This window comes from Carcharodon carcharias, chromosome 7 (assembly GCF_017639515.1).
Source record: "Carcharodon carcharias isolate sCarCar2 chromosome 7, sCarCar2.pri, whole genome shotgun sequence".
NCBI classification, from domain to species: domain Eukaryota; kingdom Metazoa; phylum Chordata; class Chondrichthyes; order Lamniformes; family Lamnidae; genus Carcharodon; species Carcharodon carcharias.
The window spans coordinates 169,006,690-169,078,778 of NC_054473.1; the positions used below are offsets into that span (position 1 = coordinate 169,006,690).

Sequence of the window (72,089 nt, forward strand, 5' to 3'; positions counted from 1 at the left end):
GATAATTAATGCTTTTTATTTCCTGGTTTGCTGTCTGTGAGCATTCTTCAGTGTTTTTTGATGTTTTGTCTGCTTGATGACATTACTGTTGCTGGACATAGGAGATTCTCACAGCTGGTGTCAAAACGAAATTAATGTGGAGAAAGGTGATATCCATGCCACTGATCTCGCTAGATTTTTTTGGAGCAGCTATCTTCGAGGTCAGCAACAAGCACTGTCACCACCACAAGATCTGGATAATTTGTGTACAAAAAAAAGTTTGCTGGAGAGAAAATAAGATTCCTAGAAAATGAAAGGAAACTTCCTTTGTTTAAAAGGAATAATTGCATACAGAAAAATAAGGCAAAAGTCTCCAAGGAAATTAACAGACACACAGCTCAAATTCTGGGACTAAATTCTTGCTCCTTTAAACAAAAAAAGGACTCAAGATCCATAAATAATGTGATGCTGTGAAATACTAATTGATTATTCCTCTATATTATTCTGTTGAAATTTCAATGATGTACCAAGGGCAACTCTTTCTGCAGTGAAATGTATTCCCAATTTCTTCCATTGTTTTACCTAGAATCTCTATTAAGTCATATAGGATTTTCTTTGAGTGGTTTTTAATCACCGTCTGCTGTTAGCATTATAACTGATCCTTTTTTCTGATAGTCTGTGAATGTAGGAAAAGGACAAGTAAAGATGAGCTTCTCCATTGAGCCTGGTCCATGCTGACATGCTGCAATTTCAGCACAGCAGGCACGCAGTTGTGAGTAGTTTCTCCCTAACTCCCAAAGATGATCATGTAAACCAGGTCAGCATGATAACTTTGTGACTCAACTGCCAATGACTCACTTACCTTCAATTTGCAGGTATATTAGCTCTTCTCAGGAATTTGTTCTGCTCGTAGTAAAAACACGTGCCAATACCTTTCCAGAGGTTGATGATTCTGTAACAAGAAGTGGCCTCTAGCATATAACTTTGTTCTTTGCTTTTGTAACTTATACTTATTTCTTGACCTTCCTCAACCTAAATAGCTTGAATAGCCTATCCATCTGGACTGAGTCTAATGTCTTCACTAATTTAAAGACTTCAATCAAATCTCCTTGAATTCTAAGTTTTACCAAAAAGTTTTACTAAAAAGCCCAAACTCTGTTAGCCTATCTCGGTAACTAAGGGACCATATTCAGGTATAAATTCAGTAATCCTCCTCTGAACCTTTTCCAGGGCTTCTCTATCCCCACCATGTGAGGGGACAAAAACTGGACACAGTATTCTAGATGTGGCAAGTAACTCACACGTCCACCATCTACAAGGCACAAGCAGGAGTAAGATAGGATACTCTCCACTTGCTTGGGTGAATGCAGCTCCAACAAAATTCAAGAAGCTTGACACCATCCAGGACAAAGCAGCCCGCTTGATTGGCATCCCATCCACAAACATTCATTCCCTCCACCACCGACACACAGTAGCAGCAGTGTGCACCATCTACAAGATGCACAGCACAACTCACCAAGGCTCCATTTACAGCACCTTCCAAACCCACGACCACTACCATCTCGAAGGACAAGAGCAGCAGATACATTGGAGCACCATCACCTGGAAGTTCCCTCCAAGCCACGCACGATCCTGAGTAGGAAATATATTGCCGTTCCTTCATTGTCACTAGGTCAAAATCCTGGAACTATCGCCCTAACAGCATCATGGGTGTACCTACACTACAGGGACTGCAGCAGTTCAAGATGGCAGTTCACCACCATCTTCTCAAGGGCAATTATGGATGGGTAATAAATGCTGGTCTAGCCAGTGATGCCCACATCCCATGAGTGAATAATAAAAAAATGAAGCCTGACCAAAGCCTTATATAACAAAATTGTTTGTTCTTGTAAAATAAATGCAGCTTTCTGCTCTCCCCACCCCCCATCCCCAACCCCACCCCCACCCCCACCTCCTGCAAGCCCCCTTAGGCCACCCCATCACTAATCCCAAACAGAGTACTTTCTAGTTTTATTCTATTTCATCTCCAGCTCTCATCACCCCTTGGTGTGGTCAGATGACCAAAAGCTTGCTCAAGTTTTAAGGAGCATGTTAAAGGAAGAGAGAAATGGAAAGGTTTAGGAAAGAATCCTCAGACCTTAGAGCTTGGACAGTTGAAGGCACAGCCACCAATGGTATGGTGAGGGAACTAAGGGATGCCTAAGAAGCCAGAGTTGGAGCGCACAGAGTTCTTGAGGAACATAGGGCTGGAGACAGTTACAATGAAGTCAGTCATTCTTTAAGTGTGGTACTGCAACACATGATGCAATATTTATGCAATAAATAATTTTAGCATTAAAAAAAAATCTTTAAAGAAAAATAAAATAAATGAACAACAGCATTCATGCACCACAGAGGAAGAATATGAAGGGGAAAAAAAATCACAATTTAATTAAGCCTTGGAAGCTTTCATTCTCTTTACACATCACAGTGATGATATGAAATCAAGAGACTAGCAGATAACAACAAAAACAAATTCAAAAATTTATTTCAAATAAACAAAACTGCACATATTCATAATCTAATAGTAAACTAAATTCTCAATCCACTCTTATAAGGCTGAATAGCTCTTAATGTGTTGTACAAACATTGGAATTTTGAATAAATCTTTTAGCCACAAATATCAAGAAGGTCTCAATATGAGCATATTTTGGATCCTGATGACTTTCAATAAATTGTGCATTATTTTGTCAATTACCTTAGCAACATTCCACTTAAGTAGATCAGTTGAAGGTGTCACTGGCATGGCGTATTGCTTTGAATTAGCTAGTGAATTAGCTGGAAAAATGATCTCCTTTCTTTCTTTAGTTTTAGTTATAGATTGTTGATACATTTGTTGTATTAAAAAGCCATGCACAAGGCATGATAAATATAATACAGCTGATTTGAAGTCGTTTTAGCTTATCAAATGGTACATATTTCCAACTCTGGGTACCTCTTGGATTGAATGCGTTCAGGAACTTCTAAGCCAGAAAGGTGTTTGATTTCAATGCTTGTGTGTTAACATAAATCATAATGTGTGTTGTTTGCTTAGCAGTTTATTTAGCTGTATTCAAGCTTTATTTTTCTTATCAGCACACATAATCAGCATTAAGAATTGCATTTAAAAGAGCCCAAAGGATAATGGCAAATTCTAGTCTGAAGCAGCTCATGATCAAAAGTCTTCCCAAAAAAAGTAGAGAAAAGAAACTGGGCGCTGCTGTCACTTATCACTTTCATCTCAGGGACCAGGATTTGAAACCAAGCCAAACTGATGGGATGAAAGTCCCATATTCCCACCTTCTATAATGGTCCTAATTGAAATATGTTTGGGTAATTTCAATCTTATCCAAGAGGCTGCACAACACAGTCTATAATTCAACATTAATTGGCACTAAATATTAAAGGATAATTAGCATGGAGGAAATGTCATAAGACAAGGATGAGACCACTTAAGGGCTTCAATTAGGGCAAGGGATGGGGGGCTGCTCTAGGCCTCACTTGTGCCCCATAAAATCACTACCAGGTTGGGGGCGGAGGTAGGTGGTGGGAAGGACACTGACAGAATTTTACAAGTTCCCCCCACCTGCAAACCTGCTGGAGAGAAACCATAAAATTCTATATTATGTGCTTCCATTTTCGAAATGAGTCTGTTATGTTAAACTTTATTAAATGCCTGTTGAAAGTCCATCTATATGATATGAACAGCACTATCTTCATCAACCCTGCTGATTACTTCATCGAAGAACTGAATAAGGTTGGTCAGAGATGATTTGCCTTTAACCATGATTAACCAATCTTTCTTCAAGTGAGAATTAACTTTTGTCTTGAAAATTATCTCTAGTAGTTTCTTTTGACGGAGAAACTTGGCAATATCATAAATAGTGAGCAGTGTGTTAGCAGACTTCAGGGAGAAACAATTGGTGAAACAGGCAGATGCATGGTAGATGCAATTTTATCTGAATAATTGTGAAATGATCTATTTTGGAAGGATCAATATGGAGGGGCAGTATAATCTAAATGGCACTATTTTGAGGCAGAGGGGATGCTGGAAGAATAGAGGGATCTGGGTGCATAATCACAATATTTGAAGGTAGCAAGGCAAATTGATAAGGCATTTAAAAGTGCAATGGGTACTTGAATTTGTAAATAGGGGCATTGAATATAAAAACAAGAAACTCATACTAAACCTTTACAAACCTCTAAATAGGTCTCGGCTGAAATATTCTGTACAATTCTGGGCATCATATATTAAAAAGCTGCCAAGGGCCTAGAAAGAGCACAAAGGAGGTTTAGCAGAATGAGATCAGGCATGAGGATCTTCAATTATGTGACTCGATTAAAGTATCTGGGATTGATCTCCTTGAGTAGAGAAAGTTAAACAGAGATCTAACAGTGATATTCAAAATTATGAGGAGCTTAAAAGAATAAGTAGTGAGAAGCTGTTTCCTCTGCCAAATGGGTTGATAACCGGAGATCATGGATTTAAAATATTTGGCAAAAGAGCTAGGGGGAAATGAGGAAAAATCTTTTCATCCAGAGGGTTATTAAGAGCTGGAATGCACCATCTGAACAGGCGGTGGAATCAAATTCCATAGTAACTTTAAAAAGGCTAATAGGACATATATTTGAAGAGGGGTAATTTGCTGTGTTATGGGGAGAAAGCTAGTCTGTGGGACAACTGAATTAGTAGTTCATCCTTGCAGATCTTTGAGGGCACACTCCTCAGTTACAGCCCCTCTGTTGAGCCTTAGTTTCACTCTGACATTGTGGTTCTCAAATAATTTCTTTATATGGGATACATTATCCAAGTTCCACCACCAGCTCCCCACCACTGACAAAGTCTCACATGCGGCAGGTACTTTATGGAAGAAAAACCACAGGCAGAACTTTTCATCCCATGGGCGGGTACGTGCCCGAACCGATGGGGAGTAAAATAGTGCGTGATGACGTCGGGCAAGAGTCCTGACATCATCAAGCACTCGCATGATATTTCGCTCGGCAGACATGCGCAGGTACTGGAGCGGCGCCTGCCATTAATTAAGCAGCCAATCAAGGCCCTTAACAGTCCAATTGACTGCGATTTTCTGCTCGTTGCACGGGCAAAACGGACAGGCGGCCAGCCGATATTTCACAAACTTCATCCAAGGGTGGGATAAAAAGGATCAGCAGCATTGCCAGTGTGAGGAGTGAGGTGTTTTGGAGATATTTTGCAGTTGGTTGCTTATTGTTACTTGGCAGCTTCATCCCTGTTCGGGGCTTCATTCTTAGCATTTCCTAACCACCATCTACAAGGCACAAGTCAGGAGTGTGATGGAATACTCCCCACTTGCCTGGATGAGTGCAGCTCTCACAACACTCAAGAAGTTTGACACCGTCCAGGACAAAGCAGCCTGCTTGTTTGGCACCACATTGACAAACATTCACTCCCTCCACCACCGGCGCACAGTAGCAGCAGTGTGTACCATCTACAAGATGCACTGCAGGAATTCACCAACGCTCCTTCGACAGCACCTTCCAAACCCATGACCACTACTATCTATAAGGGCAAGGGCAGCAGACAGATGGGAACAACACCGCCTGGAAGTTCTCACCACTCACCATCCTGACTTGGAAATATATCGCCATTCCTTCACTGTCACTGGATCAAAATCCTGGAACTCCCTTCCTAACAGTACTGTTGGTGTGCCTACACCACACAGGCGCAGCTCACCACCACCTTCTCAAGGGCAACTAGGGATGGGCAATAAATGCTGGCCCAGCCAGTGAAGCCCACACCCCGTAAATGAATAAAAAACATCCAGGTTTCATTTCCGGTCTCCTTGTTGTCTCCAAGCCCCCAGAGTATTCCGTGTGGACCCTTCCACAAATCAAACAGCGTTCTGTTACCACGGTTATGGGGACTGATGTCTCCGCTGATGGCACCTCTTCTGAGGAGGAAGAGAGGGGCAGAAGGGACAGGAGGCTAGGTATTCCAATGCAGCCTTCAGGGGAGGGACCTGTGGGAGGGGAAGTGCAGGCACAAGGTGTGCAGGGCCAGCACGTAGTCCAAGGTGGAGGGGGCCATAGAAGACACCACTATTCTGCTGTCAGGGTTTACAGGCAACGATGCAGCTATCTCAATATGTCTGAGGTGCAATGCTGAAGGAGGCTCCACCTCTCAAGCGAGACAGTGACCTCCATTTGCCTAATGATTGGGCCTGAAATCAGCTGAGACTGTGTGGGTGGACACCCCATGCCAGTGACTCTGAAGGTCACAGTGGCCCTCAACTTCTATGTTGCTGGCTCTTTCCAGGGGTCAGTGGGGGATCAGTGTGGAGTCTCCCAATCAGTGTCCATGGCTGAGTGAAGCTGGTGACAGAAGCTCTGTTCAGATGGGTACAAAGCTTTATGCTTTTCCGTACAGAGGAGGCCAGCCTGGCTGAGTGAGCCAGAGACTTTGCACTAATTGCTGGGTTCCCCCACGCCCAGGGTGCAATCGACAGCACACATGTGGCCATCAAGGTACCAGTGGGTCAGCCGGGTGTCTTCATCAACATGAAGGGATTTCACTCCATGATCAAGTAGATAGTGTGTGACCACAGGATGCTGATTCTACAAGTCTGTGCAAGGTACCCAGGCAGCTCCCATAACATGGACATCCTGAGACACTCCCAAGTGCTGAGGCTCTTCAGTGCTCCAGCCTGACTGGATAGATGGCTGCTGGGTGACGAGTGCGATCCGTTGAAGAGGTGGCTCATGACACCTCTCCGCCATCTGAATAGAGGCACAGCAGTGGTACAATAGAAGTCACGCCTCCACAAGGGCGGTGATAGAGAGGACCATAGATCTTCTGAGGCCTGGACCATTCAGGGGGAGCACTACAATACCCCCAGAGTAGGTGTCACTGATCGTGGTTGCATGCTGCGCTCTCCACAGTCTGGCACTGGTAAGGGGGACCTCCTGGAGGAAAAGGATCTTGACACAGCTACACAGGCCACAGAGGGTGCAGTAGTGAGACCGAAAAGGAGCATGGTAAGGAGAATACTGAGGGCTTGGAGCCAGACCTCGGTAGCCTGTAGGGAGACAGGGACACCTTGATCTAACGCTCCTTCAGCTAGGCTACCAAAGGTCAGCTTCAAACGCATGCCAGGGCTGCCGTCTGCATCCTGGATATCTGAAATGACGCTTTCATTTGAATCCAAAGAACACTCAGTACCTGTGCAATAAAGTTCAAAGCCACCTACGTGCAGCATTACATACTGGTGTTCTCCGCACCAAAGAATTAAAAAGGTGAAGCATGCTCAGGCCATGAAGGCAAAAACACAATTTATGTCATTCTGACAGTTCAATAGTCTTAACAGAAACATTTCTGGTAGTCAGCGTCAAACCAGTCTACATAAACAAAAATGAACATAAAATCACCCGTGACCTGTCCCTCTTGTGCTCATGGTGCCTTTAGCTTACATTTGCAACTGCTATGTCTAGGTGCTCCCCCATCATTGGCAGTGGCACTGGAGGCAGCTGCTGACTCTACTGTCTTGTTGGCCTTGATGACCTTGGCAGTCATCCTCTGGCAGGTGGAGCCTGTGCTGGCCCCACCTTGGAGGGACCGGCCAGTTCCATGGCTGGCATCTCCCCAGTCGCCGCAGCCTCATCAGATGCCACAGCCACTGGCAGAGGGGAAGAGGAGCTGCTGCCGTCATCCAGAGCGCCTTGAGAGGAGCCCGCAAAGATGACAGGCAGCTCGTGTGCTAACGTGAGGTTGCTCTGGACCACCCTGCACACCATAGATGGATGGGCACCTAGTTGGGATACTGGGTGCCTCTTCCATCTTCCACACTAACACTGACCACCTGAGGTCAGTGTCTGTGTGAGGGCTTGCAGGTCCGAGCACAACCCCAGGAACCCCTGATTCTGTCCCTGGAGCTGCCTCTCCATTAGAGTCACCATTCTACCAATGGAGGAGGCAGTGCATTGAATTATTCCACTGTGGGTGTGCAATCATCACATGCTATGTCACAAAGGAGCTTGGCTAAGTATTATAATGAAGATGTTACTCGTGCAACTATGTCAGCTACTATTTCTTTCCAAGGGAGTGAAAGCACCAAAAATGTATATTTTGACAAATGTCAGTATATTACAAGAAAATGGCAAATGTTGACATGTTTACTGTATAGACAATATATCACTTTGTTTTCTGGTATGGTGCTGTACAACTTAGGGTGTCATTTTATTTTTCCCTAATATCAAAAATACATATTTGTTTCCTGTTTCTCATAAGAACAGGATAGAGGAGCAGATATTTATCTTGTTCAGTGTTGGAATATTGAGCTTCAGTACATTACTGGTGAGCTAAGCATACTAATTGCTGCCTATTACCAACAGATGGGAATTATTGACACAAATCAACACTTCATCTAATAAAGAATAACTATAAACTGTTGCTTACAGGTACTTCAATTAGAGAACATTGTGTAAATTGCAAATGATCATCTAGTTTGATGAAGGGTAAAATGTAATTTTGAAGACAATCACTGTGCTACATGATAATTGGCCTGGAGGTGATTGACTAACATTAAAATAGGAAGAGGACATAACTAAGTTTTACATTTGGAGCAATTACTTTGATGTTGCTGCAGTTCTGCTTTGTTAAGATTATTTAATCAGTGTTTTCTCATTTGTTTTGAAGAAGCGTGACGAGCTCACAAAGAAACAAAGGATCTAATGGAAGAACAGGATTGTGAACTGGAGGTCCTACCAGTTAGAAAAGAAACTGGAAAGTGCTGAAGTGGCCCCATCAAAGAAACTGGTTCTTAACAAGGAAGGTCCACTTCAACTATTTGTCCCTTCTGTAATTTTAGTTGCATATTTCAGGGGCATAACTTAGATGGAGTGCTTCAGGTTGCAATTATATTGCACAAGGATTTGGTTGATCATGGAACTCCAAGGTAACCTGGAGGTTATGGCCAGGATTTTACGGTGCTGCCGCAGCATGTCTCCCCCCCACTGTGGATGCGGTGAGCCATTTAAATCTCCATTTAGTTCAGTGGGACCATAATATTCGGCTGGGCAAGAGGGGCCATAAACTCCTGGACTATATTTCTTAACCCAGTTCTCAGTTCCATCTGTAATAACAACAGAATACTGTATGCTTAAGGGAATTTCACATCACGCAATTTGAACCTGGTTTGATACTCTTAACTTTAAGTATCAATAAAATTGGATCATAACCATACCTTTTCCATATGATGGTTCACTAAGTAGCTCACAAAGTAGCCAATTTTCCCGATTTCATTCTACCCATTTTGAACATAATTTTTGAGTAATGGGTCCTGCTCTATTTTGATGCAATCACAGCTGAATGGAAAAAACATGAGGAATGAGGGTCTTATTAAAAAAAAACTTCAGCCACATAGTTGAACTGCAGACAACAATTTGTGCAAAAGCCCTGGATATAGTGAGGAATTACTGAAACATGCTACATAGATAATGAAATTGGCATTAAATATTGTCAGATATAATATATTTAGGAAGGAAAAGGAAGGAAGAAAGGGAGGCAGGGTAGTTTCCTAGTTAAAGACAATAAAATGATGACAGTAAGTGGGGTGTAACTGGTATTTGGTGTTAAGATAGATAGAGAATATATAGGGTTAAGTTAAAAGATAAGGGATACATTATCTTAATAGAAGTATTCCAAATAGTGGAAGGAAATTGAGGGAAGAAATATGTAGGCAAACCTATGAAGTGATTAGCAAGCATTGAATAATAATCATGGGAAATTTAACAACCACAAATAAAATAGCAAAAAGGAGTAGTAAAGGAGAAAAGGGAATGGAATTTTTACATGCTATACAGCACATAAAAAAATCCAACAAGAAAAAAATTACTGTTGAATCTTGTGATGGGTAATGAACAAGAACAGATAGGATAAAAGTAAAAGAGCTTGTTAGTGATAATAACAACATTGAATGGTTCAAGATAAAGTTTGGAAGTAACATAAGCAGGAGAAAGACTAAGGTAATAGATAGGAAAAGAACAAATTCTGAGGAAATGAGGGTGGAACTAAAGGAGAAAATCTTGAAAAACAAAGAATAGAAAAACAGTGGAAAACCTTTAAAAGGATAATCAGTAGCGTTCAAGAGAAATGCAATCCACCGAAAGCCAGAAACAAGCAAAGTAATATGGGGCACTGTGGAAGAATAAAGAACTAAAGTAAAACTGAAACAAAATAAAAAGGCTTGGAAGAAGAACTTAAATATTAATGGGGAGGAGGCCAAAAAAGAATATGAAGAACTTAAGAGAGAAGGGAACAATCAGGAAGACAAAGACAAATTATAAAATCAAATTATCAAGGAATATAAAAAGAAATAATAGTGTTCTAAAGACACATGAATAACAAAAGGAAAATTAATGTAGAGATCGAACCACTAAATGACGAGCAAGATAAATTCCCAGGTAATGACAGGGAAATGGCCAAAGTATTTTATAACTACTTGGCCTCAGATTTTACTGGAGGCGATAATGAAATAGACATTTCACTAGAGCGTGACCTTAGAAAGAATGGATCGAAAGGGAGAAAATAGCTGACAAACTAGCAAAGCGGAAAAAGGGATAATACACCAAGTCAGGATGGTGTGCATCCTAGCATACTCAAGGAAAGAGAACAAAACCTGGGAACTACAGGCCAGTCAGTTTAATGCCAGTGATAAGAAAGATACCGGAATTTATACTGAAATATGTGATAAAAGAGTATCTAGAGACAGCAAATATAATAAAATATAAGGATTCTGAAAGGCAAAGTCATGTGTAACTAATCTGGTAGAATTCTTTGAAAAGGTAATGAAAAGAGTAGACAGGGGAGCGCACTAGATGACATATGCTTGGATTTTCAAGATGCCTTCGATAAGATTTCAGTCGGTGGGTTAATAGCAAAGTTTGGATCTTCCGGTTGGCGAGCTGGGGCGAGGCCTGCTCACTGATGCATAAAATGACAGGGGATGACGTCGGCTGGAACTCCCATTGAGGCCATTGAAAAACTAATTAAAATCATTATTGGACCTGCCCGTCCAACCTTAAGATTGGCGGGCAGGCCGGGAGCACTGGTGGGCTTCAGAGAAAACATGAAACCTCATCCACGGGTGAGCGATTGGATTCCTTTTTCAGATTTTAAACATTTTTAACTTCTTACCATATACAAACCCACCCTTTTCCATTTGTGGGAGAATCTAAAACTATGGGCCAAAGATATAAGATAGTTACTAATCAATCCAATAAGGAAATGAAAAATGCCTTTAGAGTAGTTAGAATGTTTACTCACCACCACGGGAAAAGGTTGAGCAAGTAGCTTAGTCTCTATCAAAAGGAATTGAGTACTTGAGAGAAAATTAAATTGAAAGATACACTGAAAGGCTGAGTTGAGGTAGATGGAATGGGAGGAGACTCATGTGGACATAAGCACCAGCACACATTAGTTGGGCCAAATAGTTTCTGTGCTGTATATTCAATGCAATACAGCACAAGTCAGAAACATCAGTGAATCAATCAATAAAATTACAAGTAATTAAAAGACTGTTTTCATGGCAGTACTAAATTCATTAACAATCTGTGTCTTCAAAAACTATTTCTTTTGTGTCACTGAAACCTTGATTCTCTGTCTGCTTTGCTGCCTTTTGGATGTATTTCAGATGGGCCTGTGCTCTCTCTTGCTCTTGTTTTAGCTCCAAATATGCACGGGAAAATGCATGGAAAATGGATGTTGCAGGGAATGCCATTATTAGGATCCCACTTAGGATGCTACTGAGAGCTACCACCTGACCAGGGATAGTTCGAGGTACCATGTCACCATATCCCACTGTTGTCATGGAAATGATAGCCCACCAGTATGACGCAGGAATACTGCTAAAGTCTTGCTCTCTGCCTATCTCATTCTCTGCAAGGAATACCAGTGGTGCAAATAGTGTGACAGACACACAGAGGAAAAGCAGCAGGAGTCCAAACTCACGAATACTGCGGTGGACTGTAAGACCCAATGTCTGAAGTCCTAAGGAGTGCCTAGCAAGGCGCATGACATACAGAATTCTCAAGGCGCGCAATATTCGGAGGACCAGGCCTAATTTTTCCAAATAGATGTTACTTCCTGAAGGTTTGTTGCTGTCCGCAGGTCCTTTGTCAACCACAAGTGCAACATAATACGGTAGAATTGCCAATATGTCAATAATGTTCAAAGGGCCCCTCAGAAACTGCCATTTGCTTCGTGCCTGTATGAACCGAAGGACAAATTCCAAGGAGAACCAGGCCACGCAGATGGTTTCTATTATAAACATGTTATAGCACCTCTGGGAGCATTTATCCTGCAGGCAAAAATGCAAAAACAAGAATTGCATAGTATTAATAACATAGAAATGCCTTATTTAATCAGCCTTAAATCGACAGTATATAAAATATAAATTACATGCAGACACTGGCCCTGGATTTTACAATTGGAATGACAGGAAAACTGTCAATCTTTGCTGTCATTACCCTAAGAAACTGATGGCAACTTCTGGCATGCACAGATGCGCAGCTGAATGCAGAAATCCAGAATTACTGTTAGTGATTTCCTGTTCATACAGAGGAAATCCCCACAAACAACAACCCTTAGAATTCACTGAACTGATAAGAACTTCCCTTTTTTGCTGTAACATCACTGTTAAAACCTCCAGAAAAAGTTACACCTTGTTAGTGAGATGCAACTGAGTGTTTTTAACAGTGCACAAAGCCATAAGTACTGCTGAACAATCCCTTTGGCCCTGGCAAGCTAATTTTACACTTATGAATTATCAATTTTTTATGATTAAAGAATCCAGGTTTTTATTGCAATAAAAATTATTTTTAAAAGCATTTTTATGATAGCTCAGCTTCAAATGTATGTGCTCCAATTTTTATTTTGCTCACCGTAAAATTTAAATTAAAGGTGAAGGATAATCAATGAGTTTTACTTTCTGGTTTGCTGTCTGTCAGAATTCTTCAATGTGATTGGTGGGTACCCTACAGGATGATATAGTTGTTGGACTCCTGCAGATTCCCTTGACTTAGAGCCAGGTACAATGAACCACGAAGATTGCCAAATCATTGAGAGCAGCTTTCTTTGAGGTCAGTGGCAAGTACTATCATTTCACTGCTGACCATAAAATTAGGTCCAAAAATTCAAATGTTTCCTCCTTTTTCACTTACTAAATGATAAATCTAACAATCATTTATTCATCTTGCAAATTACAGGTTAAGAGTTACGAACATAGAAAATAGGAGCAGAAGTAGGCCATTCGGCCCCTCCAGCCTGCTCCGCCATTCAACCAAGATCATGGCTGATTTGTTTGTGTTTCGAATTCCACATTCCCATCTACCCCTTTGATTGCTTTGCCTAACAAGAATCTATCTACCTCCGCCTTAATAATATTCAATGACCCCGCGTCCACTGCCTTCTGAAGCAGAGAGTTCCAAAGTTGCACAACTCTCTGAGAGAAAAAATTTCTTCTCTCTGTCCTAAAAGGGTGACCCCTACATTTAAAACAGTGCTCGCTAGCTCCGGACTCACCTACAAGAGGAAATATCCTTTCCACCTTACCGAGACCATTCAGGATCTTATATAATATCTAATATAAAAACAGAAAATGCTGGAAAAACTCAGCCGTTCTGGCTAAGATCTTATATACTTCAATCAAGTCACCCCTCCCTCTCCCAAACTCCAGCCTGTCCAACCTTTCCTCATAAGACAAGACTATCATTCCAGGTATCAATCCAGTAAACTGCCTCTGAACCACTTCCAACGGAGTTACATCCTTCCTTAAATAAGGAGACCAAAACTGCACACAGTATTCTAGATGTGGTCTCACCAATACCCTATAAAACTGAAGCATAACATCCTAACTTTTATGTTCAATTCCTCTTGTAATAAATGTTAGCATTTCATTAGCCTTCTTAATTACTTGATATACCTGCATACTAACTTTTTGTGACTCGTGCACTAAAACTCCATGGGGAATATTTTCCCAATGCACGCCGCCATTTTACGTGGGCGGGCCAATTAAGGCCTGCCCATCGTGACGCGCACCCAGAAGTGCTGACCACTCATTGTGTGGGCAGGGGGAGGAGGCTGAGTCGGGCCTGCACACATGTGCATGTGTGTGAAAGAGGGCTGAAATCTCCCTGAGGCACAGAGCTGCCTCAGGGAGATTAGTTGGTTCTCAAAAGTTTTAAGAAAGAAAGAAAAAAAATTTTAAGACACGTCCCCTCATGTGATAGTGTCACATGAGCTGGGACATGTCAATGAACTTTAATAAAAAGTTTTATTCAATTTATAAACACTTCATGAAACCTCTTCCCGCCTGTGGATGAGGTTTCATGATAAATGCGAAGGCCGCCTGGGCTCTTCGCCTGCCCACCAACCTTAAGGTTGGACAGGCAGCTCCATTAAGTATTTAGTTGATATTTAAATGGCCTTAATAGGCCTTTGACAGTTTGGTGGAGTCTGGAGCGCACCCGCCGAACTGAAATCATTTTACATGTTAGTGAGCAGGGCCTGCCCCCACACGCCGACCAGAAGATTCTGGCCCTAGATCCTTCAGCACCTCGGAATTCTGCAGCTGTTCTCCATTTAAGAAATATTTCTTATTTTCTTTTTTATTCTTCCTGCCAAAGCAAACAATTTCACATTTTTCCACATTATCCTCCATCCGCCAGATTTTTGCCCAATTATTCAACTGTCTGCAACCTCCTTATGTCCTCAATTTCATTACTGCTGTTCAATATGTGGCAAATACTTGTTTCATTGCAAACTGTACTCAAAAGCATAATACTAAACTCAATGCCTTAACTCAATGATAGCACAGTTGCTGATGATTCAGAAATCTATGGATTCAAGTCCCATTCAGAAACTTGAGCACATAGTCTAGGCTGACACTTAAGTGCACTACTGAAGAAATGTCTCCCATAGAGGTGCTATATTTTTGATGAAATGTTAAAGCAGGCTTTTTTTCTTTACTCTTTCAATGGGATGTAGTGTCACTGGCTAGGCCAGCATTTATTGCCCATCCTTAATTGCCCTTGAGGAGGTGGTGGTGAGTCACCTTCTTGAACCACTGCAGTCCATGTGGCAAAGGTATACCCACAATGTTATTAGGAAGAAGTTCCAGGATTTTGACCCAGCGACACTGAAGGAACAGCGATATAATTCCAAGTCAGGATGGTGAGTGACTTGGAGGGGAACTTGCAGGTGTTCCCATGCATCAGCTGCCCTTGTCCTTCTAGGTGATAGAGATCGCAGGTTTAGAAGGTGCTGTTGAAGGAGCGTTGCTGCAGTGCATCTTGTACATGGCACATACTGTTACCACTGTGCATTGGAGGTGGAGGGAGTGAACGTTTAAGGTGGTGGATGGGGTGCCAAACAAGTGGGCTGCTTTGTCCTGGATAATGTCAAGCTTCTCTGAGTGTTGATGGAGCTGCACTCATCTAGGCAAGTGGGGAGTATTCCATCACACCTGACTTGTGCCTTGTAGACAGTGGACAGGCTTTGGGAGTCAGGTGTGAGTGAGAATTCCCAGCCTCTGACCTGCTCTTGTAGCCACAGTGTCATTATGGCTGGTCCGGTTCAGTTTCTGGCCAATGGTAATCCCCTGGATTTTGATAGTGGGGACTCAGTGATAGCAATCCAATTGAATGTCAAGAGGAGATGATTGTATTCTCTCATGTTGGAGATGGTCACTGTCATTTGTGAGAATGTTACTTGCCACTTATCAGCCCAAACCTGTAAGTTGTCCAGGTCTTGCTGCATTGGGACATGGACTGTTACTGTACCTGAGGAGTCACAAGTGGTGCTGAACATTGTGCAGTCATCCGCAAACATCCGCACTTCTGACCTTATGATGGAGGGAAGGACATTGATGAAACTGTTGAACATGGTTCGGCGGAGGACACTATACTGAGGAAATCCTGCAGTGATGTCCTGCGACTGAGATGATTGACCTCCAACAATCACAACCATTTTCCTTTGTGATAGGTTTGACTCCAACCAGTGGATAGCTTTTCCCCTGATTCCCAATGACTGCAGTTTTACTAGGGTTCCTTGATGCCACACTCAGTCAAATGCTGCCTTGACGTTAAGGGCAGCCACTCTCACCTCGCTCCTTGAATTCAGCTCTTTTTCCCATGTTTAGGCTAAGGCTGTAATGAGGTCAGGAGCTGAGTGGATCTGGTGAAACCCAAACTGAGCACCAGTGAGCAGGTTATTGTTGAGTATGTGCTGCTTGATAGCACTGCCGACAACCCCTTCCATCCCTTTGCTGCTGATCAAGAGTAGACTGATGGGGTGGTAATTGGCCAGGTTGGATTTGTCTTGCTTTCTGTGGACAGGACACACCTGGGCAGTTTTCCACACTGCCAGGTAGATGCCAGTGTTTTAGCTGTACTCGGGAGGAGCACAGCTAGTCCTGGAGTACAGGTCTTCAGTACTACTGCCGGAATGTTGTCAGGGCCCATAGCCTTTGCAGAATCTAGTGCCTTCAGCCATTTCTTGGTATCACGTGTTGTGAATTGAACTGGCTGATGATTGGCACCTGTGATGCTGCGGACTTCAAGAGGAGGCCAAAATGGATCATCCACTCAGCACTTCTGACTGAAAATGGTTGCAAATGCTTCACTCTTGTCTTTTGCACTGATGTACTGGGCTGCCCCATCAGTGAGGACAGGGATATTTGTGGAGCCCATCCGTTCTGTCAGATACATATAAAAGATCCCAGAGCAGTACCTAAAGAAAAGCAAGGGAGTTCTCCTGGTACATTGGTCAAAACCTATGCCTCAAGCAATAGCAAAAAGGTTTATCCAGTCATTTATGTCAATACTGCATGTTGACCTTTCTGTGTGTGAATCAGCTGTTGCATTTCCCTACAATACAATGGTGAAAACATTTTAAAAGTACTTCAGCAGCAGTGAATTACTTTGGGAATCCAAAAGCACTGAAAAGCATTATATAAATGCAAACGCATTTTAAATTTTCTTGTTTTCACAAAATATGTATGAAACATTTGACTAAGCAGAGAATTTAAACATTGCAGTCTTGGTATTACATATTAGAGTTATATTCGAGGACAAGCTCTTAATATTTTCAGATCACATTTCTCTGTATGTTATCTTAATGGAGACATTAGACATCTTAATAAGAACAACAAATGGAATCACACATCCACTAAAATAGCACTTGGAGCAATTGTTACATGAATGTGTATCCTGAAATATGGTTCACGTTTTTGTCTTCAGGGGACCAGACTGACTATATGATTTCACAGTAATGATAGACTTTCAAAGAACAAAAATCAATTGAAATCAGCTCTCATTTCACCATCTGGAGATCAATGTGGCTTTTTGTGCTGTCGAAGTAGTGACAGTTAGATTTCTACATGACAGATATGTGCTGACATGTTGTGTGTCACGTTCTCCTTGTGTAGAGTTAATTACTGTGTTTACAACTTACTTGTAAAGAGAAGTATTCAATAGGGACTGTAAATATAACCTGACTTGAATTAAAAGCATTTTCGACGGCCTGAAAAGATACACGTGGATGTTAAATGACTTAATTTTCCCAGTTCACATGATTCCAGAATGAAAATGTTATTTTACTTAGGCAATGCAGGTAGTGCAATCTATTTAATAATTAAACTTGTCAGCTGTATTATGCAATGGATCTATCAGGAGTATGCATTGGCACACTCTCAACATGACATATTAGTTATAAAAACAAAAAAACTGCGGATGCTGGAAATCCAAAACAAAAACAAAAACAGAATTACCTGGAAAAACTCAGCAGGTCTGGCAGCATCGGCGGAGAAGAAAAGAGTTGACGTTTCGAGTCCTCATGACCCTTCGACAGAACTTCCAGTTCTGTCGAAGGGTCATGAGGACTCGAAAAGTCAATTCTTTTCTTCTCCGCCGATGCTGCCAGACCTGCTGAGTTTTTCCAGATGACATATTAGTTGCTTGTTAAAAGGCAAGAGTATCAATGCGAATGACAAATCTCCAGAGATTAATCCCTTTTTCCGGAGTAATTAAAGTCCAGCTGAAAGTGGAATATACAGATAGACCATAAAAACATTATAGGATATGTCTTATGTCTAGGAATTTGGAACATCTTGAAAGAGAAATCTGTATCTCAGGTGTGTTTTTGTTTTGTAGACTCAAAAGATTTGTCTCATATTGTTTACTGAATTCATTCTTTACAGAAATAAAGGTGAAGAACTTCTCACTAGAAATTCAAACATTGATGCTTCGTCAGTTCAGAGTAGTGAAAATCCAACTCAGCAGGACACCTCTTTCAAATTGTTTACTGTGAAGCAACAAAGATTCTTCAATGTGTTGCCAACTAAGCCTTAGGTGTATATCATGAAATTTGAAATAAGCAGGTTTGAAATGGATTCATAAAGGATTCTTCAAACAAAGGGACTCTGAATATAAAACCAAAAAACTGAGGATGCTGGAAATCCAAAACAAAAACAGAATTACATGGAAAAACTCAGCAGGTTTGGCAGCATTGGCGGAGAAGAAAAGAGTTGGCGTTTCGAGTCCTCATGACCCTTCAACAGAACTGAGTGAATATTAGGAAAGGGGTGAAATGTAAGCTGGTTTAAGGTGGGGGGGTAGGGGGGTAGAGAGAAGTGTGGGGGGGGGTGGTGTGGTTGTAGGGACAAGCAAGCAATGATAGGAGCAGATCATCAAAAGATGTCGCAGACAAAAGAACTAAAGAACACAGAGGCATTGAAGGTGGTGATATTATCTAAATGAATGTGCTAATTAAGAATGGATGGTAGGGCACTCAAGGTACAGCTCTAGTGGGGGTGGGGGTGGGGTGGAAAGGCTAGCAGGGCATAAAAGATTTAAAAATAATGGAAATAGGTGAGAGAAGAAAAATCTATATAAATTATTGGAAAAAAACAAAAGGAAGGGGGATGAAACAGAAAGGGGGTGGGGATGGAGGAGGGAGTTCAAGATCTAAAGTTGTTGAATTCATAATTCAGTCCGGAAGGCTGTAAAGTGCCTAGTCGGAAGATGAGGTGTTGTTCCTCCAGTTTGCATTGGGCTTCACTGGAACAATGCAGCAAGCCAAGGACAGACATGTGGGCAAGACAGCAGGGTGGAGTGTTAAAATGGAAAGCGACAGGGAGGTTTGGGTCATTCTTGCGGACAGACCGCAGGTGTTCTGCAAAGCGGTCGCCCAGTTTACGTTTGGTCTCTCCAATGTAGAGGAGACTGCATTGGGAACAACGAATGCAGTAGACTAAGTTAGGGGAAATGCAAGTGAAATGCTGCTTCACTTGAAAGGAGTGTTTGGTCCCTTGGACGGTGAGGAGAGAGGAAGTGAAGGGGCACGTGTTGCATCTTTTGCGTGGGCATGGGGAGGTGCCATAGTTGGAGGTTGAGGAGTAGGGGGTGATGGAGGAGTGGACCAGGATGTCCCGGAGGGAACGATCCCTACGGAATGCCACCGGGGGAGTGAAGGGAAGATGTGTTTGGTGGTGGCATCATGCTGGAGTTGGCGGAAATGGTGGAGGATGAGCCTTTGAATGCGGAGGCTGGTGGGGTGATAAGTGAGGACAAGGGGGACTCTATCATGTTTCTGGGAGGGAGGAGAAGGCGTGAGGGCGGATGCGTGGGAGATGGGCCGGACACGGTTGAGGGCCCTGTCAACGACCGTGGGTGGAAAACCTCGGTTAAGGAAGAAGGAGGACATGTCAGAGGAACTGTTTTTGAAGGTAGCATCATCAGAACAGATGCGACGGAGGCGAAGGAACTGAGAGAATGGAATGGAGTCCTTACAGGAAGCAGGGTGTGAGGAGCTGTAGTCGAGGTAGCTGTGGGAGTCGGTAGGCTTGTAATGGATATTGGTGGACAGTCTATCACCAGAGATTGAGACAGAGAGGTCAAGGAAGGGAAGGGAAGTGTCAGAGATGGACCATGTGAAAATGATGGAGGGCTGGAGATTCGAAGCAAAATTAATAAATTTTTCCAAGTCCCAACGAGAGCATGAAGCAGCACCGAAGTAATCATCGATGTACCGGAGAAAGAGTTGTGGAAGGGGGCCGGAGTAGGACTGGAACAAGGAATGTTCCACATACCCCATAAAGAGACAGGCATAGCTGTGGCCCATGCGGGTACCCATAGCCACACCTTTTATTTGGAGGAAGTGAGACGAGTTGAAGGAGAAACTGTTCAGTGTGAGAACAAGTTCAGCCAGACGGAGGAGAGTAGTGGTGGATGGGGATTGTTTGGGCCTCTGTTCGAGGAAGAAGCTAAGGGCACTCAGACCATCCTGATGGGGGATGGAGGTGTAGAGGGATTGGACGTCCATGGTGAAGAGGAAGTGGTTGGGGCAGGGAACTGGAAATTGTTGATGTGAAGTAAGGTGTCAGAGGAATCACGGATGTAGGTGGGAAGGGACTGGACAAGGGGAGAGAGAAGGGAGTGAAGATAACGAGAAATGAGTTCCATGGGGCAGGAGCAAGCTGAGACAATTGGTCTACTGGGACAGTTCAACGGATCCTTTTACCCACCTCCAATATTCTCCCTCCACCTGGACCCCTCCCTCTGGATTCTTACCTTCTCTTGATCTTTTCATTGAGAACTGTCGGCGCGACATTAGTCATCTCAATTTCTCTGCTCCTCTCACCCATTCTAATCTGTCTCTCTCTGAACTTACTGCACTCCGTGCTCTCAGGTCCAACCCCAACATTGTCATCAAACCCGCTGACAAGGGTGGTGCTGTTGTTGTCTGGCACACTGACCTCTACCTCTCGGAGGACGAGCGTCAACTCGCAGACACTTCCGCCTACCTCTCCCTGGACCATGACCCCACCACTGAACATCAAGCCATTGTTTCCAGGACTGTCACTGACCTCATCTCCTCTGGAGATCTTCCTCCCTCGGCTTCCAACCTGATAGTCAGCCAACCTCAGACGGCCCGCTTCTATCTCCTACCCAAAATCCACAAACAGAACTGTCCCGGTAGACCGATCGTGTCAACTTGCTCCTGCCCCACGGAACTCATTTCTCGTTATCTTGACTCCCTTCTCTCTCCCCTTGTCCAGTCCCTTCCCATCTACATCCGTGATTCCTCTTTTATGCTCCCCCCACCTCCCCTAGAGCTATAGCTTGAGTGCCCTACCATCCATTCTTAATTAGCACATTCATTTAGATGATATCACCAACTTCAACACCTCTTCTTTTGTTCTGTTGTCTGTGACATCTTTTGATGATCTGCTTCTATCACTGCTTGTTTGTCCCTACAACCACACCACCCCCCTCCACTTCTTTCCCCCCACCCAACCACCCCCCCCCACACACACCTTAAACCAGCTTATATTTCACCCCTTCCTTGGACTCACCTAGTTCTGTTGAAGGGTCATGAGGACTTGAAACGTCAACTCTTTTCTTCTCCGCCGATGCTGCCAGACCTGCTGAGTTTTTCCAGGTAATTCTGTTTTTCTCTTGCCCACATGTCTGTCCTTAGCTTGCTGCATTGTTCCAGTGAAGACCAACGCAAACTGGAGGAACAGCACCTCATCTTCCGACTAGGCACTTTACAGCCTTCCGGACTGAATACTGAATTCAACAACTTTAGATCTTGAACTCCCTCCTCCATCCTCACCCCCTTTCTGTTTCTTCCCCCTTCCTTTTGTTTTTCCAATAATTTATATAGATTTTTCTTTTCCCACCTATTTCCATTATTTTTAAATCTTTTATGCCCTGCTAGCCTTCACACCCCACCCCCACTAGAGCTGTACCTTGAGTGCCCTATCATCCATTCTTAATTAGCACATTCATTTAGATAATTTCACTACCTTCAACGCCTGTGTTCTTTTGTTGTTTTGTCTGTGACATCTTTTGATGATCTGCTCCTATCACTACTTGCTTGACCCTACAACCACACCACCACCACCCCGCACCCCCCCCAACCTCCCACCTTAAGCCAGCTTATATTTCACCCCTTTTCTAATATTCACTCAGTTCTATTGAAGGGCCGTGAGGACTCGAAACGTCAACTATTTTCTTCTCCGCCGATGCTGCCGGACTCTGAATATATGCTGCCCCGAAAGGACACAGATGCAGAGTCAATTGATGTGCTTAAAAATGAGATAGATACTTATTTGTGAAGTAAGGTTATTAAAGGATATGGAGACCAGATATGGAATTTGGATTAAAGAAAATAAAGGGCCACCATGGCTAATATTGCAGAGCAGGTTCAGTGGATCAAATAGCCTCTTTTATTATACTATTTAGTTGAGCTATAGAATGAACAAACCCAGTGTTTCTGCAGCATTCAAGGGCAGAATTTTCTGCCTGTCAGGCGGGACATGCGGGAGCAGGCACGGAGCCGATCGCCGCCTGTGATCAAGTCCGTGCCGCCATTTTATGCGGGCCGGCCAAGTAAGGCCCACCCAGCGTGAAACGCGGCTCCCGAGGACAGCGGGAGCGGGTGAGCGGTGAGACTGCAATGACCACCTGGTCCAATGGTGACCCGGCCACCTGTTTTAAAAAGCTCCTGCAGCCTTTCAAAGGTTGTGAATCATGGCCAGTGGAAGGGTTTCCCAGAGCACTGCTGGTGAGCAGGCCAGGCAGGAGGGTAGGGCAGGAGGGCACTGTGCCCATCGTTTTTCTGATGGTTGCCTTGTTGCCCTCCTCCAGGAGGTGGCAGCACTGTGGGAGGTCGTCATACCTCAGGACAGGAGGAGGAGGCCCCCCCCAACATGACCAAACGTGCCTGGGAGGAGGTGGCAGAGCTGGTGAGCTCCTGCGATGTGGTGAGATGCACCTGGATCCAGTGCCGCAAGCGCTTCAATGACTTGTTGCACTCGGGAAGGCTGAGTACCATGTCGGCACTGGTCACCTAACCCAGGAGGTAGGCTTCCCCACCACCCCCACCCCCCCCCCCCCCCCCCCCCCCCCCCCACCACCATGCCCCCCCGTCCCCAAGTCCGAGTGTAGTGACTGCACTGAATATGTGTCCTTCGCTGGGTGGGCCAGCAGTTATTGCCCATGCCGGGGTCACCCTGAGAGGGTGGTGATGAGATGGGTTCTGCATCCGCAGCATATGGTACACTGAGACCCACTTAACTGTTTTGGGGGCAACCTGGAGGAGCTGCACCTAGGTGCAGTGCTGGAGCTCCAGGGCATGTCAAAGTCAGGGTGATGAGATGCTGGGAGGGGAGCTTCAAGATGAGTGGCACTGATCGATCTGCTGCCCTCTGCGATCCACGTGCTCACACCTTCATGCTATAGAAGGTTAGACCGTGTGCCTAATGTGATGAAGGCAGCATTTGGCCAAGGGGGAGCGGAGGGGACAGGCCTAGCATCTTTGTGGGTGTGTTTGGCAGCAGCGGTGAGGAGGCACTGGAGCTGTGCAATGTCTCACTCAGGGGAAGAATGTACATAATGCAGCTGAACAGCTGGGGACTGGTGCAGGACCAGCCCAATTGGCGATTCTCAGCCGCTTCGAGCAGGAGGCCCTAGATTTGGAGAGGTGCCATGCGCCCAGGTCCAATGGTGTCATTGAAGCTGGGGTGCCATGGGCAGGTATGTTTGCCCAGCTGTGAGGTCACCATTGTTCTCCCAACAGCCATGGCAGTGCTAAATGTTCAGTGATTGAAGTTTGCAGCATGGCTTGACCATTGCTTATGGAAGGATGAGCGCATAATGATCTGGGGGACAAGGATGCACATTGACATTGTCACGTTAACTGATCCAATTTCCTTGTCTTTCCTTTCAGCATCAGCGGAGCAGGGCCGGGAGGAGGGGCAGGGCCCCCTCTCACACCTGGGGGCCCTGAAATCTCACCAGGGTCACACCATCTCTGCCAGGCAGGCACCAGCGCAGATACTAGTACCTCGGTGGGAATTAGAACAACGGCTAGTGTCCCAGGGCACAGCGGTGAGGGCACTTCACAATCGCTGGAGGAGCTGGCAGAGACAGAGAGTGTCCACGGCACCAGCAGTCAGAGGACTGCAGGGGACCAGGCACATGCTCAGTCGGTGGCTGATGATGTGCCTCTGGAGTCGTCCATGAGGCAGCAAATGCAGCAAATGCGGCCGCATGTGTGGGAGCATCTGGGGGAGATACATGAGGCTATGCTTAGCTTGGTGTCCGTGGTGGAGGAGTCTACGTGGACCATCGCCGATGCAATAAGTCTCATGGCCAAGCGCCATGCATCCTCCATGGAAAGAGTGGTGACTCTTGTGGAGAGGCTCCACCAGGAGACAAATCCTAGGACTACGCTCAGACCAGCAAGCCCTCACATCAGCATTGACCTCAGCTGGTCAGTGCCAATGTGGGAGATGGTCTGGCCACCAAGTTTCCCAGCTCGGTGCCCATCCATCCACAGTGAGCAGGGAGGTCCTAAGCGACCTCACACTGGCGCAGCAGCTGCCTGTCGTCTCTGAGGGTTCCTCTCAGGGCGCTCCAGATGAGGGCAGTAGCTCCTCTGCCCCTCTGCCAGTGATCGTTGCATCCAGTGAGGCTGCGATGACTGGGGAGATGCCAGCTGTGGAACTGGCCACTCCCTCCCAGGCGGGGCCAGCACAGGCTCCACGGGCCAGAGGACGACCGCCAAGGTCATTGAGGCCAACAGGACAGCAGAGTCAGCAGGCTGTCTCAGATGCCACTCCCAGCAAGGGGGCAGCAACAAGACGTAGCACCTGAAAATGTAAACATAAGGCACCCTAGGCCTTGCACAGACTTGCAGAATCAGCATCCTGTGATCACACACTATCTGCACGTTCATGGAGTGGAAGCCCTTCCTGTTGACGAAGGCACCGGGCTCACCTGCTGGCGCCTTGATAGCCACATGTGTACAGTCGATAGCACCCTGGACATGGGGGAAGCCAGCAAAGGCCGCAAAGCCTCTGGCTCACTGTGTCTGGCTTGCCTGGTCTCAGCGGAAGTGGATGAAGGTCAATGCCCATCTGAACAGAGCATTTGTAACCTGCTTGACACAAGTGTGGACAGCTGATTGGGAGACACTGCAAAGACCACCCACCAAACTCTGAAAGGAGACAGAGGCGTAGAAATTGAGGGCAACTGGGACCTTCAGAGCCGCTGGCATGGGGTGCCCAACCATACAGTTAGCGGAGATCTTAGGCCCAATCATCTGACAGATATAGTTGACTATCTCCCTTGAGAGATGGAGCCTCCTTCGGCACTGCACCTCAGTCATATTGAGGTAGCTGCTTTGCCGCCTGCATACCCTGGCAGCAGGATAGTGGCATCTTCTGCGGCCCCTTCCACCTTGGATTACCTCTTGGGCCCTGCACCCTTGTGCCTGCGCCTGTCCTCCCAAAGGTGGCTCCCCTGGAGGCTGAATGTGCACTCTTGGCCTCCTCCCCCTTCTGACCCTCCCTTCCTCCTCAGAGGAGGTGCTTCCAGTGGAGAGTTCAACTCCCATTCCCAGGCTAAGGGAAGGCTTCCTGAAACCTGCAGGCCCAGAAAAGGATCTTCACTGCAGAGTGCTGAGCTGAAGGTTGTGAGTCCAGTCCAAGCAGCTGGTATGCATTTTGAAGTATTGCAGGTCACGCAGGCAAGTGTCAGTAACTTTGAAAAATCAATATCTGACTGAGCACATTCGCGACCCCATTGAGCCCTCTTATCCCGCCCGTGGATGAGGTTTACACAAATGTGTCCTACCCACCTGCCCGTTGCGCCCATTTGCCAACCCGAAGATCGCACGGGTGCCAAAAAATCGCCGTCAATTAGCACCTCAAGTGCCTTATGTGGCCCATTAATCAATGGCAGGTGGGCATTGGATATCATCGCGTGCCCACCCTACAAAATATCACAATGGCGCGCAGCGACGCTGGGACACTCACCTGTCACCGCGGGTCATTTTATGCATCGGCATGCGGGTCCCACCCCCACGCGCCAACGGGAAAATTCTGCCCCAAGTGAAAGTAGCTTCGGTGCTCTGTTTATTCTGTGTTCCTGTCTTAGCATTCATGTTTAGCATGCCATATGTTGCATGACCTTCCCCAAGTTGATTTGCTTTGCAGTCAACTCGAAGGAAATTAAACTTTCAAGTACGGACTCTGCCAAAGTATTAAACAATTCCAACTTGTTTAAGGTTTGCAGAGATTCTTTTCTTCAGATAATAGTCAAAGTTTTTTAAACATTCTTTCATGGGATGTGGGCATCGCTAGCTAGGCCAGCATTTATTGCCCATCCCTAATTGCCCTCGAGGAAGTGATGAACTGCCTTCTTGAACCGCTGCAGTCCATGTGGTGTAGGTACATGTGCTGTTAGGAAGGGAGTTCCAAGACTTTAACCCAGTGACAGTGAAGGAATGGCAAGATAGTTCCAAGTCACGATGGTGTGTGACTTGGAGGGGAGATCACAGGTGGTAGTGTAACCATGCATCTGTTGCACGTGTCCGTCTAAGCGGTGGAGGTTGTGGGTTTGTTTTGATTTAAATAATCTAGATATAGTCAATACCTTGTTCCAAGTGTAACTTGATACAGGCAAAATGATTGCCTTTTCCATGTAATAAATAAAACAAGCTATTACTCAGAGAAATGTAAGATTATTATTAACTAAAGCATGTATGACTCTGTTAAAACAGGAAAAGTGAAAAGAAAAAATCTTCGGTAAGCTAAAAATCAAAATATCGTACTTTTCCTCAGCAACATCAAAGCTTTGATGTTTCTACCTGTTGAACAGTTACTGTTAAGCCCTCTAAAATGTATATGCATAAGATCACTGATGCCATGATTCACATTGAGCAACTTTTTCTGTGGCGACACTTCAATTCAGCTTTGCTTATTGACATTTTATTGCCCAAAATCAGTATGGATGATTCTGAGTATCAGATATAAGGTAACAGGAAAGGTGAAGGAGCTTGAACGTGTTTACTTTGGAAGAGACTTTAGAGGCAACCCAAAAGATTTTTTCAAGAGTATGAAGGAGATTGACAAATCAGATCAATGCAAATACCAGGAGGTATGAGTCGCCATCCGCATTTAATCAGTGCCTGGCGCAGAAGAACCAAGACCAAGGAAAAGATTCCCCTGAAAGACTGGGAGAATGACTCTGTTCCACAGCAAGAACAAAGGGTGGAAACTCCTGAACCTAAAACAGACCCTGGACCCTGGAACTAGATCAACGTGTCACTTCACAAATGTCCAGTTGTCAGACACCACCTGGTTTTTGGATAGCCAGATTTGGAGTACTGTACTGGACTGTAATAAGGGAAGTGAGTTGGAAAGTGTTCACCTGAATAGGGACAGAGCTATGGATTAACATACTGAAGCAGATATGAGGGTTTAACAACAATTGCACCTTGCATTCATATACTGTCTTTAGTATAGTAAAATATCCCAAGCAGCTTCACAGAAGAGATTATCAAAAAGAAATTGACACTTTGTTTATTCCTTCATGGGATGTTGATGTCACTCGCTAGTCCAGCATTTATTGCCCATCCTAAATTGCCCTTAAGAAGGTGATGCCAAGCCACCTTCAGGAACCGCTGCAGTCAATGTGGTGTAGGTATATGCACAGTGCTGTTAGGGAGGGAGTTCCAGGATTTTGACCCAGCGACACTGAAGGAATATATTTCTAAGTCAGGATGGTGAGTGACTTGGAGGGGAACTTGCGAATGGTGATGGTGGTCAATTGTAGCCTTGATGTCAAGGACTGTCACTCTCGCCTCACCTCTTGAGTTCAGCTCCTTTGTCCATGTTTTGGCCAAGGCTGTGATGAGGTCAAGAGCTGAGGAACCCTGGTGGAACCCAAACTGAGTGTCAGTGAGCAGGTTATTGCTGTGTAAGTGCCGCTTGATAGCAGTTGACAGCACCTTCCATTACTTTGCTGATAATCAAGAGCAGACTGATGAGGTGGTAATTGGCCAGGTTGGATTTGTACTGCTTTTTGTGGACTTGAGCCACATCAAGAGAAATAAGGACAAGCGACCAAAAATTAGTCAATGGTGTGGGTGTTAAGAAGCATCTTAAAGGTGGAGACGTAGAGAGACAAAGAGGTTCAGTGAAGCAATTGTAGAGTTTAAAAACCAGGCAGCTGAAGGTGTGGCTGCAAATGGGAAAACAATAAAAATTGGGGGGGGTGCAATTGGAGCAGTGCAGACATCTCAGAGGATTTTAGGGCAGGAGTAACATAACAAAGACAGGGAGAGACAGAACTATGGAGGGGTGTGAAAAGGAGGGTGCGATTTGTTGAAATGGGAGCCAATGAAGGTCAGCGAGCAAATCGAAAGCATTTCTGGAATGAGCGAGAACTGAAGGATCTGGAGCCAAGAGGCATCACTGGGATTGTTCAGCGTAAATGTATAGAGGTCTGTGCCTAATAATCTTTACATATGCCTAAAAAATTCTCAAGAGAAAAATAATCTGCAACAGTGCTTGTAAATACATTGATGTCCTGGTGTCCTGGGAAGTATTTCAGAAATGAAAATGTTTTCTCTGCTAGGCTTTTCTTTTTATCACAATAGCCAAGGAACCCATCGATGTGAAATAACAATACCACTTCACTTTAATTTTTTTTTTACTCTAGTTACCTGGACAGTTTGAAAGTCTGCTTACTTGTATAAAGCTCCAAAAATTCCACAAAGTTGTTAAATAAAGAATTCTGGTGCAAATATGAGATTTGGCATATCAAAATAGTCAAAAATCCCAATACTATTTGCTCTTGTAATTTGCAAAGTTATTCATCAGTTTACGAAAACAAGCTAAGTGCTTCATTACAGAGACAGAAGTAACAATCAAAGTGCAGGTCTCTGCAGAATTCTGGTACCTCTCCTAAAAGCTGTGCAAATAGTAACATTGTCTGAAAGCTATGAGTAAGCTGTCTGCCTTCCCTCACAATTGAAGGTGATGCATGATACAGGGATCCAAAGGAACAATGAGTTACAAATTGGGAAACAATGTTATTTCAAGCCCAGCTAGCTTTAGTTTCAAAATGCATTAGGCACTGCAGTAACAGAGCATCTTAAAGTTCCAGTGAGCTTTGTCAGATGGTGATAGAATGTGAGTTCAATTTGACAATCTTTCATATGGTGGGTTTCCATTCTATGTTTTTGAACAAGAATAAGGAGCAGAGGGCACCAGTCTTCCTTTGTGAGGGAGGGAAATTCAAACAGCAAGTGACTTCATCCCCACTATCCTGACATCTGACTAGACACCAGAGCCTACGCAAGATTAGCCAACTGGCCTCACCAATGAAATAAGTGTATACAACCAAAAGCACCATTACAGGACTTCAAGGACTTGGCCCCCTGTCTGAGGCACTATGGTGCTGATTGCTGTGAAAATTAATGGTGGTTAACAGGGCTATTCCAGTCTGCGGCCTTTGTCAGTCCCTGAATGTGCTAATCCTACCTGTAATGGAAGGAGAAAACAATTGAGAAAATTAAGAGAAAAAAAACAGGTTGTTTGGCCTCTGTTAAGTGCCTTATATGTTGTAAATAATGAGAAAGTGGCTGTGGCTACTGAAGCAGATGTGAGGACTTAAGGTTTGGACGGCCAAATGACAGCAAAGTAAAGCAGGAAAAATTAGGTTCACGGTCCGTGCCATGCCAGAGGCTGTGTGCACAATGCTGGATTGGCAACAAAAGATCTTCAAGTTAGTGGAAGAAGACCAATCTTGTACATCTTCAATTTAGAATAGAGTAATATATTCCCAAATGACCTTGGGCAGCAGAATTATTGTTTAAGACTCCAACTGTTTAATAAGTACTCAGATTTTGGGATGGATCCCATTGTAATGCTGGTTGTCATGGTGACTGATGTCATCAGCAATGCCAAAAAAAACCAGAAAGGCAGAATTCTCTAGTACTCATCCAACCAGGTCACTAGAGGTGGCACAGCTCTGTTGTAGTTGGCTCTGAGGTGGTATATGTATCGGTGGCTGATGACAGGTGCTTTATTTAAAAAAAAAACATATTTACATGGTGTCTTTCATGACCTCAGAACATGCTTAACTGCTTCTCAGCCTATAAAGTAGTCTTAAAGTGTAATCCCTTTTGTAATTGCAGTGAACCAGAGAATCTGATCTACACACATGGTTCCAAAAAACAGCAATAAAATGAACAATCAGATAATCAGAATTAGTGATATTGGTTAGGAATATGTTGGTTGGGACACCTCCACTACTCTTCTTCATATCATGCCTAAAGATCTTTTATACCCCTTGAGGTAGGAGATGAGACCCCAGTTTAATGTCTTAGCTAAAAGGCAGGGCTTCCAACATTGCAGCAATCCCTCAATACTGGATTGAAGTGCCGTCTTAGATTTATATGCACATTTAGAAGCTTGAACCCATAACCTTCTGACATAGAGGGGAGTGCTATGATTGAGTCAAGGCTAATATCTTTTGAGATTCCTAGCTGTCTGCACTCTCTTTCAATGTTTCATGTGCAGATAAGGATGAAAATGTCTTAGGGTGTAATACTAGAGCTTTTCAAGTACAAAAGAATTGGCATGCTAATCAGTTTTAGACTTTAAAAAGGTCATCAGAATTTAAAGGGCAGTGATCAATGTTTTGCACATTTGTTCAAATATAGCTATCTTACCTTTCTTAATTCATTAGGACCCCATGATTTCTGCTTCAAAAATATAACCGGGGCGGGGGGAGGGTCAAATCAGAACCTTCAGTATGATTTCACCATTAGGAATATTGCTTGATTGTGTTATGAGGTTTAAAACTTTTCCAGACATTGGGTGGAATCTTGTGAAGGTAATGGGGGTCCAGGCCGACCGAGAGCCACACATCTCATCTTTCAGGAAAAGCCCACCGCACCTTGTTCCACTCAAGCACTTTTCAGGCCAGTGACAGGCTTTCCCCCCGGAATCAAGGACCCCAGGGGCAGAAGTCCTGCCCACCAGAACTGCTGGCCAACCAGAGGCCAGCAGCTCTATTGAACAGCAGCGTCACCAGGCAGGCTGTGACTACTGCCACCAAGACATCCAGCTGAGGCCTAGGATCATCGCTGGATCCCTGGCCAGAGGTAGGCGATGGCAGGAGGTGGGGTGGGGTGGGGATGTCACAGAGAGGCCAGGGGATGGTATCAACAGCAAGGGCAACGGGGTGGCTCTCAGAGGGCCTCCCTTTCCTGATGTGGATTCCTTGATGAGGCACTGAGTGCCTTCGGGACAACACCTCCCCCCATCCCCACTGCACCCCCAACCCCCTGGGAGCCTGCAAGCAACCCTGCTTGGATTTGCTTCTCATGCTCCCCACATGGTGAGCCCCCTGCCTGCCGCTGCGTTCATACTAGTGGGGTTGGGATGAGGCCCTTAAGTGGGCATTAATTGCCCACGTAAGGGCATCAATTGGTAATGGGGCAGGAAGGGCGTCCTTGGACCTTCCTGCCATGGACTTAATAGGGGTGGAGAAGGGAAACTGGTGGGGTCCCCACCTGCCACGCCCCCCCAATTAACTGCCTCCCTGCCATCAAGTTTGCTATGGGGGTGGGGGGGGGGGGGGGGATGCGGGGGGGGCGCACAAGATTCTGTCTTTAGTGCATGAATGAAACTGAGAAAACTTTGAGAAGATCTTTGCATCAATTTATATTTGTATGAAGAGGGATTCACATCAAGCTGAATACTATACTTGTCAAAACCAATACACTTTAGTGTATTTTCATGTAATGTGAGATTTCCCAGCGAGACAGTCAAACCTCTCTTTGGCAGTGTTTGCTGAAATCATTCACTTCTTCTGTACAAGTTGCACTGGGCAGGACTGTCAAATTAATGCTCCGTTATCTGAAGGCGGATACCCTGAAATGAGTGAGAAATTAACATCTTTCTCTTTCATCCAGATTTGACTAGAATTAGTCATGAATAATTTTTTTTAGAACAAGTGAATGGCTTTTCCTTCTCAGAGATGAGTTCAAAGCTGTCTCAGGAAGGTGGGATTAAAGCGTTCAATCTCTGACAGATGCTAAGGGTCCTAAAATGAATCAATTTGGCCGACCTCAAACCAACTCCCAGCACAGATTTGATAAATCTCCTTCCAACAATAATATAATTGACACTAATCTGACAAAGGATAGGTGGAATGAGAACTTGAAAAATAAGTCAGAGGTGAACCTTTTATAATAGGATAAACATAGAACTGAACAGATTCTGAAGCCCACCTGGCTGGACCTGAAATTCAGACTGCAGATTCATTGTTAGGACACTTTGGCAAAAGAAAACAAGACTTGTATAATGCCTTACATGACTTCTGGAAGTCCCAAATTTATAGGCAAGGAAGTACTTTTGAAGTGTAGTGACTGTTGTGATGTAGGAAACATGGCAGTCAATTTGTGCACAGCAAGATCCCAACTACAGGAATGTGATAATGATGTAGACTGTGAAGTAGATTGACTAATAAATATTGGCCGGGTCACCAGGGATAACTCTGCTGCTTTTCTTTGAAATAGTGCTGTTGGGTTTTTTGTGACATTCATTGACTATCTTAAATTGCTTGTTAGGGTAACTACTAGCACGCTCAGGATTCTTCAGCAAGTGTTGCCCAATTGCAGAATCACATCTAACAACAGATGTTTTGTTTTGAGTTTTGTGAGCATGAGTTGGTTGAGTACAGTCTGTATGCTACCTATTACAAACAGACAGAGGAACATGTTTGATTCGATCATCCAATCATTGGGGCGTACGGCCCACATACCTGGCATTGCTTTGGCACTGGAGTTCATACACAATATTGCTCAATTGTTTAGTAGGCCCAACGATTGGCTGACCGAATCAAATAGCATGTTTGACTTACCAGGCAATCAGCACCTCTTTTCTCCTGTAACATAAATTGTTGTGATCGTTTGAAATTTGGCATTCTTGCATTTGTCCTGATGAGACCAAGATGAACTCTTTGACAACATGTCTCTCTTTTCAACAATACTCAAGTTCTGTAGTACCAAGCAGCTGTTTAAAGCTTTTTGCAAACTTTGAAATAGGAAAAGGAAAGTAAGAAAACACCTTTTCATTTAGATGACACCTTTCATGACCACAAGAGATCCCAAAGGGCTTCACAGCCAATGAAGTACTTCTGTTGTAATGCAGTGAAATTTGGCACAACAAGGCCCTACAACCAGCAATTAAATAGATGACCAGATAAGAACAAAGAAGATGGGATCTCTGATGGAATCGCACTCCCTCAGCTCTGCACTGAAACGTCTACCTGGATTATGTGCTCAAGTCTCTGGCACCTGCATTCGCAACCTTCTAATTCAGAGGGAAAAGTTTCTTATCAAAGTAATTAATATATCAGATTAGAATTCTTTATTTCAATAACAATATTTGGATTGCCATGTAATGGTAGCTTTGACCACAGCCATCAACCTTATTTTCAATAATTAACATCTTTGCCTGGGACATAATTTAAACCAACTAATTAGACTTTTATAGGCAATCAACATCAATATCTGTTGATATGATTCTTACTAGAAATCATGGAATTTAAAATTAATTAACTGAATAGATACTTTGGAACCTTCTTAGAAGGAAATACAGATACTAATATAAGGAAACCAGATGTTAAAAATGTTGAGATTGCATTCGTTTATAAGAATTTTCACGTGACAAATGTTGTTTATAAAGAAAGTTAAACTAGGGCTAGGGGGATAGAGTGGGATTGGGAGTGACTAGGTTGTTCTCCAAAGAGCCTGCATTGACTCAATGCACCCAATTGCCTCCTTCTATGCCGATATGACTCTATGACTCCAGTGGGACTTTGAAATATAAAATGCCATTGTATATTTAAAGATGAAATAAGGACACTTACCCTCTCGTCTTCTGTCCTTAATTCTGGCATTGTACTAATGCAAATACTAATTACAGTAATGGTGACAAATATAATGGACAGACAGGCAAACACTTTCCCAGGAAGGCCTGATTGAGGATTTTCCACCATATCTCTCAGTTTGTCCATATAATATCCAAATTTGGTTCTCTCAACCTGAACGTTCACCTTCTCTTTGTCTGCCTCAAGGTCCTCTCCTCTTTTGATCTCAGCCACCTCACGAACTTTCTGAACTAGCTTCCTGCGGCAGCACCACTCCAGCTGGGCTTCCTCCACTCCCCAGTAGAGCAGCTCCTCTTGGAAGGACATGGCACACATCTCCCTTAAAAGGCGGAGTTTCCCGGCCGAAATGAAAGTGATGATCATCCGAAAAGCACATGGGTTCCGATCAAAGAAAAACTCGTTGGAGGACTCGTCGTAGTCGTCGCAGACCTGTACAATTTCTTCATAGCTGCTGCAAAACTTCAATCTCCCAAGTCTTGTGAGTGGAAAGTCATCCAGAGTGCGCCAGGGCACCAAGTACTTGGTGCCTCCCACGTTGACAATGATGTGTTGCCTCTGGTCAATGGGGCTCGGCTGACCTGGGTGGGGGATCCGTCTGCATCGTTGGTAGAAGGCTCCTTTGACAGGTGGGGCTTCGGCGTGAGCTCTAGGAACAATGTGGATCAACGAATTGGACGAAGTATCGCTCAAATTACTGTAGTCGTTCTCGCTGCTTCGGGAAATGATGGGCATGGTGAATCAGCGTGCTACAGACAGTGGCAAGGTCATCTGCGCGCACACAAAAAAAGGGTTAGATGGAGACATGAGTGTAGATTCAAAATCAATAATCAGAGCCAAAGGGAAAGGCACTTAGTAATATGAAGCATGTTAAAGGCCAAGAGGGCACACAGTGTCTTGTAGCACAAATTGATAGAAATATGAAAAGGTCATTGACCTGAAACGTTAACTCGATTTCTCTCCCCACAGAAGCTGTCCTGCTAAGCATTTCCAACGTTCATTTTTTTTTCTGTTTTATTTCCGATTTCCAGCATATTGATAGGAATCCCGATTTCACTGATGTTAGCTCAGGAGCGGCAACCAGGGCCTCAACTTTTCTTTCAACCTGTTTTAATTTCTATAAGAAATGTGTTTCTACGTCCTACTCATTTGGTCGTTTTGTGCTCCCTAACGAAGTACACTATCTGTTTAGTCGGGAATACTAGTAAAATCTAACTATGTGTCTGCCACAGGGCTATTCATCAGGCTCACTCCAGCCTGACCCCGGGTTGCGCTTAACCCGATCGCTCTAAATCCTCTGAAGACAAACTAAACTGGGATTTGGCGGGGGTGGGTTTGAGGGTCTGTACGCCTTTTGTGCACTTAAGACTGGACAGACCGGGATGCCTTTCTCTTTCTTTAAAAAAAAAACACGCCTTTCGGGTCACAATTTAAAACAATTCAGCAACTGCTAATTAACGTGCTTTACAACACTAGGGGCAAATAAGCAGCCCGCCAGCTTCCCTCCCCCTCCCCACAAACACATTGGTGTCATATATTTAAGATCTTATGGATGTCTTGAGAAAAGTGAATAGGGCTCAAGACTAATAACAGGACAGGCTGGGCTGAAATCCTGAATGCTTTGTGATCTCCAAGAGCACTCGGAAAAGCAGCCACCAACATCGTAATTGCAAACATTAACAGTAAGATGGAGTGAGTGATGTTAGAAGCAGGAGGACCCGCAGGAGCAGAGGCAGGATTTGCTTGGAAACAACCAAACTTACCATCACTTCCAAAGTAGCAAACTCGATCCACCGGGGCGATTCACTTGCCGGTTCCGCAATACAAAACAGCACATTGACACCCCATATGAACCAGAGTTTATAAGATGAAATCCTTTCCCTCAAACGGTCCTTAAATGTTTGCTTCTTCACAATCTTCGCGTAAAGAAAAAGCAAAACCAAACGATTCAAAATATGACGCAGATCTCGTCTCCCCGCAGGGGTAGCTTTTCACAAAGCGACTGCGGTACCCGGCTGGCCTCCTGTCATCGCCCAGCTACTGTTTCCCCAGGAAAGGGAGAGGGCGATGGACAGAGACAAGAGCTCCTCACCTCTCCGCCAGGAGGTTGGGGGAAGGAAGGACCGCGCCGAGCCACAGCCGCACTACTCACACTTCACCCACACAGGCTGGGCTTATAGTTCCAGTGGAAGGGGACGCTGATTCACTAGGTACAGTCTGTGTGGCCGCTCAGTGCTTAAACTTTCTGGCGATGTCACTGTTCTGAAGGGTTCCGCGTGTGACAGATGGGAAGAGCAGGGGGAGTGATTGGACAGCTCCACCAATGGAGCAGGTACAGGCATGATGGGCCGAGCGGCCTCGTTCCCCCGCACTCTGACTCTAAGGGAGAGCAGCCTTCAAACTCAGGGCGTCGACTGTTCCCGTATCACTCGAGTCAGCCTTTATGTTGGTAAGTGTGTCATTTGCACACGACTTAGCGAGAAAGTTAGACGGAACTGGGAAATCCCAGCTACTTTCAGAATTTATTCTTTTTAAAAAAAAACTTGTTTTGTGCGATGGAGACGCTTTTGGATGATGTTTGCCTGATTTCGGACTTCGGAACCAGTGGCTGCAGCGGAACAAAACCAGAAAACGGCTGGAAAAGCTCAGCAGGTCCTGGCAGCATCTGTGGAGAGAGAAACAAGAGTTAACGCTTCGCGCGCGTTGCTAAAGAAGCAGCAGCGGCCGGTCAGAAGCTGGAAGAGCGAGAGCGGCTGTGATGTTGTGATGGGGCTGGGAACCCCACCCCCGGAGTGGGGCACCAACGAATGGCGCACTTTGCTTCAGACTTTCACCTGGGGATGCACTAGCACGGAGCAGGCTCTCCACCCCCCAAAACACTTAAGGGGCATTAGGAGGGGAAATAAAAACTGAGCTGCAAAAGGTTGAGTGCAGATCGAATCCTACTTCTTGATCACCACACTATCGCTTTCTTGAACTTTTAGCTCGAAGCAGTGAAGGGTTTGAGATCAAGCAGAGCCGACCTGCATCGGGGCAGCTGCGGTGCCTATTCCCGACTTCCACTGCATTCCTGCCCCGGGGGTCTAATCGTTCATTACTCGCTGGATGTTTGGAGAACAGGACTGTCAACATTCAAAACATTAACACCAACTCCAGGCAAATTTAAAATCTCCCCTTGGACTTGATGAAAGTCAGTTATACGCGGCTTCAGCAACCCCCAGAGAGAGAGAGAGATTCCCAGTGAGAAAATCCCGTACCCCTGCTCACAGAGAAAAAAAAATCTCCGAACTGCCCAGAGTAGTTTTGAACTAGAGTCGCTGTTGTAACGCGGGCAAACCCAGCATGATACCGCACTGGGAGGCTGACTCTGCTGGGCTCCGGAGACGAGTTGGATCCGCTCTCCTGTAATTTTAATGTCACTGCAGTCAGTTGTCGGAACCTCTTCACGGAGATGCAAAAGTTGCAGCATTGTTACAACCTCATTTCCCCACACCTGCCTCCAGAAACAAAAGTCTTGGCCAAATTCCAGACCCAATTTGCGCCAAGCTGTATTTTCCGACACTAACTGAGAAGGGAGATCGATAGCGTTCAAGGTGTTTTGTAGAAATTAAGTGGATTAATTAAGGATGGGCTTTAACGTAGCGAGTTTACATTTATTGGAACAATAGACATGAAACTTATAATGTTCATTAACATAGACCAAAGAATTGGGAAAGACTATAGAGTATTCAGTAAGCTTATTAAGGAAGCCAATCATATATTGGGATGTACTGCGATTATAAATTAAAACAAATGATTCTAATCTTATAGAAATCGTTACTGAAATCAGGAAATTTTGCACAGGAATCAAATACAACAAAATTAAGATTCATGCATTATGACTTAATGTTTTCATTTTCTGAAGAAACAGCTTCTGCTAGACTATTTCTGGAGCGTCTTAACACCAAGAAAAGCATCAATGCATGCATTTTCCAAACTATCTTTGCTGTGTTAAAATAATAAGTTGGAATAAATTGGAAAAATAGAAACTAAATTGGTATTACCTTACGAAGATTCTAAAATTATTATACTGTGTGACATATTAAAGCCAAATATGGATATATTTTCAAATGATTTGATTCTGGCTTCCTTAACTCTAAGTTGTATCCATAGTTAGCCTTGATATAAATATTGCTGCTTCCTGTTTTTGACGGCTATTAATCAGAGTAAGTGCAGCATCATTGAAGCCAAAGGGTCACCATTCTGATTTAATGCAGGCATGCCTTTACCTCTTCGCTTAAAGTGTTTTTGGGTGGGCAAGAATTGTAGCTTTCATTGAACATAAGAAATAGGAACCAAAATGTTAACCAAGCTGAGACCAAGAGCATTGCAGACTTCAAAATATAAATTCGCCCATTGTGCTCTGCCCCCGAAGGGCAAGTCCTAACTCAAGTTTCACATCTGAGATTTTTGTGCTCTTTGCTAGAATAAAGTAACTGCCATTTTCCTTTGCCTTCCTCATGGTTTCTATCCTTGGAGAATCTTTTCCTAGGTAGGCTGCAACCATAGATAAAAACAAAAAAACTGCGGATGCTGGAAATCCAAAACAAAAACAGAATTACCTGGAAAAACTCAGCAGGTCTGGCAGCATCGGCGGAGAAGAGAAGAGTTGACGTTTCGAGTCCTCATGACCCTTCAACAGAACTTGAGTTCGAGTCCAAGAAAGAGTTGAAATACCAGCTTATATTTCAACTCTTTCTTGGACTCGAACTCAAGTTCTGTCGAAGGGTCATGAGGACGTGAAACGTCAACTCTTTTCTTCTCCGCCGATGCTGCCAGACCTGCTGAGTTTTTCCAGGTAATTCTGTTTTTGTTTAGGCTGCAACCATAGCCCATCTTCCCTTTACAATACAGCAGGTGCCCATGCCTATCTGACCCAAGTACCCCTCCCACTTCTTTGAATGTCATTCAGCATTCGGAGCCAGTGCTCTGATCTCCAGGTGATGGGGCTGTTTGAAGTGGCACCTGCACCCAGCCCTTCTGACTCAGAGGCAGGAATACTACCACTGAGTCAAGTGGTCATGGCCTTGAAGTAAGGACAGTAAAAGAAGTTATGCTTGAGATAAAATTATGCTCCAAAAGACTGAGGGAAAGACTTCATTGGTATCCTTAAATGCCCACAGATGTTGTGCAGTACAGAAGATAAGCTGTCACTGTCTGCTGGGCCCCAAAGGTTAAAGATAGTGATCAGAGGCCAAGGTTGCAGTAGCAGACTGAAGCCAAGTGTCAAAAGTAGGACAATTGCCTGAATGTAAAGATTTATACAGATCTGGAAGAAAGCCTGAACAACAGGAGGGTGGAGGTGCGAGTAGATGGTAGAACACGGTACTGTGCTTTTGTAAATAAAATGTATACTTCCTCTTGCTAGAATTCAAACTACCATGGCCAAGTCTCATATTATTTAAAACTAGGATTTTCAAATGAAAACTGAACCCACTAAAATTTCACAAACTACCCATTCCTTACGGTATTTAGTCTGAATAAGATAATTAAACTGATCTATATTTGAGTTTTCAGAAGTCCAGTGTAAGCTACTTTTCTACTATTATCTGCTGTTATAGTTTTCTAATATGTCTAACCATATGTGTGTAATATTTGGCCCTTGATACCTAGGAGCTTTATGGTACTGACGTAGAAGCCAAAAAGGAAAAGATTTTCCATCTCTAACTCTGATATCACTCACCCTGAAAAGTACAGGAATTCATCAAAATGTAACAAATGAAAACTGTGCAAAGGAGTTAGATGGTAATGTACTAGAATATCCTAGATACATTCTACAGAACTTTTGATTAATAATTAAATTACAACATGCAAGAATGATGTTTCACTCTTAATCTTCCAATGTTATCAAGTTATAAATGTTTTAATCTGAAAGACAATTAAACATTTATTACTCTAGATACCCTTCAGCAACCCATGAGATTAAAGAGTACATTGCCAAAAAGAAGATTGTTTGATGCTATACTGATCCTCATTGACACGTCTTAGAAATAACATTCCACTGCATCTATTGATATGCAGCGGAAAATATTGATATTAGCATAGAAAGTGGAATCAGCTGATAGAGAAATTGTTTATAGTGACATATTTATGTGTGTCAAATTGCTTACTATATAACCGAGTGGAATAACACACTAGGTATAATAAAATTATTATAAAAACAAAAAAACTGCGGACGCTGGAAATCCAAAACAAAAACAGAATTACCTGGAAAAACTCAGCAGGTCTGGCAGCATCGGCGGAGAAGAAAAGAGTTGACGTTTCGAGTCCGCATGACCCTTCGACAGAACTTGAGTTCGAGTCCAAGAAAGAGTTGAAATATAAGCTGGTTTAAGGTGTGTGTGTGGGGGGCGGAGAGAGAGAGAGAGAGAAGTGGAGGGGGGGGTGTGGTTGTAGGGACAAACAAGCAGTGATAGAAGCAGATCATCAAAAGATGTCAACAACAATAGAACAAAAGAACACATAGGTGTTAAAGTTGGTGATATTATCTAAACGAATGTGCTAATTAAGAATGGATGGTAGGGCACTCAAGGTATAGCTCTAGTGGGGGTGGGGGGGAGCATAAAAGATTTTAAAATATTTAAAAATAATGGAAATAGATGGGAAAAGAAAAATCTATATAATTTATTGGAAAAAAAAGGAAGGGGGAAACAGAAAGGAGGTGGGAATGGGGGAGGGAGCTCACAACCTAAAGTTGTTGAATTCAATATTCAGTCCGGAAGGCTGTAAAGTGCCTAGTCGGAAGATGAGGTGTTGTTCCTCCAGTTTGCGTTGGGCTTCACTGGAACAATGCAGCAAGCCAAGGACAGACATTTGGGCAAGAGAGCAGGGTGGAGTGTTAAAATGGCAAGCGACAGGGAGGTTTGGGTCATTCTTGCGGACAGACCGCAGGTGTTCTGCAAAGCGGTCGCCCAGTTTACGTTTGGTCTCTCCAATGTAGTCTCCTCTACCCAAACCTCCCTGTCGCTTGCCATTTTAACACTCCACCCTGCTCTCTTGCCCACATGTCTGTCCTTGGCTTGCTGCGTTTTTCCAGTGAAGCCCAACGCAAACTGGAGGAACAACACCTCATCTTCCGACTAGGCACTTTACAGCCTTCCGGACTGAATATTGAATTCAACAACTTTAGGTCGTGAGCTCCCTCCCCCATCCCCACCCCCTTTCTGTTTCCCCCTTCCTTTTTTTCCCAATAAATTATATAGATTTTTCTTTTCCCACCTATTTCCATTATTTTTAAATATTTTAAAATCTTTTATGCTCCCCCCACCCCCACTAAAGCTATACCTTGAGTGCCCTACCATCCATTCTTAATTAGCACATTCGTTTAGATAATATCACCAACTTTAACACCTATGTGTTCTTTTGTTCTATTGTTGACATCTTTTGATGATCTGCTTCTATCACTGCTTGTTTGTCCCTACAACCACACCCCCCCTCCACTTCTCTCTCTCTCTCTCTCCGCCCCCCACACACACACCTTAAACCAGCTTATATTTCAACTCTTTCTTGGACTCGAACTCAAGTTCTGTCGAAGGGTCATGAGGACTCGAAACGTCAACTCTTTTCTTCTCCGCCGATGCTGCCAGACCTGCTGAGTTTTTCCAGGTAATTCTGTTTTTATAATGAAATTATTACCCTTCATATAGGCAAAGTATAAGCACTAATATTCCATTGGCCAGCCAATGTTGACTATGATTCAGTAAAGACCCAATGCTCCTGATCATAAATCATTTAATCCCCATCTATGCAATAACTGACTCATTTAATTATAATTCTTAAAACACAAGTTGAGTTCAGCTACAGTACTAAGTCAGCCTCCAGATCTCAGCACTATAGGCAACACACCCATTCAGACTAAGTACAAGCTCACAACCTGAAGAGGTCAGGAATGCTCCAGTTTCTTTTAATTGGATTAATCATATTGTGATATCAATATTCAAATTCAAATTAAGACATTTTTTGAAGTTGACTATATTTTATCAATAATACTAAATTAAATGTTTCCTGGTATAGTAAAGCTCCTCATAGATTGAAATGTAGTTGTAACAAATTTAGAACAAAGCAGAACTATACTCTAGACCACAGGACTAAGAAGCTGTGCTTTAATTTAGGAGAAGCTCTTAAGAACTAGGGTTCAAATGCAAAAAACATTGATTTACAGAATTGTTTGTGCCCAAAAAGAGAAGCAAGCTATAATAAAAGCAAAATACGGCAGAAGCTGCAAATCTGAAATAAAAACAGAAAGTGCTAGAAGTACTCAGCCAATCCGGCAGCTTCTGTGGAGAGAGAAACAGCGTTAGCATTTTGAGTTGAATATGACTCTTCTTTGGAAAAAGCGAGGTATTTGTTTCCAGACGAACACTTCTAACACAGCATTGAAAGATGATGTAAGACTTATTGTAACTTGAGACTTTTACACTAATTAACTATAAAGCAGAAGATGCAAGACATTTTTTGATCACACTCATAGCAGCCTAGCTTATTTGTAAATTATTTTTCTGAGCTGTTCCTCTTTAAGAAAATCAAAGCCTTTCCATTAATTATTCTTTTCTGGGGGGCTGATATTTTTCATATCAATACATTTTCTTTTTTTCTTACAAGTTGTAGGAACTCTGCAACTAGACTAAAATATACTACAAAAGCATTATTCCTTTGAATTCTGTCTAGATAGGGCCAACTGAAAGTAAAACAAGATCTTTATATACAAGTTTAATTACAGTTTATATTTGCAATGATATTATTAATTATAAACAGAAAGTGAATGGATTACTTTGTTCACATTAGTGCACATAAGTGTATATTATAGCAATTCAGTGTCCATTAATGCACACTGAGTGTTTTGCTCATGCTGGCAAATTCATTCCTGAGACTGAATCAGATTAACTGATTTTACAGGTCTCACAGAGGGAGTGTGAGGCAGCAGGTTGAGGGGGGACTGATGGTGAGGTCAGGGAGGGGGGTCATGCTAGTGCAAAGCAGGGGGAGTTTGATTTTTTTCTGGTCTGTTCAGCTTCAATTAATGTCAAACAATCAAGATTATATGTCCTTTTTGATTCACATTGCATTAATAAAGCTCTTTATGAAAATAACAATAAGGCAATGGGAAGAATCAACAAATCTCCACCAAGAAGTAGACCAGAAATCACCGTAAATATGAACTTAACAGTTTCAGCCAACGCAGCAGCATGGATGCTTCAGTATGTTTGAATTTAAACAACAATTTGGGATAGGTAAGTCAGCAAAAATGGTCTTTCGAATGTGAGACCATGGCCCCATTCAAGTATTGCAGGAAGCAAAGATGAATTTACAATGCACTTTGTGCATAACCCAGTTTCTGAATGCCCTACTTTGACATGCTGGAGAGCACATTAAAATCATCTCTGGTATGAAGAAGAGTAGCTAAGGCTTTTCAGAAAAATATTGTTCTCCTAGTTTACAAAGTGCCATTTATTGCACAGAATTGATCACTTGAATATCCGGTCAGCATGCATTGCATTATCAATGCAGAAAAATATTACTCAATCTATGTCTAAATACTCTGCGATCACTGCCTAGTAATTATGCAGCCTTCATACTGCCCATATTTTAAGGGAATTTATCACCAGGTTTCTCACAGATATTCTTCTTTCAGTTTCATCCCCTGCATTAAGCAACTTTTCATCTTCAGTGAGTTCAGTCTTGATTGCTGTATATTCACTGATTTCAATGTCCGCCCTTAACCTTTTGGTCCTTCTAAACTGTCCTATCCATACTCACAACAGTTACAGCCTTGTCATTTCATGTGGCCTCTCTACTCTCATTGTCTCAGTCACAAACAAGGACATTTCCGACCCCATTTCCTAGTATCTCTCTCCAACCACATCACACTGCTGCCTTCAATCCTTCTAACCCTATTTCCTACTGCAATATCCCCTGGGAAAATAATTCTTCTCCAAGAGACTTTGAACTAAACTTTGGCTATCTTTTCAATCTGCTCAACACATCCTCCCCCCCACATTCATTAACCCAGTCTAAAATAAAGCCAAAGCTACCAATCCACCAGATTTCTTGACCCATCCGCTGTCAGGATGAGCCACATTTTTCTTCAGTTAAACATTGGGAAGGCCAAAGTTATTTTCCTCATTGAGAAATTTAATGTATTTGCCACTGATTCCAATTCTTCCACTGTTTGAGGTTCAAATAGATTGATCACAACCCCAGTGCCCTATTTGACCCAAAGTTGTACTTCTGGTCCCATATCACGAAGACTGTCTACTTCACCTCCATCACATCACCTGTCTCCATTCATGCCTAAGTTCACCTATTCTGAAACACTCATCCTTGCATTTGTCATCCTTTTCTAGACTATATCAATGCCTAACACAAAGGAAGATGGTTGTGGTTGTTGGATATCAATCATCTTCATTCCAGGACATCACTGCATGAGTTCCTCAGGATAGTGTCCTAGGCCCAACCATCTTCAGCTGCTTCATCAATGAACTTCCTTCTATCATAGGGTCAGAAGTGGGGATGTTCGCTGATGATTGCACAGTGTTTAGCACCATTTGTGACACCTCAGTTGCTGAAGCAGTCCATGTGCAAATGCAGCAAGGCCTGGACAATATCCAGACTTGGGCTAACAAGTGGCAAGAAACCTTCGCGCCACATAAGTGCCAGGCAATAATCATCTCCAGCAAGACAGACTCTAGCCAATTATTTAACAATAAAAGTTATGCTTAACAAAGACAGTGGATTTCCTAGTTTAGATGATTCTTGTTTCCAACTGACTTTGAGTAGCACAAATAGCTCAAAATTCCTTTTTTTCTCTCCTTATATCTTCCTGAAATCTGTGTTGCGAGCTTTTCTTAGTCCTTTCCTTTTATCCCCTGTAACCAAGTGTCTTGCTGTGTTCTAATATTGCTATCGCATTTTGACGTTCAATGACATTACCATCACTGAATCCAAAACTATCAACATCTGGGGGTTGCCATTGATCAGAAACTGAACTGGACTAGCCATATAAATACTGTGACTACAAGAGCAGGTAAGAGGCCAGGAATCCTGCAGTGATTAACTCACCCCCTGCCTCCCCAAAGCCTGTCCACCATCTACAAGGCACAAGTCACAAGTCTGATGGAATTCTCTCCACTTGCCTGGATGAGTGCAGCTCTAACAACACTCAAGAAGCTTGACACCGTCCAGGACAAAACAGCCCGCTTGATTGGCACCACATTCACAAACATTCACTCCCTCCACCACCGACGCACAGTGACAGCAGTGTGTGTACTATCTACAAGATGCACTGCAGGAATTCACCAAGGCTGCTTAGACAGTACCTTCCAAACACACGACCACTATCATCTAGAAGGACAAGGGCAGCACTGTGGGTGTATCTACCCCACATGGATGGCAACGGTTCAAGAAGGCAGCTCACCATCGCCTCCTCAAGAGCAATTTGGGATGGGCAACAAATGCTGGCTTAGCCAGCAATGCCACATCCCCTGAATGAATAAAAAATTGCTTTTCTGCCTGGTCTTCCAGCCTCAAAGCTCTATAAGTTTCATCTCATCCAAAACTGCTACCTGTATACTATCCTGTACCAAGACATGCTAATCTTTCACTGCTGTGCTCGCTGACTGACATTGTCTCCCAAGACCTCAAATTTTAAGTTTAGCATTTTAAGAGATTCAGAGGTTAGACAATAAATTCCAGGCAAAGACAGATTTCAGATAAATTTCAGCCACTTAATGCAGTGGTGTCAGGACAATTTATTAAACAACAAAAGTTATGCTTAACAAAGACAGTGGATATCCTAATTTAGATGGCTCTTGACTTTGAGTGGCACAAGTAGCTCAAAAACTCTTTTTCTTCTCTCCTTGTATCTTCCTGAAATCTGTGCAGCGAGCTTTTCTCAGTCCTTTTCTCTTATCCCCTGTAACCAGGGCTCTTGCTGTGTGCTAATATTGCTGCTGCACTTAGATTTTATTGTTCCATTTGTGATGGCCACAGACCCATGCTCACAGTACAAACAGGACATCCTCAACATGTAAACAATCCATTCTTAACTTTTTCCTACAGAACCATTTGACAGATTTAATAAGCCTTACCCTCATTTAGTTAAGCTCCAAAATCCAGTAAACTATACATTTCAAAAGCACATCCTTTGGTCATAACTGGTAACAGTTCGCACATCTGTCTCCACTTCCCCTTTCTCTATATACGCTATCAGCTCGCACAATCAGTAACCGCTATGGTGTGACTTCGATTTAACTCGTCACACGGGCCATATGTCCTCAGTCAAGCATACTTTTACAATTAACCTTTTAGCCACAAAATACACAATGCACATAAAAAAATTCTTATCACACACAGGATAAAAGGTATAATAGGTACAAAAAGTATTAAAATACAGTGAGTATAAGAAGATTCACATTTCCAACATCATCATATTTAAATTACTTCAGAGTGTTGCCCTTTCCAAGCTGTAGAATAACCTGCAGCCCTACAACCTTCCCGAAAACTCTATATTCCTCCAACTCTGGCCTCTTATGCATACCCCAGTCCTTTCGCCCCACCATTGACAGCCATGCCTTCGACTATCTAGCTCCCGAAGCTCTGGAATTCCCTTGCTAAAACTTTTCACCCCTCTACTTCAGTCTCTTCCTTTCAAAACCTCCTTAAAACATACTTATTTGACTAAGTTTTTCATCATCCTTCTTAAGATTTTTTTGGCTTGGTGTTATAGTTATCTAACAACTTCTGTGAGGTGCATTGGGAACTTTTCTGCATTAAGAACACTATATATATGCTGGAAAAACTCAGCAGGTCTGACAGCATCTGCAAAGACAAATACAGTTAACATTTTGAGTCTGTATGACTCTTCAACAGAACTAAGGAAAAATAGAAGAGATGTGAAATAGAGAGAGGTGAAATCTATTTTTCCTTAGTTCTGTTGAAGAGTCATACGGACTCGAAACATTAATTGTATTCCTCTCTACAGATGCTGTCAGACCTGCTGAATTTTTCCAGGTATTTTTATTTTTGTTTTTGTTTTGGATTTCCAGCATCCGCAGTTTTTTTGCTTTTAACTATATATATGCTGTTGGATTCATGGATCCCCATGTGTTCCTGAGTTGAAACACATTGGACTGTTAAATCCTCCATAATATAAGATACACACTTGACATGTGACTCATGACAGCACTGTGTAATCCCAGTGTCCTACCCAGCACAGCAAACAATGATACATGTTTAAAAGACAGGAAAGTTAATTTGGGTTCTGTTGAAGGGTCATGAGGACTCGAAACGTCAACTCTTTTCTTCTCCGCCGATGCTGCCAGACCTGCTGAGTTTTTCCAGGTAATTCTGTTTTTGTTTTGGATTTCCAGCATCCGCAGTTTTTTGTTTTTATCTCTGTGTTTAATTGACTGCCACTGCTCTTCAAGAAATGCCTACCTTGAAGAAGTTCTGTTCGTCTCTGCGACAAGATTTCCGTATCTCTCTCAGTTCTGTTGAAGGGTCATGAGGACTCGAAACGTCAACACTTTTCTTCTCCGCCAATGCTGCCAGACTTGCTGAGTTTTTCCAGGTAATTCTGTTTTTGTTTAGGAAAGTTAATTGTCCGTGTACATCAGAAATTTGGTGTGCGCACAATAGTCCTGATATCTCAGAATGAATAGATGGAATGAGAGTAACATACCAATTATGAAAAAGATAGCTATTAAACAAGGCACATTTCTGAAATATGAGCAGCCATAAGCCAGGTCACAGGGGTAGGAGAAAGAGACAGAGGATGATGTTAAAGAACAAGCAGAAGCCCAGAAGCTACTGCAGAAAGCAGCATGAGTTCATCATGTTCTGAATTAACAATTCTTTCCTTAAGGTTTGACTTTATATTTCATTAAATGATTTTTGATTTAAAAAAACTTTATGTGTAAAATATTAATTTTGAAAGTAAACAATGACTGCAGCATTTAATGTTATGTGTTGCACCTTTATTAAAAGTACAGTGAAAGTGTCTTTAATGTAGTGCACTGATATAACTACCTCTAATGTCACGTGAATCAATGGGCCAGCTATTTCTACTGCGCTTGATGTATCATGTGTAGAGTCTGCCTGAAAGATGTGTCATGAATCTGCTCGAGGTTCAGCTGGCTTCAAAACCTGATGTGTAGCGGACACAGATGGCTCTGCCTTTGTGACATAGATAGCCTGTGTGCTCTGGCTGTAGGGGTATGCTTGCTTTTAGGGTATCTCTGAATACTTGTAGACAAGGGACCATTGGTAAATTGTTCCTGTGCTTCTGGCCACATGCCTCTACAGTAGATAAATGTCTTGACCACACACAGTTCTGGTCATGCCACACTATCACAAGGTCTTTGAATTTCTCCCTCATGGCTCACTAAACTCTTTTTCCAAACTTTGAAACTTGCCATTATTGTGCCATTGAGTTTTTAATCAATTTTTGCTTTGAGATTGTGCGCAACTGGATATTAATATCAACGTGTTTAGCAAAACGATCTGTGAGAAAACAAGTGACTACTGCTTTCATTTTACTTCCAAAGCATCCTTTATTTTATAGCTGGAACTTGAGGTTAGAATGACAAAGGAACTTCGAAAGGCTCATGGCTGTCTTATGCTTCCATGTAATAACAGCCACAGTTGTACCTTGTACACCCACAAGAAGTGCCTCACACATTGCTGCTTTTCTTCAAAATGAGAAAAAATCCTCCAAGGCATGAATTTTGGGTGCTGCGTGCTTGAAGATATTGAAGCCGTAAGTCCAGCATTGCTGAAAGCGGTTAGCATGCTTCTGGAGTGTGGCAAGAAGCGCTAAAGGTTGGTACATTTTACCAAATCAAATGCATTTTATAAATGCAAGCTGTTGCTGTTGTTATGTGATAACCCAAAGTGCACAGTTAGACATGTTGTTGTTGCTACACAGACAATGGCCAGAATTTTACTCACCTCGGGCAGGCACAAGCCCAACCTGTCTGGCCACGAAATAGGGCGAAATGGCATCAGGCAAGCACTCGTGCAATATCTAGTTCGGCGAGCGTGCACGGCACTCGGAAGTGTGCCCGCTGACAAGTAAGCGGGTAATTAAGCCAATTAAGGAGGCAATTGAAAGCGATTTTTTTGTGGCCTGCACACTTTTACGGTTGGCGGACGGGCCAGGCGGCCTTCACATGTTTCCTCAAACCTTGATCCAGGGGTAAGGATGAAATCTCCGTGTGGAAATTTTTAAAAAAAAGAGATATCTGGGGACTGCTTTTTTATGAGGTATGCTTTCAGATGCTTGATTGTGCTGCATGGACATATTTTGCAGCATTTTCGTTGTTTAGTTTATTCTGTGGCGGCAGCTGTCTGTCTTCAGGGAGCTCAGTGGAAGCTCTCGCCAGCACTCGCAATGACATCGGCGCCTGCCCTCTTCCTGCCCCCACCAGCAGTGCTGAGCCTTTCTCAGGATGTGTTTCACACTGGCTGGCTGTTAATTGGTCTGCCAGCGTGAAGTCCCAGTCGGGGGCTGATCGTGTTCCGGGGCCTGTTTCCTGTCTGGTCCCGGGCCTGCCCAACGATCGAAAAATTCAGACCAGTATCTAATCCACATTGAACAGCACAGCCACTGCAAGGCACTTGCATTAGAAGGCACGTAACTGTAATTATGCTAACCACAAGTGTACACCACTACCCCAGCTTGGAATTCACCTATACCATATGCAGCCTTCCAACTTATCAAATGGCAGAGCAAGCTTGAGGCCTTATCAAATGGCGGAGCAAACTCGAGGGGCCGAATAGCCTCCTCCTGGTTCTGAATCATATGTCCATATGTAACTAATGGCCTGTAAGCTAATGTCTTCACTAGGTTTAAGACGTTCGATCTGCTAAGGCTATCACCATGTGTGTTCTTGTCTTCTGTTGGCAGTGACCTTTTCTTTAAGATGATAAATATGCACCAAATGAAGGACTAAGCTCCGCTATGCAATTTAGAGTGTATTGCAGTTTTATGGCCTTAGACATAGCTTACTTGATTGTGAAGTTATCTGCTTATAAAAAAGTTTGAGTATGTTTGATTGCTGGCTTACTGCATTGCAATTAACATGTGAATGAATAAAGCCAGGTTTCAATGTCTATTAGCTGCATAATTCTAGGTTCATTCTCACTTCTGCTGTGCTAGTTTTCAACCACATTCATTATTTCCCTTTGTGTTACATATTCAGTTGGTCGCTTGATCAAGTGTGCTAAAACACTGAAGCAAACATTTTCAACATCTGTGACTTTCTTCGATTGTCATCAGTAATGGTAGCCTCTATATGTTACGTGCTTCTTTTAAGTACTCATGTTTTAAATGCTGTGATATTTTAACACTGGCAATTTGTTCCAAATATCTTGCCAGTATCTCTTGGTGCACCTTGATCTCCAGTGTGATAGTTTCATAAAAACATACAAAATAGGAGCAGAAGTAAGCCATTCAGCCTTTTAAGCCTGCTCCACCTTTCTATAAGATAATGGCTGATCCATTTGTGTTTCGAATTCCACATTCCCATCTACCTCTGATAACCTTTGATTCCCTTGCCTAACAAGAATTTATCTACCTCCATCTTAAAGATATTCAATGACCCCGCCTCCACCACCTTCTGATGCAGAGTTCCAAAGTTGCACAACCCTCTGAGAGAAAAAAATTCTCCTCATCTCTGTCCTATAATGGTGACCCCACAAGGAAAGGAAACATCCTTTTCACATCCACCATGTCGAGAGCATTCAGGTTCTTATATACTTCAATCAAGTCACCCCTCACTCTTCTAAACCCTAGTGCAAACAAGCCCAGTCTGTCTAACCTCTCCTGGTAAGAAAGCTGCTCATTCTAGGCATCAATCTAGTAAACCTCCTCTGAACCGCCTCTAATGAATTTACAGCCTTCCCTAAATAAGGAAACCAAAACTGCACACAATATTCGAGATGTGGTCTCACCAATGTCCTATATAAATGAAGCATAACATCCTTACTTTTATATTCAATTCCTCTCATAATAGAGGATAGCATTCCAATAGCCTTCTTAATTACTTGCAATAGCTGCATGCTAGCTCTTTGTGACTCATGCACTAGAACATCTAGATCCCTCGGCACCTCGGCATTCTGTAGTCCCTCTCTGTTTAAGTAAAGCTCTGCTTTTTATTCTTCCCGCCAAAGTGAATAGCTTCACATTTTCCCCATTATACTCCACCTGCCAGATTTTCGTCCACCCACTCAAGCTACCTATATCTGTTTGCAACCTCCTTATCTCCTCTGCACAACATACTTTCCTACCTATCTTGGTTTCATCTGAAAATTTAGCTAACATGGCTCCGCTCCGCTCGTTTAAGTCATTGATATAAATTGTAAATAGTTGAGGCACCAGCACAGACCCCAGTGGGAATCCACTCATCACATCCTGTCAATCAAAAAATGACCCATTTATGCATATGCTCTATTTTCTGGCAGCCAGCCAACCTTCTATCCATGTTAATATATTAGCCCCATTACACCATGAGCTTTTATTTTCTGCAATAACCATTGATGTGACACCTTATCAAATGTCTTCTGGAAATCTAAGTGCAGTATGTCTACAGGCTCCCCTTTATTCACAGCGACAGCGCATGTTACTCCTTCAAAGAACTCCAATAATTTGATTAAACATGATTTCCCTTTCACAAAACCATGCTGACTCTTCCCAATTACCTTGAGTTTTTCTAAGTGCCCTCCTGTAACTTGAATGACCTCATATGCTTCCTGAATATTGGGGCCTTTCCATTTTGCTCTGTAGAGAGCGCTTCACCATGTCATTATGCTATATGCATACATCGCTATCTATAGATTGTGTCTGATGTCCTTTGACTCTTCCATCATTTCTCACACTCCACAGCTGGAAGAGGTCACAGGCACAATTTGTACCAGTTTGTTACTGTGGTGTATTTATACCAGCTGTTTAGCTAACTGAACAACACTCTTGCTTGTCTTTTCCAAATGACAACAATGGCCAGGATTTTGCCCTCGTCAGGCGGGCTCAGCAGGGGTGAGCAGGAGGGTTGGGAAGCCAACCACTGCCCGTAAACAGGGCCCAACCTAGATTTTAAGCTGGCGGGCCAATTAAGGCCCACCCAGCATGAAATACACGCTGCAGTGCTCAGCGCTGCCTGTGTGGCGGGGGTGGAGGGAGAGCGCGCAAGTTCACGCATGCTCGCGGGTGCATTCAGGAAAAGCTCCCTGAGGCACAGAGCTGCCTCAGGGAGATGAAGAGTTTGAAAAATAAAAAAGAATTTAAAAATGTTTAAAATATGTGACATGAGCGGGGATATGTTAGAAATTAGTTTGAAATTTTTTATTTTTTTTTAAATGACGGATCGATAGCTCATCCTGCCCGTGGATGAGGTTTCGTATTTGCCTGCCCGCCAACTGTAGGGTTGGATGGGCAGTGAACAATTTAATTCAATTAGATTTTTGATGGCCTTAATAGGCCTGTTAATTGTCAGTGGATGCGCTGCCAGCTCCCATGCGCTCGCCAGCTGAAATATCGCTTGAGTGCGCGATGACATCATGACGTCAGTTTACGCTCCTTCAGGTTGGGTGCCCGCCCGGCCGACGAGCAGTAAGTTCTGGCCCAACAATGCACCGAAGCTTCTAAAGAGTTCACAGAGCAAAGTGTTCCTGCAAGTGTAGAAAAAGTACAAAAACATTAACTCCCATTTAATATATACCCCGCACACTAAAAGTAGGCTTGATCCCAGGATGAATTTGAGAACTTTTACCGAATAATGTCATCCTGAGATCCTTTCCAGCATGGTTTAGTCCCTGCTTTGCTAAAATGCAACTTGAATAAGTAATGCAGCTGAAACTGATGAGTGAAGCTTTTGATTATATTTGTTGACCGTGACACCAGTGTTCAGTACACCAATGTGTCAAAAGGTGCCTAAATCTTGGTGAATCCAGTTGCACTATATAAAATGTACACAGTGAAATTTTTGTATCAAATGGGGTTAGAAACATTTTTCTTAATTTAAATGATTACAAACTAAATGCCAGCCATTACTAAATGTATTGACATTAGAAAGAAATTGTAAAGCATTACCTAAAACACAAGGCAAAAGAGAGAGGCGGAAATCCTGTCAGAAAGAAGAGCAATACTTCATCAAGGCAGGCATTCCTTGGAGAGAAGTGGCAGTTAATTAAACACTAAGATAAAAGCAAAAAACTACGGATGCTGGAAATCCAAAACAAAAACAAAAATAAAAATACCTGGAAAAACTCAGCAGGTCTGACAGCATCTGCGGAGAGGAATACAGTTAACGTTTTGAGTCCGTATGACTCTTCAACAGAACTAAGGAAAAATAGAAGAGAGGTGGGGGCTGGGGGTGGGACAGGTAGAGCTGGATTGAGGACCAGTGATAGGTGAAGATTGTCAAAAGATGTCATAGACAAAAGGACAAAGAGGTGTTGACGGTGGTGATATTAGCTAAGAAATGTGCTAATAGGTGACATTAAGGGTAGAAAGCGGGATGAGCAAGGTACAGATAGCCCTAGTGGGGGTGGGGTGGGGGGAAGGGATCAAAATTGGCTAAAAGGGCAGAGATAAAACAATGGATGGAAATACATTTAAAAATAATGGAAATAGGTGGGAAAAAATATCTATATAAATTTTTGGAAAAAAGGGGGTTCAGAAAGGGGGTGGGAATGGAGGAGAGAGTTCATGATCTAAAGTTGTTGAACTCAAAATTCAGTCCGGAAGGCTGTAAAGTGCCTAGTCGGAAGATGAGGTGCTGTTCCTCCAGTTTGTATTGAGCTTCACTGGAACATTGCAGCAGGCCAAGGATGGACATGTGGGCATGAGAGCAGGGTGATGTGTTGAAATGGCAAGCGACAGAGAGGTCTGGGTCATGCTTGTGGACAGACCGAAGTTGTTACGAAAACACAATCTTGTCCAATTCTATAAAAACTAATCCAACATTCCACAAACACTTCAATTCAGAAAGGTAGACAGGAAAGTCCTAGCAAATGTTACAATGAGAACACTACAACCGTTGACTCGACTGACTTCAACTTGCAAAAGATGTGCACAGCTTATGCAGAATAACTTAGGGACAACTAGCTGGCCAAAGTGGCTTTTTGGGAAATAGATTCAGCTCTATCGAGATGCTTTCCTTCTCCTTGCTCAGGGTAGCATCTGTCAAATCTCTGATGCTGCAGCATATGGCCTAGATATAGAAATCTAGAGGCAGCCCCAAGTGGCACTGCAGCTGAAGTATTTGTAGCCAAGAGGCAGTTGTTATGCTGGTTGCTAACTCTGATTCCATCACAGTAGTAATAGAGTGAACATCATGTTTTAGCGGGTGATTCTCATCCAGTCACATGTCACATGGAAAAATAGCAGTTATTTTCTAATAAAACAGGATCACCGTCTTGCAAATCTTGCCTTATTTTCTCATCACTTGATTCAAAGTACATAACCTAATCCACTTGTTTTTATAGCTATGGTCAGCAGCAGCATTGAAAAATTTGTAGTGGTAACAAAACAGCTTGCATTTCTACAGACCTTTAATGTAATTTATCAAATGGACAAAATGAAAGAATTGTGAGAGCTGGTGGAAAGATAGGAAGAGAAGCAATGAAGCAAAGAGGTTTAGGGACGGAGTTCCAGAAAGTAGGACCTAGTGAGGAATGCCAGATAGAGTAATGCATTGGAATGATCAAACTCTTTTCTCTAAGTCAGAGAGAAATATATTTAAGCCCTACTCTAGATTTATATAATCTAGGCTGGCACTACAGTATGGTACCAAGAGAGTGCTAAACTGTTGGAGGTGCGTCTTTCTGTTGAATCATTAAACTGGAGCGCATCGTCTCCACTCTCAGGTGGAGATCAAATATAACACATCATTGTTTAAAGAAGAGCCGGGAGTTTGTCCTAGGCTACATTTATTCCTCAGCCAATCTAAAACAGATGATCTGGTCATGTGCTTCATTTTTGGGATCTTGCTTTGTGCAAATTTCCTACATTTCTAAAGTATTAAAGGGCGAGAAAGCACTTTGGAGTACATCGAGATCTTGAACGGAACCTATATAAATACAAGTTCTTTCCTCTTCTATTTTGTATTTTTAAAAGAGACAATGATCTTGTTGAGGCAAATAGCATCAATGCATTTAAAGGGAAGCTAGATAAGCACATGAGGGAGTAAAGAAAAGAGGGTATGATGATAGGATCAGACAAAGAGAGATGAGAGAAGACTAATGTGGAGCACAAACAGCAGTATAAGTCAATTGGGCTGAGTGGCCTCTTTCTGTACTGTAGAATCAACGTAACTCAATGTGCAATATACTGAGTAAACCTTTAACTCTAAAACCGCAGTTTAGGTAGAAGTTACTTGCCTCAGACTGGCACTGTGCAATTTCCAGCCATCAGACCTTGAGTTCAAAGACAAAAGAACTCTGTTGACTTGTGCTTGGGTAGAGTTCTGCTCCCCCGCCAATGAAAGTTAACTGATTGGAAAGCGCTAAATGGAAGTATCCACTTTCACCTAACATTAAAAACTGCCAAAAGTACAAAGTGTTCAGCAAATTCAAATGAAACACTTAGGTGCTTTCAAAATGCAGCTTTTCACAGGGCTGAAGTTATACTGTACGCAAACTGATGTGAGGAGGCCTTTAATGAGGGTCTCGGCCATCTCTTTAGGACTTATGTGCACCCTAAATCACTTTACACCAGTGCACACAAACTTTGCCTTCATATTTGCTGATTTATTTCATGAAAAGGCAGCAGCATTTTTGGTTCCACTGTGAGATGATAGTAATTAATAAACATGACAAAATGCTGTACCAAGACTAATGTTCAGGCTGAATTAATACTGGCTTTTTAATTAATGACTAATTCAATTGCAACCAATGGATGCAGGAAAACAGAACAGCTCCAATGTAAAAGAAAGATTGAACTGTAACTAAAAACTATTTACTGTAGAACATGGCAGGAACACATTTTAATTAATACCTCTTTGCAAATATAATTTCTGCATTAAGATCAGTAATGTCAATACCTTAGACAAAATTAAAAGAGTTGAACTGTGATTTTTGAGAAAGAAGCTCTGCTCTGTAAAATCCCTTGCAATTTATTTAGCCCTTGGGGATATTTCAAATGACAGCAATTTGGTCACAAAAGTGGGAATGAGGATTACATCAGGACTCATTTCTCCACTGGGCTGTTGGCCGAATGCCATTGCCAAAGGCACTAATCTCAGTAAAGCGCATCAAAAATTGAGATGGCAGCAGCAATTGCCACTGAAAACAACAGTTCGTTTTGTGCCAGCTGCAGCTGGAGTTATAATCTTTTGCAGGAATTTTCTTTTGCTGATTTCCAGCTTGTTAAGGCCAGTTGAGTCCTTTTTTGTGCATTACTGGTTGCACTGGTACAGCCTCACATTGAATTCCAGTCATTTGTCTTTAATTTGAATTGAAGTAAATAAATAACAGGAATGCAACAAATGCTATATGTTGCATAATTTATATGATGAGCTGTGTTGTCAGTACTTGTTCATATTATTTTATTTGTCTAAGTGATGTGGTGTCACTGATCAGGCTGGTATTTGTTGCCCATCCCTAATTGCCCTTGAACTGAGTGGCTTGCTAGGCCATTTCAGAGGGCAGTTAAGAGTCAATCACATTGCTGTGGGTCTGGAGTCACATGTAGACCAGACCAGGTAAGGTTGGTAGATTTCCTTCCCTAAAGGGAAACCAGATGGATTTTTTTTACAATTGATGATAGTTTCACAGTCACCATTAAGGTGAGAGGAGAAAACTATGGAGGAGATGTGCGGGGCAAGTTTTCTACAGAGGGTAGTGAGTGTCTGGAATTCGCTGCCAGAGGAGGTGGTGGAAGCAGGTACGATAGTGGTGTTTAAGAGGCAACTTGATAAGTACATGAATAGGATGGGAATAGAGGGATACGGACCATGGAAGTGCAAAATGTTTTAGTTGACGGGCAATATTATTGGCGCAGACTTGGAGGGCCGAAGGGCCTGTTCCTGTGCTGTACTTTTCTTTGTTCTATTACTGAGACTAGCTTTCAATTCCACATTTATTAACTGAATTTAAATTCTACCAGCTACTGTGGTGGGATTTGTACCCATGTCCACAGAACATCAGCCTGGGCATCTGGATTACTGGTCTGGTGACATTACCACTAAGCCACCGTCTTCCTCTAAATATTTGATACATAGGTGCAGAGGATGCAAGGGAGTGTAAACTGCACAGAACACTCAAGTCAGAAGCCCAAAGGAGTGTAGTTGCCATTTCTTAAGGAATTATTTGGATATAACTGTACAGCAATATCTGTGGTCACCCAAGAAGATTGTAACTGAGTTGTGCCATTTTATGATAACTCCAGTAGAGAGGCAGTTCATCCATAAGCATGGCTCTGCTTATGGCTCTTGAAGTGTTCAGAGCCTTGAAACTTTATGCTTCAGGGTCCACTAATGGTTCCATGTTGGATTTGGATAGTAGTAAGCTGTTTCTCATTGTACCATCCAAAAAGTCACCGAGGCTCTGCAAAGGCATAAATTCTATTATGTACAAAATGTGATGTCAAACTGGACAACTTGCATGTGAAGTCCACATATCCTGAGAGCTGCCATGACTCCTATGTCTTGAAGCATGCCAATTTTCAAGATCTGTACTAGGCAATAGCAGGAAGGATGTTTAACTCCTAGGAGAATCTAGTGACATTCGCCTTTGACTCATGGAGCCAGTTGCTATAACAACCAATAGAACTGAGGAATCCAAGGTGTGTTCCAAACGATGTTTCAAAGTCTTGAAGCAACATTTTCATTGCCTGAATCTTAGTGGAGACCAAATCAGTGTGCTATATGCTCCTTAAGATCACAATCAAGAGAAGCCTCAGTATGCAGAACATTGACTTTGCTGCATACTTTATTGCATGAGCAGAACAAAGAGTGATTTGAGTATGTGGCTGATGTAGACTAGAAGGTATGGCCAAGCAATCAGCAACTTCAGTGGATCATTGCCACACACTCAGCTGCACTCCAATGTTGAGAAGGCAGTCACAGAATCACAGTATTGGTATGGCACAGGAAGAGGCCAATTGGTCCATCGCGTCTGCACCAGCTCTCGGAATGAGCAGCTCACCTAGTTCCATTTTCCCACCTTCTTCCCGTAACCCTGCACATTCTTCCTTTTCAGATAACAATCTAATTCCCTTTTGAATGCTTCAGTTGAACCTGCTCCACCACAATCTCAGGCAAAGCATTCCAGACCCCAACCACTCAATGCATGAAAAAAGTTTTTCCTCATATCACTATTGCTTCTTTTACTAGTTACTTTAAATCTGTGCCCTCTCTTTCTCAAACCTTTCACGAGTGGGAACATTTATCCCTATCCAGACCGCTCATGATTTTTAATTCCTCTATCAAATCTCCTCGCTGCCTTTTTTTTCTCTAAGGAAAACAGTCCTAAATTCTCCTATCCTAAAATCTATCTACGTAAATAAAGTTTCCCATCCCAAGAACCTTTCTCATGGATCTTTTCTACAGTCTCTCCAATACCTTCACATCCTTCCTAAAGCGCAGCACCCAGAACTGGACACAATACTCCAGCTGTGGCCAAACTAGTGTCTTATACCAGTTCAACATAACCTCCATGCTTTTGTACTCTATGCCCCTATTAATAAAACCTAGGATACTGTATGCTTTATTAATTGCTCTCTTAACCTATCCTTCCACATTCAATGACTTATGCACATATACACCAAGGTCCCTCTGCTCCTGCAGCCCGTTTAGAGAAGTACTCCTTATTTTATAAAGTCTCTCCATGTTCTTTCTACCAAAATGAAACACTTCATATTTGTCTGCATTGAAATTCATCTGCCATCTGTCCACCCATTTCACCAACTTGTCTATCCCTTTTGAAGTTCTACACTATCCCCCTCACAGTTCACAAGGCTTCTGAGTTTTGTATCATCTGCCCCTCTAACGTCTGAATTGCCTCCTCTTTCAAAATGGCCTGGGTATCATCTTCTTCCTTGGTAGAGACAGAAGCAAAGACTTCATTTAATATCTCAGCTATGACCTCTACTTCCATGTGTAAATTCTCTTTTTGGTCCCTCATCATCCCTACTCCTCCTTTTACCAGCATTTACTATTTATATGCCTATAGAAGACTTTGGGAGCCCCTTTTATGTTAGCTGCCAGCCTCATTTCATACTCACTCTTTACTTCTCTTATTTGCTTCTTCACCTCCCCTCTGAACCTTCTTTGTACCATCCGCAAACTGAAATTGTGGTCTGTACACCAAGATCTATGTCATTGCTATATATCAGAAAAAGCAAGGTTCCCAACACTAAGCCTTGGCTCCCAACACTAAGCCCCCTAGGGCATCAAGGAGCCCTAGCAAAACTGAAGTCAATGGGAATCAGGGACAAAACCCTCCACAGGTTGGAGTCATACCTAGCACAAAGGAAGATGGTTGTGGTTGTTGGAAGTCAGTCACCTCAACTCCAGAACATCACCGCAGGAGTCCCTCAGGGTAGTGTCCTAGGCCCAACCATCTTCAGCTGCTTCATCAATGACTTTCCTTCCATCATAAGGTCAGAAGTGGGGATGTTTGCTGCTGATTGCACAATGTTCAGAACGATTTATGACTCCTCAGATACTGAAGCAGTCCATGTCCAAATGCTGCAAGACCTTGACAATATCCAGGCTTGGGCTGACAAGTGGCAAGTAACATTTGCGCCACACAAGTGTCAGGCAATGACCATCTCCAACAAAATCCAACCATCGCCCCTGATGTTCAATAGCATTACCATCACTGAATTCCCCACTATCAGCATCCTGGGGGTTACCATTGACCAGAAACTGAACTGGATTATCCATATAAATACTGTGGCTACAAGAGCAGGTCAGAGCTAGGAATCCTGCAACGAGTATCTCACCTCCTGACCCCGCAAAGCCTGTCCACCATCTACAAGGCACAAGTCAGGAGTTTGATGAAACACTCCCCACTTGCCTGGATGAGTGCAGCTCCCATAACATTCAAAAGGCATGACACTGCCCAGGACAAAGCAGCTGGCTTGATTGGCACCACATCCACAAACATTCACTCCCTCCACCACTGACACAGTAGCAGCAGTGTGTCTACAAGATGCACTGCAGGATTTCACCAAGGCTCCTTAGACAGCACTTTCCAAACCCACGACTACTACCATCTGTAAGGACAAGGGCAGCAGATAGATGAGAACACCACCAACTGAAAGTTCCCCTCAAAGTCACTCACCATCCTGACTTGGAAATATATCGCCGTTCCTTCACTGTCACTGGGTCAAAACCCTGGAACTCCCTTCCTAACAGCACTGTGGATGTACCTACACCACATGGACTGCAGCAATTCAAGAAGGCAGCTCACCACTGCCTTCTCAAGGGCAACTAGAGATGGGCAATAAATGCTGGCCCAGCCGGTGAAGCCCACATCCTGTGAATGAATAAAAAATAAATTACCCTGGCTCTCAATTGTATGACACCTATCATAAGCACACTTTTTCTTTTTTTATCTCAATTTCTATCTCTTTTGCCCTCCAGGGAACTCTGGTTTTGATTGCATGACATTTCCCTTTCAAGGGAATACACATTGATTGTGCCTGAATTAGCTCTTCTTTGAAAGTAACCCATTTATCAGCTACCATTTTTTTCCTGCCAATCTTTGACTCCAATTTATTTGGCCCAGGTCCTTTCTCATCCCATTTAATTTAGCTTTCTTCCAGTTAATTTTTCTTACTCTGGACTGTCCTTTGTCCTTTTCCATAGTTAGCATGAACCATATGATACAATGATCACTATCCCCTAAATGTTCTTCTACCAACACTTGATCTACTTGGCCCACCTCATTTCCAAGAACCAGGTCTAGCATTGCCTACTTTCTCATTGGACTGGAAATACACTGCTGAAGAAAGTTTTCCTGAGCATACTACAGGAACTCTTGACCCTCTCTGCCCTTTACACTACTGCTATCCTAGTTTATATTTGGATAATTAAAGTCCCCCATTATAAGTACCTTTTTTTGCATCTCTCTGTAATTTCCTTGAAAATTTATTCCTCTACATCCTTCCACTAGTTGGTGGCCTATAGACTACACCAAGCAATGTAACTGCACCTTTTTTTGTTCCTTATCTCCAGCCAAATAGATTCTGTCCTTGATACCACTAGGCCAACCCTTTCTCCAGCACTGTAATGCTTTCCTTAATCAATACTGCCACCCCAACTCCTTTTCTTCCTTTCCTATCTTTCCTGAACATCTTGTATCTAGGATATTTAATGCCGAGACCTGCCCTTCCTCGAGCAAGGTTTCTGTTATAGCCACAACATCATGCTTCCATGTGGCAATCAGCGTCTTTAATTCACCAATCATATTTACCATGCTCCGTGCATTCACATGCATGCACAGTAACACTGATTTAGACACTATCACTTTGTCTTTTTCTCTGACTCCACTTATTAACTTACTATTCCCTACTGTAGTGCTATCTATCTTTCCCAATATTCTGTACACCTTGGTATTCCTCTCTGATATTATCTTCTGGTTCTCACAACCCTACTGAGTTAGTTTAAAACCTCCCCAACAGCACTAGCAAAATGCCTCTCAAGGAACTCAGTCGCAGCTCTGTTCAGGTGCAACCCGTCCGACCTGCACAGGTCTCACCTTCTCCAGAACCAGTCCCAATGTCCCAAGAATATAAAGCCCTCCCTCCTGCACCATCTTTCCAGCCTTGCATTCATCTATCTTATCTTCCCATTTCTGTACTCACTTGTGCGTGGCACTGGGAGACATTTAGAGATTACTGCTTTTGAGGTCCGGCTCACTAATTTTCTATCTAGCTTCCTAAATTCTGGCTGCAGGACCACATCCCTCTTTCTAACTATGTCATTGGTGCCGATGTGGACCACGGCTGCTGACTGTTCACCCTCCCCACACAGGGTGCACTGCAGCCACTCAGTGACATGTAACATCAGTCAATGCATCTGAAATCAATTACCTTTATTTTTACCTTCTGCGGGACCTTTAGGAAGCTCAGAACAGAATCCATGCATGTCCTGAGCAGACATGTAATCAACTGGACATGAGATGTATAAGCTGGGAGGATTTCCCAAAATTGCTGTTGAGACACTAGGGTCAGGGAAGGGGGGACAGGGGAAATGAGAAATGGAAGATGGACCCAGTCAGATCAGAAATTTTGATGGAGGGCAAATGAGTCAGAAACCCAGAGAATCTGGATTATTTTCCGACCCCAGCCTTACAACTCTCCTCAACTCAGGAATCTCAGATGCAATCTAAATTGTATTATGAATGAAAAAGTACAAACCAACTGTATTTCATCCATGCATGTTGCCTTTGGTATCCAGATAACATGTTCATAATCATAAGCATTCCTCAAAATTAAAAAATTAAGTATTGATATTTAATACTAATATGAACAGAAAGCTGAATTAATGATAAATAGGTTTTTTGGTCTACATTCAAATCCATCCAACACACATTAATAAATGATTACTGCTATCATTAAACTTGCACATAAAACTGGACTGACTTCACCAATATATTCAGCGTCAGAAAAGAATTATGACTTTGTCGCAGTTTGCTGTTTTTTTAGGATTGTTCCTGCGAATTTGCCTGATCTGAAAAGGGGCTTTACACTGATATTATGTAAGTGTTATGAATGCCAGTGCTTTCAACCAGTACAAAATATATTTCTGAGATAGTATTAGGTAATGTACAAATGTTTGCATGATTAAACATGAATAACCTTGTAAAAAGCTGTATTTTATTTATAAAGGTCAATGCTTCTAGTTTTCCTTTTCTCAATGTTCCATCTAAATCAAAGATTTCCTGATATGAAATTTATTTTAGAAAATGACAACTATATCATGCAGAAGAAATATAAAGGAAGACAAAATTAAATGTATTAAGATGCCATTTAATAATGTACAATCTAAACATTTATATAACATGATTAAATATCTGACCATAACCAGTTTTCTAAATGACTTGCAAGAAAATCAATTCTGTTTAGGTTAGTTGGTGCTGTTAAATTTGACATCTTCATTCGGCATATGTCACAAATTATAATATTATGGTAGAGGATGTTCTTTTCCAATAGTTTATTATTACATTTGAACCATGAGCATTTCAAATGGCTTTATGTTAATAAAATTCATAATGAAAATAAGAGAAAAGTGAATTAAAGCAGAGGTAGCTAACAGTTTAAAATCTCAAGTAGGCATCACCTCGATAGACAACTCATAAATCTTATGCCAATTCATCTTCTGAAGCATTGCTATTTTCATAATTATGTTAACTTTACACATTTTATAAGTTACAAACTTTAGCTACGTTGATGGAACTTTTAACATCAGAGGGGTATAAAATAAAATGGGTGATACAGGATCATCTGCCTGTTATATACACCCTCAGAGTTTGAAATTTCCAGCAATGGTTTTGATCAAAAACAGAGTAAAGACATTATTGCTAGTGTTTTTGCATACTAATGATATTAGACAACTTTTCAGCTAACATAAGTCAAACAACTTCAGCAACAACTTGTTCTCTAAATATAATTGCCAGAAAAACATCCAATACTTACACTGAAATTTAATTAAAGTAGCTGACACAGAATTTTACTTCTGTGATTCTGAATTCCCACTGGTTAAATATGGTGTTGAGACATACAGGTTTTTCAGCTGTCTGTTCAGTTGTTGATCTCAGCCGAGGCACTAATGGAGCACTACAATTGCTCCCAGTGTGAGTTGGAGGGGAAGAATCAACCAGGTTTTGTCTATCCCGATTGGTATCCAGGTTATTAGGTTGGATTTTTGTCTCCAAATGAAGGCAAGAATCGAGGTGTAAAATATTGCACTTAGTTTTTTTTCAGAAAAACAGTTCTCCTCTTATCTTACCAACCTGTGCCATTTTCATGTGGACACCTTTGGGACTATTGTCAATTCAGGTGAGAGATGGGCAAAAAGCACAGATACTGAAATAGCAATGAAAGGGTTCAGCTCAGAAGTTGCAGTTTATGATATAATTGAACAACAATTTGAATACTAACTTGTAAGGCTTATAATTCAATATAACATCCATGTGAATTCTATCTGCAAGGAGATCGGAGACCTGTAATATGTGCAATCAGATAGCCAGCATGAAGATTGTTGGTAGCCTGTCTCATCAAAGATTTGAGGAAATGTTCAAACTGGGGAGGTGTGCGTGTCTCCACATAATGTGAATGAAGTGCCTGAGTAGACAGCCAGCCATACAGGCCCATTTGGAGCAGGAACTGCAGAGAAGGCCCTAATATTTACAAAAACCACCTTACCTAACCATTTCCAGTGCTATTCCTGTGCTAGTTCAACCAGGATTTTCACCCAGAACATCCAACACCTGTAGTTCCAAACACTGTCACCCTGATACTGAGTATTGCACTATATACTGGCAGTACCATCAATTTGTGAGAATAAACTAACCTTGTATTATGAGACGATATCAGCTCATCCCATTATGCAGTTCTGATGTGCATAATGGGATTGCATTATTGTCCTGATTTTCTTGCGGGTATGGGTTAGGCCCTAGCAATTTCCCCCTTCATTGATACTTCATTTCAAAATAAGCAAGTGATCCAGCCCTTCAGTAAAGCAGAGTATTGTGGATAGCACGTATAGAGAGGTGGTCACAGCGCAGGCTAAGAGTCCACAGGCAGAAAGGGAATGGGTGACCACCAGGCAGATCAAGAGAACTAGGCAGGCAGTGCAGGAATCTCCTGTGGCTATTACCCAGCAAAACAGATATACCACTTTGGATACTGTTGAGGGGAATGACCTCTCAGGGAAAAGCAGCAACAGACAAATTTGTTGCACCAAGGTTGGCTCTGCTGTACAGGGGAGGAGTAAAAATGTGGGAATGCAATAGTTATAGGGGATTCAATTGTAAGGGGAATAGATAGGCGTTTCTGTGGCCGCAAATGAAACTCCAGGATAGTATGTTGCCTCCCTGGTGCTAGGGTCAAGGATGTCTTAGAGTGGCTACAGGACATTCTGAAGTGGGAGGGTGAACAGCCAGTGGTCGTGGTACACATTAGTACAAACGACATAGGTAAAAAAAGGGATGAGGTCCTAAAAGCAGAGTATAGGGAGTTAGGAAGTAAGTTGAAAAGTAGGACCTCAAAGGTAGCGATCTCAGGATCATCACCAGTGCCACGTGCTAGTCAGAGTAGAAATAGCAAGATATATCGGATGAATACGATGGTGTGAGGGGGAGGGTTTCAAGTTCCTGGGACATTGGGGGTTCTGGGAGAGGTGGAACCAGTACAAACTGGACAGATTACACCTGGGCAGGACCGGGACTGATGTCCTAGGGGGAACATTTGCTAGAGTGATTGGGGAGGGTTTAACTTAAAATGGCAGGGGGATGGGAACCTATGCAAGGAGTCAGAGGAGGGGGAATCACAGACAAGAACAAAAAACAGAAAGGGGAATAAGAAAAGTGATAGACAGAGAAATCAAGGGCAAGAATCAAGCAGGGCCTCAGTGAAAAATAGTGGGAATGGGACAAGTAATGTTAAAAAGACAAGCCTTAAGGCTTAGCGCCTTAATGCGAGGAACATTCGCAATAAAGTGGATGAATTAACCGTGCAAATAGATGTAAACAGGTATGATATAGTTGGGATTACGGAGACATGGCTGCAGGGTGACCAGGGATGGGAACTGAACATCCAGGGGTATTCAGTATCTAGAAAGGACAGACAAAAAGGAAAAGGCGGTGGAGTTGCATTGCTGGTTAAAGAGGAAATTAACGCAACAGTGAGGAAAGATATTAGTTCCGACGATGAGGAATCTGTATGGGTAGAGCTGAGAAACACTAAGGGGCAAAAATTGTTAGTGGGGGTTGTATATAGACCCCCAAACTGTAGTGGTGATGTTGGGAATGGTATTAAACAGGAAATTAGAGACGCATGCAATAAAGGAACATCTGTAATTATGGGTGACTTTAATCTGCATATATATTGGGCAAATCAAATTAATAACAATACCGTAGAGGAGGAATTCCTGGAGTGTATACGGGATGGTTTTCTGGACCAATAAGCTGAGGAACCAATGAGAGAACAGGCCATCCTAGACTGTAGTATTGTGTAATGAGAAAGGAAAAATTGGCAATCTAGTTGTGTGAGGCCCCTTGGGGATGAGTGACCATAATATGATAGAATTCTTCATCAAGATGGAGAGTGACGTAGTTGATTCTGAGACTTGGGTCCTGAATCTTAATAAAGGAAACTACGATGGTATGAGGCACGAGTTGGCTATGATGGATTGGGAAACATTACTTAAAGGGATGATGATGAATAGGCAATGGCAAACATTCAAAGAGTGAATGGGTGAACTGCAACAGCTGTGTATTCCTGTCTGGCGTAAAAGTAAAAGCAGGAAAGATGGCCAAATCATGGCTTACAAGGGAAATTAGAGATAGTATTAGATCCAAGGAAGGGGCATACAAATTGGCCAGAAAAAACAACAGACCTGAGGATTGGGAGCAGTTTAGAATTCAGCAAAGGAGGACCAAGGGATTGATTAAGGAGGGGAAAATAGAGTACGAGAATAAGCATGTGGGGAACTTAAAAACTGAATGTAAAAGTTTCTATAGGTATGTGAAGAGAAAAAGATTGGTGAAGAGAAATATAGGTCCCTTACAGTCAAAAACAGGGGAATTTATAATGGGGAACAAAGAAATGGCTGACCAACAAAATACACACTTTGGGTCTGCCTTCACAAAGGAGGACACAAATAACGTACCAGAAATATTGGGGAACACAGGGTTTAGTGAGAGGGAGGAACGGAAAGAAATCAGTATTACTAGGGAAATGGTGTTGGGGAAATTGATGGGATTGAAGGTTGATAAATCCCCAGGGCTTGATAATCTACATCCCAGAGTACTTTAGGAAGTGGCCCTAGAAATAGTGGATGCATTGGTGGTCATCTTCCGAGATTCTATAGACGCTGGAACAGTTCCTACAGATTGGAGGGTAGTTAATGTAACCCCACTATTTAAAAAAGGAGGTAGAGAGAAAACAGGGAATCATAGACCAGTCAGCCTGACGTTGGTAGTGGAGAAAATTATACAGTCCATTATAAAAGATTTAATAGCTGAGCACTTGGAAAACAGTGGCAGAATTGCACAGAGTCAGCATGGATTTACAAAAGGGAAATCATGCTTGACAAATCTACTGGAATTTTTTGAGGATGTAACTCGTAGAGTTGATGAGGGGAAGCCTCATTGGTTTATTTGGACTTTCAGAAGGCTTTCGACAAAGTCCCATGTAAGAGATTAGTGTGTAAAATTAAAGACCATGGGATTGGGGGTAGTGTATTGAGATGGATTGGCAGAAAGGAAACAAAGAGTAGGAATAAACGGGTCCTTTTCTGAATGGCAGGCAGTGACTAGTGGGGTACCGCAGGGATCGGTGCTGGGACCCCAGCTATTCACAATGTATATTAATGATTTAGATGCGGGAACTAAACGTAATATCTCCAAATTTGCAGATGGCACAAAGCTGGTTGGGAGGGTGAGCTGTGAGGAAGATGCAGAGATGCTTCAGTGTGATTTGGACAAGCTGAGTGAGTGGGCAAATGCACGGCAGACACAGTGTTGATAAAGGTGAGGTTATCCACTTTGGTAGCAAAAACAGGAAAGTAGATTATTCTCTGAATGACTATAAATTAAGAGAGGGGAATGTGCAACGAGACCTGGGGGTCCTCATACACCAGTCGCAGAAGGTAAACATGCAAGTGCAGCAGGCAGTAAAGAAGGCAAATGGTATGTTGGCCTTCATGGCCAGAGGATTCAAGTACAGGAACAGGGATGTCTTGCTGCAATTGTACAGGGCCTTGGTGAGACCACACCTAGAATATTGTGTGCAGATTTGTTCTCCTTATCTGAGGGTGGATGGTCTTGCTATAGAGGGAGCGCAGCGAAGGTTTACCAGACTGATTCCTGAGATGGTGGGACTGACATATGAGGAGCGATTGAGCTGGTTAGGATTATATTCGCTGGAGTTCAGAAGAATGAGAGGGGATCTCATAGAAACCTATAAAATTCTAACAGGACTAGACAGGGTAGATGCAGGAAGAATGTTCCCGATGGTGGGGGAGTCCAGAACCAGGGGTCAGTCTCAGGATACGAGGTAGACCATTTAGGACTGAGATGAGGAGAAATTTCTACACCCAGAGAGTGGTGAGCCTGTGGAATTTGCTACCACAGAAAGTAGTTGAGGCCAAAACGTTGTATGTTTTCAAGAAGGAGTTGGATATAGGTCTTGGGGCAAAAGGGATCAAAACGTATGGGGAGAAAGTGGGAGCAGGCTGTTGAGTTGGATGATCAGCCATAATCATGATGAATGGCAGAGCAGGCTCGAAGGGCCGAATGGCCTACTCCTGCTCCTATTGTCTATGGCCAGAATTTTTACCTTGATGGGCGGGTGGGCCCCACCGGCTTGGCGGTAGGCGGGCAGCCAAACTCTGCCGCTGAAATGGGGCCCGTTGCCATTTTGAGTGGGCGGTCCTTAGTGGCCGGCCTGACAGGAAGCGTTATGTGCTTCCTGTGCGGGGTGGGGGAGGGTTTCCCCATCTGTCAAAGTGTGCACTGCTCCCTGAGACTGGGTGCTGTCTCAGGGAGATTACTGACAGTATAAAAATCTCTAAAAATAGAAAAATATTAAAATTATTAACATGTCCCCCTCATGTGACAATGTCACACGAGATGGGACATGTTAATAAGAAGCACATAAACTTTATTGAAGTTTTTAAAAATGGACATGAAACCTCATCTCACCAGTGGATGAGGTTTCGTGTATTATCAGAAGCCCGCTGGGGCTCCTGGCCTGCCCGCCAACCTTAAGGTTGGATGGGCAGGGTATTTAACAAGCTTAATTATCCTGTCAATGGCCTTAATTGGCTATTAACAGGTCGGCGGGCAGGCAGCTGATTTCGCTGTCTGCCCGCTTTCCTCAATATTTAAATGAAAACAAAAATACCTGGAAAAACTCAGCAGGTCTGGCAGCATCTGCAGAGAGGAGCACGGTTAAGGTTTCGAGTCCATATGACTCTTCAACAGAACTAAGGAAAAATAGAAAAGAGGTGAAATTTCAGCTGGTTTAAGGGGGGGTGGGACAAGTAGAGCTGGATAGAGGGTCAGTGATAAGTGGGGACAACTAAAAGATGTCACAGACAAAAGGACAAAGAGGTGTTGAAAGTGGTGATATTATCTAAGGAATGTGCTAATTAAGGGTAGAAAGCAGGACAAGCAAGGTACAGATAGCCCTAGTGGGGGTGGGGTGGGGTGAAGGAATCGAAAAAGGCTAAAAGGTAGAGATAAAACAATGGATAGAAATACATTTAAAAATAATGGAATAGGTGGGAAAAGAAAAATCTATATAAATTATTGGAAAAAAGGGGGATCGGAAAGGGGGTGGGAATGGAGGAGAGTCTGTAGAAGAGTCATTCGGACTCGAAGCGTTAACTGTGTTCCTCTCTGCAGATGCTGTCAGACCTGCTGAGTTTTTCCAGGTATTTTTGTTTTTATTTTCTATTTCCAGAAACCACAGTCTTTTTGCTTTTATCAATATTTAAATGGACTGGGATGACGTAGGGGGTTCCTCCTGATGTCATCCCGTGTCATTTTCTTGTCGGCGAGCGAGCCCTGCCCCCAAATTGCCAATGGGAAAATTCTGCCCTATGTTTCTATGAAGCTTCTTGCCAGTTACTGTAACAGCTCTTACACTCAAAAGGTGCTCAACTCACTGGAATAATTTAAAATTGACTCTGTGTTAAGGCGCTTGTGAGCAGAGTATAGCAGTTGCCGACTGTAAGGTGAAGTGTTATAATAACCTGGGGCAGAATATTGAGCTCGGCGGACAGATGCGGGTCCGACCCAGTCAAGTGTAAATTGGCGCGTCATGACGTTGGGTGATCGTCCTGACAATTAAAAGGCCTATTAAGGCCATTAAAAAGGTAATTAAATTCAAACTTATGCTGCCCCTCCAACCATACAGTTGGCGGGCAGGCAAAAACGCCAAGTGGCCTTTGCACTTTTTAGAAAACCTCATCCTAACGCAAATAAAAATAAAATAAAGATTTTACAGTTGAATTAAAAACATGTCCCTGTTCACGTGACAGGGCCACATGAGGGGACATGTTTTATGACATTTTTATTTTGTTCATTAGTTTTTTTAAACAGCACTTCGTCTCCCTGAAGCAGCTCTGTGCCGCAGGGAGATTGAAATGCTCTTTCACGCGTATGCTCGCAATTCATGCTAGACTTGCTTGCTCTCCTCCCCCTGCCCACGCAGGCAGTGCTGAGCGCTGCCGCTCGCGTTCCACACTGGGTGGGCCTTAATCGTGGTGCAGTGCCGATCATGGGTTGTGCCCCCCTCACAAACCACACCACCACCCCCCCACCCCCCAACCCCCCACTTTGCCCACCCCCACCGAGTACCTCTACCAAAGGCAAAATCCTTCCCCTGGTGGTTTTACAGACTCAATACTCAGGCACTTCCTGGATCCTTGGCTGTCAGATGCAATATGACTACCCTTCATAGGTAAAACTTGATGGTTATGGTGAGAAAACTGGTCCTGACCATTGAGTTCCACACTATTGATATATAGCGAATAGAAAGACAAAGCTGTAGATTTTCATATTTTTTAGTTTGTTTACAGTATATGAGTGTCACGGGCTAAGCTAATATTTGCTGCCAATCCCTAATTGCCCTTGAGAAAGTGGTGATGAGCTGTTTTCTTGAGCCACTGCAGTCTGTGTGGTGTAGGTACACCCACAGTGCTGTTAAGGAGCAGGTTCCAGTATTTTGACCCTGCAATAATGAAGGAGCAGCAACCACAAACTGGTGTGTGACCTGTGGGAGGGAGGGAAGGGGGATCTTGCAGGTGATGGTTTCCCATGCTTTTGTTGCCCTTGTTCTTCTAGGTGATAGAGTTTGCAGGTGTGGTAGGTACTGATAAAGTAGCCTTGGTGAGTTGCTGCTGTGCATCTTCTATGTGATACACACTGGATTGGTGGTGGAGAGTGAATGTTTAAGGTGGTGAATGGGGTGGTTATCAAGTGGGCTGCTTTGTCCTGGATGATTTCAAGCTTCTTGAGTGTTGTTGGAGCTGCACTGATCCAGACAAGTGGAGAGTATTTCACCACACTCCTGACTTGTGACTTGAAGATGATGGTCAGGCTTTAAGGAGTCAGGTGGTGAATTACTCACTGCAGAATTCTCAGCCTCTGACCAACTCTTGTAGCCACAGTCTTTACATGGCTGGCCCTGTTAAATTTCTAGTCAATTGTAGCCCCAGGATGTTGATGTGGACCTTCAGTACAAGGGGCTAATACACAATATGACAGGGTACTGGGGTAGGTTGCACAATTCTTGATTCAGTTTACCTGAATTTCCTTTCAATGCTTGACCAAAAAATCTGTTACAAACAGAAAATGCTGAAACTCTATAGGAAGCCACTGGCATCTGTGAGGAGAAATAGCAAGGTCATAGTCATAGGTGTATGCTTGTCATTAGAATTTTTGATGCCAGACTTCTGATAAATCATTTGCACCTGAAATAAAATACTGTCTTTTCTCTTTTCTGATACTTACAGCCCTGCTATGTAATTCCAACATATTTCATTTGGTTTCAGATTACCAACATTTATTTTACTTCCCTGGTCCATATAATATAGAATGAAGATTGAAGTCTGGGCTTGAAAATATTAGCATAACATTTGGTGGGAAGTGGAAAGCAAATGTGATTTGATTTGAGGAGAAATTCTGAGCCTTGTCATAACCCAAATAAAAAGTGAGAAGTATTTAATTTTAGGACAAATGGGGTTACCAATTGAAACTGCATCTATTGTAGTTACTTGTTTTTTTAAAAATTCTGTCATGGGATGTGGGCATCGCTGCTAAGGCCAGCATTTGTTGCCCATCCCTAATTGCCCTTGAACTGAGTGGCTTGCTGGGCCATTTTAGAGGGCAGTTAAGAGTCAGCAACATTGCTGTGGGTCTGGAATCACATGTAGGCCAGAGCAGGTAAGGATGGCAGATTTCTTTCCCTAAAGGACATCAGTGAACCAGATGGGTTTTTACAACAATCAGTGATAGTTTCATTGTCACCATTACTGAAACTATCTTTACATTCCAGATTTTTTATAAATTGAATTTAAATTCCA

The 72,089-nt window shown here is 43.0% G+C and overlaps 1 protein-coding gene across 1 annotated transcript; it reads right to left on the reverse strand.

Moving 5' to 3' along the window:
* Nucleotides 1-11,543: 11,543 nt before the first annotated feature.
* On the reverse strand, nt 11,544-38,387 carry kcng4a (potassium voltage-gated channel, subfamily G, member 4a). The gene is made up of 3 exons (XM_041190781.1): nt 35,553-38,387; nt 33,772-34,560; nt 11,544-12,329 (listed from the first exon to the last, which is right to left on the reverse strand). The coding sequence occupies exons 2-3, from the start codon at nt 34,522-34,524 to the stop codon at nt 11,574-11,576; spliced, it is 1,509 nt and encodes a 502-aa protein (XP_041046715.1). The 5' UTR covers nt 34,525-34,560; nt 35,553-38,387; the 3' UTR covers nt 11,544-11,573.
* Nucleotides 38,388-72,089: the final 33,702 nt, after the last annotated feature.

Bases quoted from the DNA above. Each gene is read 5' to 3' on its own strand.
- kcng4a (XM_041190781.1), bottom strand. From the start codon at position 34,524: ATGCCCATCATTTCCCGAAGCAGCGAGAACGACTACAGTAATTTGAGC. The intron at 12,330-33,771 runs GTAAGTGTCCTT...TTTTGCCTGCAG, and splicing joins TAAGGACAGAAGACGAGAGG to GATAAATGCTCCCAGAGGTG.